At 42.7% G+C, this 72,089-nt stretch overlaps 1 protein-coding gene across 1 annotated transcript; it reads right to left on the bottom strand.

Annotated features, from left to right (window-relative positions):
- Window positions 1-23,478: 23,478 nt before the first annotated feature.
- TLR2 (toll like receptor 2) lies at window positions 23,479-60,467 on the bottom strand. The gene is made up of 2 exons (XM_082275462.1): window positions 60,323-60,467; window positions 23,479-25,987 (listed from the first exon to the last, which is right to left on the bottom strand). The coding sequence occupies exon 2, from the start codon at window positions 25,969-25,971 to the stop codon at window positions 23,611-23,613; it is 2,361 nt and encodes a 786-aa protein (XP_082131588.1). The 5' UTR covers window positions 25,972-25,987; window positions 60,323-60,467; the 3' UTR covers window positions 23,479-23,610.
- Between the last annotated feature and the right edge of the window lie 11,622 nt (window positions 60,468-72,089).

Here is a 72,089-nt window from a genome sequence, read left to right as displayed (position 1 = left end):
TATTCTCCTCATTTCTTTCTCACATAATACCCCCCCCCCTCTGTTTTTGCTCGCCCAGCCCCTCCCCCCACGCCCCTTTACCCTTCTCCTTGACATCTTGACATACACACACGCGTGTGCACTTGTGTGTATTTGTGAGCATGTATATATATATATATATATATATATATATATATATATACACTGTATGTATATATGGCTATACAGACTATATAATATGGCCAACTATAATTTATTTTATTCATCGTTTTTTTCTCCTTGTCCCTAATGATCCTGTATAAAAATCATAATGGTTGATTATAAATAATCCATACATATTTTATCTTTCTATGTACACACACATCAATATATATATATATATATATATATATATATATATATATATATATATATATATATAAAAAATTCTGAACACTCAATCGATTATGGTTTATTTATTATACATAACACAGATTATTTCTAATCTAATCAAGTTTTTTATAGTTATTACACAACCATGTTATATGTTTTTGGATCATCTTTTTAAATGTACTTGTGTGCCTTCATTTATTTATTTATTTTTTATAATTTCACTGGTGATTCTAATGTTATATATATATATATATATATATATATATATATATATATATATATATATATATATATTACAATCCTTTGCATTCAATAGTGTGAACTTTTTATGGCTTTTTTATTTCTATATTTGATTTTATGTAGAAATTTGATTGGATAACAATGTTGTCAATGCATTACCTTTTTGTCCCTTCACGGCCCCCAGCACCTCCACTTGTTGTTATTTAAAGTCGATCACATACCCCTGTACTCTAGCTTGACAAAGGAGCATGAATGCTGGGGCATTCGCAGTACGCATGCTCTGAAACGTGTCGCATCCCAGTGAAATCATCATTCTAGGCTGCCCTCCATCTGTGTCTCAAGCCTTGTTTGGAAATTCATTCCATCTCAAGGCCGACTTACTACAACAGGGATATCACTACACAGTGGGAGCTGGTGGACAGTGATACTCACCATATTTGTATGAGTTGCCACTGTATTGTTATTATTAAATTATATTCATACTCCTACACTTAGATGCAACCCTCCTTCTTGTATTATTTCAGCTGTGATGGAACCTGCTTCTGTTCCTATGTTGGTGGCTGCCCTCAGTGAATCCATTATATATATATTTATAGACTGTTGTGTATTCCATAACAGACTTGTTATACAGACCCTCAACTGGAGACTTGTTTAAATCTCCTAACATAGATCCACTTTTTTTACTCCAACGGTTATATGTTGTTCTTTGTAATAGAATATTTAGGCGCCTTTTTACCATGTGTTTGCTCTGATGTTTCATGGTGGGGATGGTGTGTTCAGGGTGATGTGCAATGATAGTTTTCCACCACACTTAGCGTTTTGCTTTTAGGCCAAAGAGTTACGTTTTGGTCTCATTTGACCAGAGCATCTTCTTCCACATGTTTGCTGTGTCCCCCACATGGCTTCTGCAAACTGGACTTCTTTTGGCTTTCTTTCAACAATGGCTTTCTTCTTGCCACTCTTCCATAAGGGCCAGATTTGTGGAGTTCACAACTAATAGTTGTCCTGAGGACAGATTCTCCCACCTGAGTTGTGGATTTCTGTAGCTCTTTCAGAGTTACCATGGGCTTTTTGGCTGCTTCCCTGATTAATGTTCTCCTTGCCCGGCTTGTCAGTTTAGGCGGAAGGCCATGTCTTGGTAGGTTTGCAATTGTGCCATACTTTTTCCATTTTCGGATAATGGATTGAACAGTGCTCTGTGAGATGTTCAAAGCTTGGAATATTTTTATATAACCTAACCCTGCTTTAAACTTCTCCACGACTTTATCCCTGACCTGTCTGATGTGTTCCTTGGCCTTCATTAAGCTCTTTGTTCACTAAGGTTCTCTAACAAACCTCTGAGAGCTTCACAGAACAGCTGTATTTATACTGAGATTAAATTACACACAGATGGACTCTATTTACTAATTACATGACTTCTGAAGGCAATTGGTTCCACTAGATTTTAGTTAGGGGTATCAGAGTAAAGGGGGCTAAAATTCCTTCCACTTCGCAATGTACCGCTTTGTGCTGGTCTATTACATAAAGTCCCAATAAAATACATTTACATTTTTGGTTGTAACATGACAAAATGTGGAAAATGTAAAGGGGGTATGAATACTTTTTCAAGGCACTGTATGTTGTAGAATAACACCTTTATCCTAACAATACAAAGGGGGGGATTTACTGATACTGGAGCACTCAGAATCTGGTGCAGCTGAGCATGGTACCCATTCAGCTTTGAACTTCAGCTTGTTCAATTAAGCTTGGACAATCAAACCTAGAAGCTGATTGGCTTCTATGCAGAGCTGCATCAGATTTTGCACAACCCAGTTTTAGTAAATCAACTCCAAATTGTTCTACATTGTACTTTACTGTGTCTCAGAGCTAGGTAATTCACAAATCATAAAAAATATAAATAAAATCAGCGCAATCCCAAGTGAATAAAAATGAATTATCACTCCCCAATGGCAGCATACATTTGGTGCCTTTACTAAACATACCAGATCAAATAACAAATTAATGCAGCGCCAAAGATAAATAAATGTTGATAACTAATATCAATAAATCACAATTTCAAGTGTATAGCAGTGGTTATATATATCAAAAATAAATAACAATTGTAAATGTGCAAAATTAGATCAATATATATAGTAGATAAATAATTATTAGATGTGTAATATATATACAGTTTCTCACAAAAGTGAGTAAACCCCTCAAATTTTTGTAAATATTTTATGTGACAACAATGAAGAAATTACACTTTGCTACAATGTAAAGTAGTGAGTGTACAGCTTGTATAATCGTGTAAATTGGCTGTCCCCTCAAAATAAGTCAACACACAGTAATTAATGTCTAAACCGCTGGCAACAAAAGTGAGTACACCCCTAAGTGAAAATGTCCAAATTTGGCCCAATTAGCCATTTTTCCTCCCCGGTATCATGTGACGCGTTAGTGTTACAAAGTCTCAGGTGTGATTGGGGAGCAGGTGTGTTAAATTTGGTGTTATTGCTCTCACTCTCATACTGGTCACTGGAAGTTCAACATGGCACCTCATAGCAAAGAACTCTCTGATGATCTGAAAAAAAGAATTGTTGCTTTACATAAAGATGACCTAGGCTATAAGAAGATTGCCAAGAACCTGAAACTGAGCTGCAGCACAGTGGCCAAGACCATACAGTGGTTTAACAGGACAGGTTCCACTTAAAACAGGCCTCACTATTGTCGACCAAAGCGGTTGAGTGCACATGCTCAGTGTCATTTCTAGAGTTTGTCTTTGGGAAATAGGCTTATGAGTGCTGCCAGCATTGCTACAGAGGTTGAAGGGGTGGGGGGTCAGCCTGTTAGTGCTCAGACCATACGCCGCCCACGGCATCAAATTGGTCTGCATGGCTGTCATCCCAGAAGGAAGCCTCTTCTAAAGATGATGCATAAAAAAACCTGCAAACAGTTTGCTAAAGACAAGCAGACTAAGGAAATGGATTACTGGAACCATGTCCCGTGGTCTAAAGAGACCAGGATAAACTTATTTGGTTCAGATGGTGTCAAGCGTGTGTGGCGGCAACCAAGTGAGGAGTACAAAGACAAGTGTGTCTTGCCTACAGTCAAGCATGGTGGTGGGAGTGTCATGGTCTGGGGCTGCATAAGTGCTGCTGGCACTGGGGAGCTACAGATCATTGAGGGAACCATGAATGCTAACATGTACTGTGACATACTGAAGCAGAGCTCCTCCCTTCGGAGACTGGGCTGCAGGGCAGTATTCCAACATGACCCCCAAACACACCTCCAAGAGGACCACTGCCTTGCTAAAGAAGCTGAGGGTAAAGGTGATGGACTGGCCATGCATGTCTCCAGACCTAAACCCTATTGAGCATCTGTGGGGCATCCTCAAACAGAAGCTGTAGGAGCGCAAGTTCTCTAACATCCACTAGCTTCGTGATGTCATTGACAACCTGTGAAGCTCTGATGAACTCCATGTCCAAGAGGGTTAAGGTAGTGCTGGATAATAATGGTGGCCACACAAAATATTGACACTTTGGGCCCAATTTGGACATGTTCACTTAGGGATGTATTCACTTTTGTTGCCAGTGGTGTAGACATTAATGGCTGTGTGTGGAGTTATTTTGAGGGGACAGCAAGTTTACACTGTTATACAAGCTGTACACTCACTACTTTACATTGTAGCAAAGTGTCAGTTCTTCAGTGTTATCACATAAAAAGATATAATAAAATATTTACAAAAATGTGATGGGTGTACTTACTTTTGTGAGATACTGTATATATATATATAGATACATATAGCTCAATTACTCTAGGAAAGTGTGTGCCCAAGTGCAGTTATTCACACACTGTGCAAATGTGCAGTGCCTCTCCTCTTCACTTGTTCTAAAATCTGTGATGTGACCCCCCCCCTCCCCCGAATGTTTCCACATGCGCTCGTTAGCACCTCCAGCACGGAAAAAAGCACTCTTTCCCGGTCTCTTTTCTCCTTACTCCTCTCTGTCTCTCTCCCACTCCTCCGGTGCAGTGTTACTTTTATTCTCGTTCCTCACAGGATTAACTCTCACAATGGAGCTATAATCCCGTTCATCTACTCCAAAGCTGCGGCCAACATCTCACTTGTGTCTGTGATCATTCTTTAACATCCCATGCCCAGGCCCTGCCTTCTGGTGTCCCAAGTGCCTTTCCTTAGCCACCCACCTGTCCCCAACTGATGTCGGGAATGCGCTGCCCTCTCTCTCCCCGGCCAGTCCTGGCTTCTCCTGGCATCACCATTGTTACAGAGCTTCCTAGGTTATTTGTCTAATGATTGCAAAGAGTGAAGAATGATTGTGCACGCATGCAGGTGGTGCAAAGAGTTAAACTTATGTATCACTGGTATTAGGTGAAGAGGTTGCTGGGCTGGTGGAGTCCAATGCACATTATGCAATGGCTCAGAAATGCTACATGGAGGAAGACGTTTATAAATTAACTGCTATTCAAGATGTTTAAGGAAAGGAGTAAGCCACACTAAAGTATTCAAGAGTTAATAAATTTCTGTTAAGGTAAAGTGTCCCTCATAATGGAGAGTGCCCCCTTAATGCCATACCCCATGTTTAGACATATACCTGCAGCAGCCTGAAAAGGAATGAACACTTCCCCTCACCAGGTCCCCCACATGAACCACACCCACATGGAAGGGGACCTGTTCAGAGGATGAGGCCTGGAGTATTGTGATCTTCTGATCATTAGACTACTTGGATTGCATACAGTATATTGCTGGTTACGGATCTGGGCATACTGATGCATCCCTTCTATGGATGGTAAGATTAAACTCTAGACCAGAAACGATTTGGATTATTGTACAAATATATTGTTCCTTGCCTTTGAAGCTTCTTACTGTTGATGTAAACATTGGAGATATATCTTGGAGAACCATTACATCTTCTGGACCATTATCTCTATGTCCCTCGGATGTTCTCTTCCGGGATTGAGAATTTCCACTCAACAGCAAACTTTAGCAAACAGATAAAAACTTGAGTGGGTACACACTAATCAAAATTCTGCTTGATCAGCAAGGAACGGTTGTATTTCCATCTGAGTGTAGCCCTCGGGGCTTGACAGAAGGCAATGGTTAGATTGGCTCCTGTTGAATGGGACTGCTGGTCCCCATCCCCATGGTGCAGCGTGGTGTCAGACCAGATGCAATTGATAGAACTTGTATTGAAATAAAGGCAAAACATTTCACAACAAGCCAGGAAGAAGGAAGCCCAACAGGGAACATTCACAGATGACAATAGCATGTAGTGGAGCAGGTCCCAGCTGAGCTGATAGCGTCTGTCTGGAGGGGCAGAAAGCAGCCTGGCCAGTCCGAGTTGAAGTGGGGAGGTTTTTAGGAATAGAAGCAGATCGATACACTTTCCCTACTTGTCTGGAACCTTTCCCTGCCGCTGATACTGTTCCTAACAGACGGGTGACCTGTCCCTACGCAGTCCACACACTAAAAGCGCACCAAACCCAGGAGCCAGGGTCTTAAAAAGACTCTGCCTGACCCAAGATGGCTGCTAGAGTCACATGGACTGCCCACATCCAATTGATCCCTTCCCCAGTGAGCCAGGAAACCATAGAGGAACCAGTTTCCTCTTGACTTCTTATCCCACTGCACTGCCGCTGCAGTTAGGTGGCACCTGCAATGGAGAAAACAGACTGAACCTGCCTATAGTCAGAATACAATGTCACAGCAGGGGAGGGGGGAGGGGGAGGGGGAGGGGGATTCCTGAATACACACAGTTTGTGTGGACGCAGTAATCTGTCAGGTTTTTCTTCATTCAATCCGCAAACCAAAAGAAGAACTGACAGTGTATAACCAGATTTACTGGTGTCATATACTGTACATTAGAAATGTTACAATTTTTTTTAATGAATCCTAACAAATAGAGATACAAATCCAAAATGTATAAAAAAGTTATGGGGAAGATGTCATTAGCTTTACTTACATATCAGGGTCTGTGTAGCTGTAAAAATTATTTATTGCTACACGTATTACATGTGATATAGTGTGAAGCAGGGAACTGATTCTAGTATGATGTGATATGCATAGAAAACAGCCACATGCTAATTATTCTAGATCTTTTGAGCCATTACATATTTTAGCTGCCTCACACACCCTCCTGCACAAAGAAGAGAGCCACACCTGTATCAGATCATTGTGAATTGTGGAAATACCAGTTGGTCAATGACAATATGATCTAACCACAGCACTGATCTTAGGACTCATATCCATAAATTATATTTTACTACATACTCAAGGTCTGGTATTAGGTAAAAAAAAAAAATGCTAACAGCACTTTTACTACAGATCTACTGATAAAGCAAAAACAAACTTGCTATCATTATTGCATCTACTACTACTTCTGCCAAGTAGATGATCTGATTTAATAGGCAAAATCCACGTGTAATACAAGGCTGGAATAATGGCAGTGATTTGACAAAAAATGCTGTGTATAATAAAAATTTATATCAGCTTAATATAGACTGAAATGAGAACCGTCTAACTCAACTGAACTCTGAATCAAAATCCAAAACATTTGCATGAAACATTTTTTGTACTTAAAATGCTCTCCTCACACAGGAAAGAGTAATACCCATTCATGCAGATCTAGTTCAGCTAAGCAGAACATACACCAATCAGCTATAACATTATGACCACTGACAGGTAAAGTGAATGTAGCGAGGTTCTGGACTACCGCAGTATAGAGAGAGGTTTTGTTTATATTCTGTCCCCCTTTTGCCGAGATACTGAAATTATGCTGCACCTTTCTTCCCCGGTCAGCAGAGAGAGAACTAAAGCCAAGCAAACCCATAGACTTCTATGCAGGACACTGGGAATCGTGGGAGGTATAGTCCAAAGCAACAGCCATGTAAAGAAACAACTTGGTTTCTGAACTACAGTTCCCTATATGCTTTAGGGCACATGAGGAGCCCACGGAGGCTTAAGTAGAAGTGCCCAGAAAAAGCCAGTCTCTTGGCACCACACAAGTTCTGACAGACGCATTCAAGGGACCTTTTCTCCAGAGAGGCTGAGCCATGTGGGCTCAGAGCTATTCGCTAGTAGGAGCCCTAGACATCCAGCAGCCTTGCTTGCATCACAGCTTATCCTCTCATTGCCGCTCACAGTGTGGTTCACTGCTGCAGTGCAACTGAATGGTCCCCTTCCACCAGGAGAGCAGACTGCTAAGCCCAGGAGTTGATGCGCGGGCCACAAGCTCATGTTTTTTTTCAATTTTCCCACACAGAGACGCTGAGAGCAGGACATTTAGGCCTCAGAACCCTCCTACACCCAATTTAACCAGCACACCCATTATCAATACCACACTATACCCCTCTCAAACAGTCTGAGCTGCAGGAATTTTGAACTGCATTCGTAACTGACTGCAGTCATCAACAACTATACTAATACAAGCAATTACAACTGCTTAATCACTGTCTGCAGGTTCTCAAAGGGGACATTCACCAAGTCCACCAACGTTCTTAAAGGGCCCCGACAGTAGCCGGACAAAGAACCAAATTAGAGACTGCTTCTTACTATTGCTCAACCCTATTAGTCTCTTTAAGTATTCAGTCATTTCTATATGGCCTGAGCCAATCCAGCCAGTTCAGGCCTAGCATAGATGCCATTAGTGCATGTTACAATGCAGGTGAGTGAAAATCTTCAGTGTGGGTGACACCTTTATGTGTACAAGCCGCTCACCTTACTGCTGTAAGGTTACAGCATGAGATAAAATTCCTGGGCTGCAGCTTCTGGTAAGATAAAATGTGTCCTCTCTAATCCTCGTCCTCTAATTGTAGTATTCTTCATGTGGTATATATAAAAAAGAAGAAGAAGTCACATGCTGTGACATAATGCATAGGGCACCAGAATACCGGTAGGGATGTGAGAACGAGCTCAGCGTTCGTGGATACATTTCATTTCATACTATGTTAAAAGTGAGTACTCTGCTGTTATCATAATAAATATACATTTATACAAATGGGATTATGCTATGGATCTCCAAAATCATTTTTTAAATATACCACACGGAGAATACAATTAGAGGACCAGGATTAGAGAGGACACATTTTATGTTACCAGAAGCTGCAGCCCAGGAATTTTATCTCATGCTGTAATCTTACAGCAGTAAGGTGAGCGGCTTTTACACATAAAGGTGTCACCCACACTGAAGATTTTCACTCACCTGCATTGTAGTCACTGGACTGAGCACTTTTGTATTTTATCCAGTCACTGTTTTTTGTATTTATTCACGTTGTTTGTGATAATCACAAGGTGAAGGTATCCCGATCTAACAACTTTTTTTATCATCTATTTTATTCATATCATATTTATATTCATTTATATATGAATTGTCGACTATTTACCTCTATTTATTTATTTTGCATTGATTATTCATCCATCAATTTATACACCTAATGAATGTTCACGTTTATTTATTACATGGTTTTTACTTCAATTAACTTATTAATCATTGTTCATCTTTATTCACATATGAATTTTGGATTATTTATTGATTATTTATTATTTATCATTTATTTTATTGGTTGCATCAGTCACATTACATCAACATTACCCAGTGTTATTTATTTCACAGCATGTATCATCACAGCCACGTAGCACAGTACCTTTTTACACTTTAAATCCAAATGCTGCTTTATATTCTGCCAGTGATTATTCTGTATCTCAGTCAATATCAATACTACGTTCAATCTATTTTGTGTTTACCTGGTTACCCATCGACTTATTTCACAATACATTGAGTTACCTTTTACTATCTAATTTGGGGTTTGTCTCTCTGGTAGAACATCGCTATGTGTTAGGCACTGCCCCAAAGGGTTTTATGGCATTATACAGGCCTTCACCCAACCAGGGGAGTTAGAGAGGCTGAGGTTTCTGAGGTGGTCAAGGCCAAGAACAAGAGGACCCATTCTATCCAGTGGCTCCTACAGGGTGCGCACTACGTGACTGACTATCTCGTTACAATAGCATCTAAAAGTGGGTAAAATATATTAGGCAACAAATGAACATGTTGTACCTGAAGTTGATATGTTGAAAGCCAAAAAAATGGGTAAGTGTACGGAACTGAGCGACTTTCATAAGGGCCAACTTGTAATGGCTAGACACAGCTGCGGCTCTTTACTTTACTCTTTACTGCGGCAATTTAGATGGTTGCCCAAGACCTCCCGCTTACAGGGGCCTCACAGCCACCTAATTTGCCTAATTAAAGAGCCGTCTCTGGCCAAAATATCACATTTGGGTAGATATACCCTATGTGGTTATAAAACAATAGACATTTAGCAGATCAGTCAATGCCATAGCTGCTCACCTGTTTGAGATCTGGAATCTTACAGTGATCTCTCGGAAGTGGATAGAACAACAAGCACCCATTTTTCAGGCCTGATCCAGCTGCCTATATGCTGAGCGATGGAGGCAAGGAACAGCTAAGTTATACACACCAAAAACCTTCATTGAGGTTAACCTACCCTGTGGAATTTGGTGCAGACCAGTAACCACTGCTTTTGGGATTTGCTACTTCAGCCAGGTTATGTGATCCTTGTATGTTGGATTTTTTAGCATGCGATTGCCAGCAGCTATAGGTGCTAGCAATATTCACTGTATTCTCCCGGCAGGAATGGCTTCCTGTGCTCTGACTGTGTTGAAGGCTGAATCAAGCAATTTTCTTTCCTGCAACCTGTGGTCGCAGGAAAAAAAAATAGCATTATCTATGGCCTGCCTTAGCCTTGCTTTCATATCAGAGGTATGGCTTTTTGGCCCCAATTCTTCCATGAAGACCACTTTTGGCCAGACTTCTCTGCACAGTAGATGGGTGTACCCGGTCCTACTGGTTTCCTCCAGTTCTGTGCTGATGACACTGCTGGACATCTGGTGATGCTGAAGGAAAGTAAGAATGGAGCCTTAGGCCTCTTGCACACTGGACGTTTTTACAGCTGCTGTTTTTGGCGTCAGACATTTTTTTCTGCAGCCAGTAGTAATTCCCCAATTTATTTTAGTTTAGTCTCAGGTATAAAAAGAACCTGGGACATCTCATTTTTTTTTATTATTATTTATTTATTTGTGCTTCTGCTCGAGATGTCCCAGGTTCTTTTTATACCTGAGACTAAAATAAAATAAATTGGGGAATTACTATGGTTATAAATAGAATACACTTTGTACAATCAAAAATGAAAAAAAAAAATGTATGTAGTGATGTAACGAATTGTACACTTTAAATGAATACGTTTGTAAATTAGAGATTATATATTTATCATGCTATATTTCCTAGCTCCACAGAACAGCCTGAAGAAGCTACAGAGCGAAACACGTAGCGATTCTTTGGATGCGCTTCCATAACAATTGAACCCTGCATATCTCAAACTGAGAAGTCTGACCATTTACATGTTCTGAAAATAAGAAATCATGATATGTCTTGAATGCATATGGGTTCTTTTGACTTGGGAGTATACTGTTATATGGCTATTCATGTATGTTTGTATGATAGTTTTTAATGAAACTTTTTTATAATAAATTTGTTCTTATACATATCACTTAAGATTGTACATCTTCTCTGAGATCAATCAGTGGATGCCTTTAAAGTCCTATTATCTATAAGGGGATGAAAATTATTATTTCTCCCCCCTTCCAGTCTTCAAATACCTATCTTTTTGGGATGTGGTCTTTAACCATTTCAATACAGGGCACTTTCACCCCCTTCCTGCCCAGGCCAATTTTCAGCTTTTAGCGCTGTTGCATTTTGAATGACAATTGCACGGTCATGCAACACTGTACCTAAACCAAATTGATGTCATTTTTTCCCACAAATAGAGCTTTCTTTTGGTGGTATTTGATCACCGCTAGGTTTTTTCTTTTTTGCTAAACAAATAAAAAAAGACCGAAAAGTTTGAAAAAAAAAAAAGTTTTTTTGTTTATGTTATACAATTTTGTAAATAGATAAGTTATTTTGTAAATAGATACGTTTTTTCCTGCACTGATGAGGCCACACTGACAGGCACTGATGAGGAGGCACTGATGGGGTGGCACTGATGGGGTGGCACTAATAGGCAGCACTGATGGGCACTGATATGTGGCACTGATAGGTAGCACTGATATGCAGCATTGGTGGGCACTGATAGGCGGCACTGATAGGCGGCATTGATGGGCCCTAATAGGCGGCACTGATGGGCACTAATGGGCACTGATAGGTTGCACTGATGGGCACTGATAGACGGCACTGATGGACGGCACTGATAGGCGGCACTGGTGGGCAATAATGGGCACTGGTGGGCAGCACTGATAGATGGCATTGATGGATACTGGTGGGCAGCACTGATGGGGAGGGCACTGGCGGGCTCCCTGAGACCTGATTGTCATCCCTGGTGGCCATGGTGGGCATCCCTGGGGTCATGGGTGGGCATCCCTGGGGTCATGGGTGGGCATCTCTGGAGGTTCTAGTGGCACCCCCCCAAAGGGTCTGCACTGGTAATCAATGCTCTGATTACCATTGCAGACCCCCCCCTGTCAGGAGAACCGTAGATCGGCTCTCCTCTACTCATGCCTGTCAGGCACGAGCTAAGGAAAGCTGATCAACGGCTCTTCCTGTGTACTATGTGACCAGCTGTAATTGGACACAGCTGGTCACATGGTAAAGAGCCTACGTATGTAGGCTCTTTACCGAGAACACAGATGTGGTGTGTCAGAGTGACATGCCACATCACTGATCGCCCGGGGGCGCGCTGAGCGCATTATCCTGCCACCGTCATATGACGTCCGGTCAGGATAATGCAACCACCTTCCCGCAGTCATTTGCCAATAGGGCGGGCGGGAAGTGGTTAAGGTGCCCATCTAATCGTTTTTTTAAACTATTGATGCTCCCTGCTGATACCACTGCTTGTGGAAGAGAATTCCACATCCTTACTGCTCTGACAGTAAAGAACCCCCTACGTAGTTTAAGGTTAAACCACTTTTCTTCTAGTTTTAGTGAGTGGCCCCATGTCTTATTGTATTCCATTTCTCTGATAAGTTTGTTCCTTATGCCAGGGTCATCACCAGTACAGTATTTGTACATTGATGTCATATCCCCTCTCAAGCGTCCCTTCTCCAGAGAGAATAAGTTCAATGCTTGTAGTCTTTCCTTATAGCTTATGTCCTCCATTCCCCTAATTATTTTTCTTGCCCTTCTCTGGACTCTCTCCAGTTCCAGCACATCCTTCCTGAGGACCGGTGCCCAGAACTGGACGGCATACTCCAGATGTGGCTGGACCAGAGCTGTATAAACGTCCAGTGTGCATGAGGCCTAAAAACGATGCAAAAATCCAAAAAACGTGGCTATTATCAACATTTTTAAGCCATAAGCTTTTGTGGGAACATAGTTTTGCTAAAAAAAAAAAGCTAAATAACGCTACAGCTGAAAAAAGCTAAACAAAATAGCTGAAAAACTCCTTCTACAGCTACAGCTTTCTACTGACATTTTGATAACGTCCGGTGTGCATGAGGTCCAAAAGTGAGTAACAAGCTTGTTATACAATTAGACAACTTCACTATGGGATACCCCAAATATAAAGATCACCCAGCTTCTTTTGAAAACAATGTTATTCTTATCTTTTTTTTTAGTCAAAAAAGATTTTATTACTAATGAAAAGGCCATAAAGTAACAGCGTCAATGTTGAAAAAGACATACACAAATGTTGTACATATTCAAAAAAATAGATCAGATAAGGTCTCTGAAGTTTAGCATACACAGATGAAATGTATTACATAAATAATTGGCAAGTAATCAAATTGTTGAAGACAAATCAAATAAGAGATCTAATCACAAAACTGTATGCTGAACTAAGCACAAAATAATACACCAAAGCTCATATAATTAGAGTATATCAGCTGAGAAACTAAAAAAACCTAAATTAAATGAGTTGTGTGCCATCTCAAATATAGAGATATTTGGAACTTAGTAGTACGCTTATGCCTCGTTTCCACTGAGCGGATCGGTTCGGTTCGGTTCGGTACGGTACGCTAATTTGAGTGTTTCCATTATGAAAGTGGCCCATACAACCGAACCAAACCGCACCATTCCTGGTCCTGCTTCAGATGTAGGGCCATAGGAAATGGTACGGTACGGTTAGGGCGGAGCTACTGGCGTAACACAATAGATTCCACTGATTGGCGGACAGGAAAACTTCAGTGCTCACGTCAAATGAAAGAGCAAAACAAACACCTCATTTGGTGTAAACCCCGCATGGTCCCTGGTGGCCCGACTTGCAGTGGAAACGCTCACCTGAATAGACCAGACCATTCTAACCCTTCCAAACTGTGCCGACCCGAACCGTTCCGCTCAGTGGAAACGAGGCATTAGACATAACAAAGCACAAATGAGTACCGTTGTATATGACACTGCAGACTGAGTACATTGTACACATAAGCGCTACTCTTCAAAACCAAGTGGTAGCTGCGCATAATGGACAGAAAGTAGAATATTTCGCTTGTCACATACCCCATATTTATTTCTTTTTTTATTGGACGACCTCTGTGGTCATAGATCTATTTCTTATATGGGAGCATTTTATTAATCTCTGCTTTCCATTGTTGTTAGGTAGGCACCCCAGCTTGGATTCACACCTTACTATAATAAATAAATGTATGTCCTTTTTTCCCCACAAATAGAGCTTTCTTTTGGTGGTATTTGATCACCTCTGTGTTTTTCTATTTTTTTGCGCTATAAACAAAAAAAAAAAGACAATAAAACATTTTTTATTTTCTGTCATAAAACATATCCAATGAAAAAAAAAATGTAAAAAATCAAATTTCTTCATCAATTTAGGCCAATATGTATTCTGCTACATATTTTTGGTAAATAAAAAAATCCTAATAAGCGTATATTGATTGAAAAGTTATAGGGTCTATGGGACAGATTTGATGACTTTTTATGTTTTTTATTTAATTTTTTTTACTAATAATGGCAGCGATCAACGATTTTAAGCGGGACTGCGACATTGCAGCGGATAAATCTGACATTACGTGACACTTTTTAGGGACCAGTGACCAATACAGTGATCAGCGCTTAAAATAAAATGCACTGTCACTGTACTAATGACACTGGCAGGGACAGGGTTAACATCAGGGACGATCAAAAACTGTCTTGGTAAGGATCGCTGGGTGCTGGCGAACATCCGGTCCGCCGGACCCACTGATTGGCTCCCGCTGTGTCCAATCACAGCACGAGCGGGCGTCAGCGGCACGCGTGCCGCAGACCTGAAGAAAGATATCACATACAGATACGTGATTTTGTGCTTAATGGCCGCCCTGCTGCAGTATATGTATGTGGGGCGGTCCTCAAGCGGTTAAGCGTATTGAGTATATGAGTATTGCAGCATTATGTAAAACTATTCATTCCATATTTTAAATTTTAGAATGGGGTGCCTCAAGATTGTGGGGAATTGTAAAGGGTGCCTTGACTGAAAAGAGATTTAGAAACACTGGTGTAAACTGTGTCTGAGCAGAGGCCGGTTCCATACACCACTGGAGACTCTCCTTCCCCAGGCAGCCCCAACCGAGTTATCCTAGCTCCCCCCAGGGCCGGATTAAGAGCATCATGGGCTTGGTGCTGAGGATTTTGAAGGGCCTTAAGGGCCGTGCCTTGGCATGCACCCAGAGGAGGAAGGGTGCAGCCATGCATGCCTAATTCAACATGGGATGCTGTCTCTGAAGCCCATAAACACATCCATGCATTGGCAACTGTCCCTCCTTGTCCGGCCTTCGCGCTGTGTGGGGAGGTTCTGAGGGTGCTGCCTGGGGAAGCGAGCATAGAAGCCAGACTTCTGTGTTTACAAGTGACAGAAGAGCGGTAACAGTGAATATGGCCAACCCGGGGCCTATATAAAAGGTAGGGGCCTGGAGCTGCAGCTCCAATAGCCCCTACGTTAATCTGGCCCTGGCTCCCCCCAACTGCCCCCTCCTGACCAGATCAGGAACCCAAATTCGGCCAGCGAGTAGAGAGTACCTGGAGCAAAGCTTCATACTGGAATGGGGGTCAGGAGAAGGCCAGGAAGAGGGAGAGTGTGTGTGTGGGGGGCGAATCACTGCACCATGGGCCTCTGGTTTGTACTTGACCCCCTGGGCCGAAAGTTGCCAGTCAGCCCCTGTGTCCAGGATACAATTATGTCCCCGAAAATGTTGTGACTTTACCCTGCCCGCTGTACCAGCTATATCATGCCTTAAAGGAAAGGAAAAGGTATTGTTTACAAGTTAGAGGAGAAGCTGCCAGCATATTGGTGTAGTGCAATTTTTACAATACACCTTTATACTTGCCTTAGTCTTTCTATGCACAAAGTGCAGCTAAAGGCTCCTGTATGATAGTCTAAGGCAGGGATCTCCAAACTACAACCCTCCAGCTGTTATGGAACTACACTTCCCATGAGGCATTGTAAATCTGTGTCATTCACAGACATGACTAGGCATGGTGGGAATTGTAGTTCCTGAACAACTGAAGGGCCATCATTTAGAGACCCCTGGTCTAAGGCCTCATGTACACAGGGCGTTTTTACAGCTGCTTTTAGGAGCATCAGGCATTTTTATGCAGCTTAAACACGCCCCTCCATGTTATTCTATGGCCTCATGCACACACAGGCTTTTAGGAGTAAGTGGCATAGGTGTTTTTAAGCTGTAAAAAAAAAACCCAGGGCCAGTGCTCCGCGCGTTCTGGAGCAGCAGAGTTAAGCTGTAAAAACGCCTGACTCTGCTAAAGGCTGCTTAACGCCGCATAGACGTTAGGCCTCCCCAGATGTTTTTAAGCTGTAGTAGTTTGATTTGAGGTTGGAAAATAAAAAAGGCTAGAGAAAGGCTGCTAAACACTAACGCTGCTAAACGTGGCTAAAACGTGCAATAACGCCAATACAAAACGCTTCTAAAAGCACGTTATTACAGCTGCTTTTTCTTGGCGTCAGAACTGGCTTTGCAGCTTGTTTTTTCAAACGCCCTGTGTGCATGAGGCCTAAATTTCTATAAGTATGAAATGCCTCATTAAACTGGTAGTATACTCCGCTATATGACTTTTACCTACAGGTAAGCCTATAAGGCTTACCTGTAGGTACAACTTATATTTCCTAAACCTACACAGTTTAGGAGATATTAAACCTGCATGCAGCCACTGACTTCTGCGGCCCATGCGCGGACCTTCAGAGCTCCTTGCCGGATCTTACCGGAAAGTGAAACTCCCGCGCACATGTGCGGGAGTGACGTCATCGCGGCTCCGGTCACTCACACCAGGAAGAGACGCCGAGGGAGCATGTCAGCTCCCTCAGCATTGTCCAGACGACCGTGCCGGCGATTCATTCTAAGGTAAGTATTTCATAAAGAGCTAGTATGCGATGCATACTAGCTCATTATGCCTTTGTCTTACAGGGTTTGTTTTTGTTTTGTTTTTTTTGTAGGAGTATACAACCACTTTAAGTAAACAACAAACTTCATTTGTCTTCCCTGACTGAGCCAAATCCTTTTTTTGCAGTGTCTCACATGCTCCCCTCCCAGACACTGCAGCTCTCAGTAGAAGGGTTTAAAAAAAAAGGGCAATGCTGTTAATCCAGAAAGAATTGGGCAGGGCTTGGTGTGGCCAGCTGCTGATTGACAACCTACAGCTTTATAATGCAGCAGTAATAATGCTGATGTCCATATTCTCTCATACTGTAGTGTATGTAGGCACAGTCTACAAAAGGGTGGCCACTCTGTTCAGGTTTTAAGAGCAGTACAGCATTGTTGTCACACCTTTACAGAAAGCTGTATTGGGCGGAGTGCACTGGCAGAATCATTATTGATATGCTGCCCATGTCAGCAATAGAAAGCAGCTACTAACTCATACCTCACTATGAATACTACTTACCCCAAGCAATTACTACTCAGGGATTAAAGTGGTTCTAAAAGCAGAATGTTTTTATTATCTTAATGCATTCTATGCATTAGGATAAAAAACTTTGCATGCAGCAGCCCATTTAAAACTTACCTGGGCCCCATCTCAATCCAGTGATGTTGCACGAGAGCATCAGCTGTCCGAGACTCCCCCTCCTGACTGGCTGAGACACAGCAGCGGGCGCTATTGGCTCCCACTTCAATCAATCGAAGTCAGTGAGCCAATCAGAAAAGAGAGGGGGCCGGGCTGAGCCACGGCTCCATGTCTGAATGGACACACAGAGCAGCGGCTCGGTTTAGGTACCCTCTTAGCAAGCTGCTTGCTGTGGGGGAACTCGGCAGGAGAGAGGGGCCAGGAGCACTGGCGAGGGACCCGAGAAGAGCAGGATCAGGGCTGCTCTGTGCAGGTAAGCATATAATGTTTGTTATTTTTAAACGAAAAAAAGAAAGAAAACAAGACTTTAATTTCATTAACCAATTCTGGACCAGAAGATTTCCCCCCTTAATGACCAGGCCATTTTTGTGCGATTCAGCACTGCGTTACTTTAACGGACAATTGCGCTGTCGTCCGATGCTGTACCCAAATAAAATTGATGTCCTTTTTTTTCCCACAAGTCGAGCTTTCTTTTGCTGGTATTTGATCATCATTGAGCAACAATGCTGAAAAAAACAATATTTTTTACTTTCTGCTATATAACATTCTCAATACAAAAAAAAAAAATTAAAAAAAATCAGATTTTTTCATAATTTTAGGCCAATTTGTATTCTGCTGTAATTTTTTTTTGGTAAAAATAAATCCCATTAAGTGTATATTGATTGGTTTGGTTTAGTAATGGCGGCGATCAGCGATTTTTAGCGGGACTGCAACATTGCGGCGGACAGATCGGACACCTAACTGACATTTTTGACACTTTTGGGGAGATCAGTGACATACTACAATAATCAGTGCTAAAAAATATGCACTGTTACTGTACTATGACACTGGCAGGCAAGGGATTAATACTAGGGGCGATCAAAGGGTTAAATGTGTCCCTAGGGGGTGCTTTCTAACTGTGTGGGGGATGTACTTATGGAATGAACACAGGGACCTGTGTTCCTAAATAGGAGGAACACAGGAGCCCTGTGTTCATTGCTGACAGAACAGCGGTCTGCTGTGTTTACAACGGCTGACCGCCGTTCTGTCTACACGAGGAGCGATCGCGGGTGCCCGGCAGCAATCGCAGCCACCGGCTCCGAAAATCAGCTTGCCCTCTGGCGCATGGGCACGTACACCCCTACGATCGCTCCCGTGAAGCGACGTACGGTCACCTCGTCTCGTGAGAACCTGCCGTATATCTGCGGCGGTTGGTCGGCAAGTGGTTAAGTGGGGGGGAAATGTAGTAATCACAAAAAGTTTTTACTTTTTTTAAAAGGGGGGGGGGGGTGGCAACATGGATATGGTATGATTCAAAGTTAAAGACAGCATGTACTGTGCCTCAATAGCCATATAATATTTTAAGTGCAAAGCAGACATCGTAAGACATCGTAAGACAAGTGAATCTAATCCTCTGCCATACCAGTCTGCCAATGGAATCCTGAGTAATAGCTGGCACTTCTGGGTATGAGATTCCCTGCCTCCCCAAAATGTTGGGCTCAGGGCATAAGCAACCAATCACCAGTCCTGAGAATTGCCATGTAAGGCAGGGAGGAACTTTCAGAACCCTCAAAACATGCAAGGCTTCTCTGATTGCTCTGATAGTGGATGATTGCTCTGGAAGGGAAGTGCAGAGAAGGTAAGTACTGTCACTGTATGGCCCTTGCAGTGCAGCAAACCTGTTACTTTATGGGGAAAATGCAGGTTACTTTATGTAAGGCCATAGAAGTTTTGTGGCCCTTTACTGCCTTATGCCATTCATTTTGGATCCTGGAGTTTATCTGACATGTCTGTTTAACCACTTTACCACCGGAGGATTTTGCTGTCTTCCGTCCAGGCCACTTTTTGCGATTCGGCGCTGTGCGACTTTAACTGACAATTGCGCGGTCGTGCGACGCCATACCCAAACGAAATTTACGTCCTTTTTTTTCCACAAACAGAGCTTTCTTTTGGTGGTATTTGATCACCTGTGCGATTTTTACTTTTTGCGCTATAAACAAAAAAAGAGCGTTTATTTTGAAAAAATAACAATATTTTTCACATTTTTTTATATGAAATTCCCCCCCAAAAAAATGTAAAAATCAAATTTTTTTAAAATTTTTGGCCAATTTGTTTTCTGCTACCTATGTTTAGTAAAAAAAATCGCAATAAGCGTATTTTGATTGGTTTGCGCAAAAGTTATTGCGTTTACTAACTAAGGGAAAGATTTCTGTCATTTTTGGTGTTTTTTTTAACGCGTAATGGCGGTGATCTGCGATTTTTTTTGCGGGACTGCGACATTGCGGCGGACAGATCGGACCCTTGACTGACATTTTTGACACTTTTGGGGGTACCAGTGACATTTCTACAGTAATCAGTGCTATATATATGCACTGTTACTGTAAAAATGACACTGGCAGGGGGTTAATTTTATTGGAGAGGGAGGGGTTAATGTATGCCTGGTGCTTACTGACGTGTGGGGGGGGAGGTGACTGTGTGACAGAAGGACAGATCGGATGTCCAGCTATGCTGAACACTCCGATCTGTCAGTCCCTGTCACTATGGAGATCCGCCCGCTGTGTTTACACACAGCGGGCGGATCTCCAGACTCGATCCTCGACGATCGGGGCAGAGCAGCGGCAATCGCCGCTGCTCCTCCGCTGGCCCGACTCCCGCTGTGAATGAACACAGTGGGAGCGAGCCTCCGGCGGCACGCGAGCGCAGCCCACAAGGGGCGGAGTCCAGCGACGTGGACGGGACGGGATCGCGGCACTTTGCCGCAGTAGCCTCCATGTGAGCGGAGGTAAAGTGGTTAATTTCCTCTATCATTATGTACTGTATTCCATTCTACAAACACCAGCCATTGTTACAAAAAATTAAAGCTCTTTATACAAATAGGAGTTGGAAAAATGTCCAGACTATACAATGGTAATGTCATCATCATCATAAAAAATGAAATACCACATCCCGTTAACCTTTTAAATGCCACTACCAAAACTGATTTTAATGCATCTGGTTAGCACATCAGTTCTCATTTTAGAGCTGTCTTCAATATAATTCAGGAAAAACCCTCAATCATAAATAACATTACCATAATGTAGAAATCAGTATTATGTATTTCACATGCTTATATAACAGAAAAACATGAATGCAATGCTTTGTATTTTCATTCACCCTGGTCCCTGTATGTGAGGAGCTAACAATCTATTATTTATAGCACAGACGTAAAGGGTAACTCCACTTTAGTGGGGAAAAAAACAGCAAATAAAAAAAAAATAATATAGCGTATACAATTGTGATACAAATCATATTGCAATTGAATGTTATTAAAAATGACCTTTCCTTTTCAATCTGCAGCCGCTGTAATTTTCTGAAAATGCAATGCAATATGGCTACCTGGAGCTGTTGTGTACACAGAATGTATACTGACCATGCCCCAGAAACATCATTTCCTGCTTGTGTGATTGGCTCACCAATTTTCCCAGAAGTCTGCCTAAGATACAATGTCATTTTTGGTGAAATACTCCGAATAAGAACACATCTAAAGGGATGCAGACCCAGTAGATTTCCTCATTAGAGCCCTGCAGCTTCCACAGCTGATAGATAATTATGAAACCACTCCCATTTGACCCACTCAGCACAGAGGCACAGAGAAACAAACAATGATTTCTTAGAATAACAAAAGGTAGATATCTGCAACTAAGTCTGGTACAATCCTTGTAATGTACATAAATAACCCAGAGGGGAATGTTTTTTTTTTCCAACAAAGGTGGAGTTACGCTTTAAAGGAATTGTGGCAAGAAACCGGTAACCTACAGTACTGTATTCTGACTATCCATTTATATTGTGTGTAAGCCTTTATTTAGGATTTAAACAATTCACTGTATGTTACATTTGTGTCTCCTCTCACCATGACACCGGATAATCTATATTTCCTATGAATTTTAGATAAAATATTAAAATTTGTATATTTTGGGTTATGGGAGGAAAGTGTAAGCTAAGCGACAACAGTGAAAACATAGAAACTCTACACAGATAATGGGGTTGATTTACTAAAACTCAGAACCTAGCGCAGCTGTGCATGGTGGCCAATCAGCTTCTAACTCCAGATTGTTCAATTAAAGCGCAACTCCACTTTTGTTGAGAAAAAAACATTCCCCTCTGGGTGATCTATGTGCTTTGCAAGGATTTTAACAAACTTCAACTGTTGCAGATTCCTACCTTTTCTTATTATGAAAAAATCCCTGTTTCTTCCTCTGTGCTGAGTGGAGGTTTCATAATTATCAATCAGCTGTGGCAGCTGTAGGACACTAATGAGGAAATCTTCTGGGTCTGCATCCCTTTAGACGTGTTCCTATTGAAAGTATTTCACCAAAAATGACATTTTTGTTGCAGGGGATGCCAGAAATCTGACTTGCATCTTAGTGCAGACTTCTGGGAAAATTGGTGAGCCAATCACACAAGCAGGATATTATGTTTCTGGGGTGTGGTCAGCACACATTCTGTGTACAGAATACCTCCAGGTAGCCATATTGCATTGCATTTTCAGAAAATTACAACAGCTGCAGATTGAAAAGGAAAGGTCATTTTTAATGTCATTCAATTGCAATATGATTTGTATTACAAGAGTATACACTATATATTATTTTTTCTTTATTTGCTATTTTTTCCCCACGCTTTAAGCTTTGACAAAAAAAAAAAACCTGGAAGCTGATTGGTTTCCGTGCAGAGCTGCACCAGATTTTGCACTCTCTAGTTTTAGTAAATCCCCCAAAATGTCTTTGGTGGGCATTGAACCCAGGACCTTGGTGCTACAAACTGTCTCGGGGGGGGGGGGGGGGGGAGTTGCAGAGTAGACTAGGGTGGGAGCAGTTTGGCTCAATTAACTCTTCTGCTTCGGTGCCTAAAAGACAAGGTCCAAGGCAAAAGTACACTAAGAGAGAAGGGGGGGGGCACCCTGTCCTGTCCCTGCTAGTGCTACAGGGAACCTAGGAAAATGGGACTGTATGCCCTTTGTTCCATCAGGAACTGAATAATGTAAAAAAATAAAAAGAGCGATAATTCTTTTTTAAAGAGAACCTGACTAAATATTATCTAAACACAGAACATAGAAACATGATATAAAAAAAAACCACAAACTTTTTTGAGACAAAAGCAAAACTTACTTCTAGCAGCGTCCCTATCTGCTGAGTGCATCTGTACAGATTTGGATCTCTGCTGGTATGTGTGTGCATACCTCCTGCTCATTATGTAAAGGTTCAATAGTAGTACACAAATAATTTAAAAAAGGATTTCCACTACCATTATGCAATGGTAACTATGCAGTTTTTGCTTTTTGTAACCTGGGTAAGTAAGTAGCATGAGACTGGAATAAGCCATAGTTACCATGAATGCTCTTCAGGGTCACGTAGTTCTGAAACTCTTGCAGACTTGCTCTTTTTAGACATTGCCTGCCAAACCAAATGGCACACCCCACTTTAGTTTTGAACTAAACATAGGTCATAGCATTTCCCATTTTCCTTTTTTAAATTAAAAATGCATATGGCAAGAATTGAATTCTACCAGAAGTGTGTTATGTTTTCTGCACTTTCCACAGTGGATAGAAAAAGGAAATCACTGTCAATTATTACATCGCAATTTTCAGCTCTAAAATGTTTTTATATTGAGTTACTGTATATACTCATTATTTATGTTCACAAGTACAGTGTAGTATCAGCTCAAAATTCAGTAAAGTGTACACAAGTCCATTTTAGTTGCTCCATGCAAAAAATGGATTGACCTACAGACAATCGGTGAGCTGTAGGCAATATTCTGTTTTTGTTTTTTTGTCATAACTCCCATGCTTTTTAGCAATGACAGCCAATGAGAGCTGAAAATTGCAACCCTAACAGCAAATAACACGTGTGCTTAATTCATTGAACCTAGTGTCATTAATTGGTGTTTAATGCTAGATATCTTTTTTAACAGCATCTTTTTGCAGTTTTTCAGTTGTCCAGTTTTCACAACATTATGACTGGAGGTGGTCCTCTGGTTGGAGAGCTGCCCTTAGGTTGGTCCAGAAGACTTCTTGTTCCTCTTCCTCTGTTGGCCACTTGAGATAGGTTTTTGTGTTCATGAGTTTGCGCAGTTTGGCAAATCTTTTTGGGACAGTTGACCTTTCAATAGGCTCCAACATAACCAAAATGGCTGTATCATTATTTTCATCAAAAAGACGAAAGTGTGAGAACTCCAGCTCATATTTGCACCATTCGCTTTGGACAAAGTGCTCAGACAAGATGAACAGGGTTTTGTAGCTTGTTTCCATGGCATCAATTATGTTATCGATGATTGTTTTGCCAGGAACAAAGTCTCGCTTATGAAAGCATATCCTGAATTGAGGGTCACCATTTTCCAATAATGGCAACATCATATTTTCCACCCATTCCGAATCTCTTTCACTATATGATACATATGCATCATAACAGATTTCTCTGTCTAGTACTTTCAAAGGTCTTCTCTTTGCTTTCAGCCAGGCACAGGTCATCTTCACATACCATACAATGTGAAAATAATAGCAGAGCGCCAAAATAAAGGTTATCCCTAATATCAAGATGATGCATGTTAGTGTCACAACTAATGTTTTTTGGCACATTAGGAGAGGAAGGTTCGCTTTGTCAATCTGAATGTCTCTGACAGATGTCGGAGAGTCACAAACGTAATCTTGTGGCCAACCAACAAGTAGTTTATGATTTTTGTTAACAAAGTCCACAAACTGACAGGAGCAAAAATAACTATTTTTTCTTCCATCTAGACCTGTTAAATTCGGAAAGAAGTTCAAGTCAGACTGGTAAAACTCATTGAGCCGGTTTTCTCTAAATATAAGCAGATTTAAACGGGGCAGGTGGGCATCCGCTGGCAATTTATTTAATCTGTTTTCTGATATGTAAAGCTCTTTTAAATCTGGCAAGAACAATACAAATTCTTCAAGATTATTGAAACTCACATCCAAATGCTCCAAAGTTACAGGAATGCAGTCACTGATTTGTCTGATCTGGCAATTTGAGATATTTAAGGATTTGAGGTTTACAGGCCATCCACATGAAGAGGGTGTTGAACCACCAAAAGTGTTTTGACTGAGATCAATGCTAGTTAAAGAGGGTACTTGTGCTAATGTTTGAGCAACTTTTTGTAAAGAGAGCAATCGATTTCTGCTTACATTTAAAGTTTTCAGTGAAGGCCAAGCACCAAATCCATCATAAAAACAAGATGCACTTTCCAAAAGCAGGTCTGTCAGCAGATTGCCACTCAAGTCAAGGTATTCCATCATCTTAAAGGACCTGGAAAAATTGCAAGGCATCAAAAACACTTTGCTATCAACACAGGTAATGCTTTTAATTCTCTGCACTATCTTATATACAGAACTTAAGTCTGAAAAAAGATAGAAATTTGGTATGTACAGATTCTTGATCACTACTGTGGTAAGAGATGAGTTTTCATCCTTCAGAAATGGAGCACCTCGCCCTGTCCCTTCTAGTGTACAATCAAACAAATCAAAGTCTGTAACATTTTTGTAGGTATGAATAATTTCTATAAGTCGTGCTGCACTGTTGTCAGTTAGCAGACACTCTCTATACATTAAAACTTTCACCGTAGTGTCAGTCAGAGCTGTGAAGGATTCTACATCTTCATGCAGTCTGAAGGACATGTTTCTGATTTCTAATACAATAGCAGACCGTGAAAGATCTGTTGTTATGTCTGGCAATAGGGGTATATTTATAGCAATGGTAATATGCTTGATCGATTTTATGGTCTTGAGGGTACCATTTGCATATTGCCTGAGATTTGAAATATTTAGGTATAGGTTATCTAAGCTCAACACTCCATCAAAGTCATGCCTATGAAAAGCTTCAAAGTTATGATTTCCAATCTTTAAATCCTTCAGTGAGGACAGAGTGGAAAAAAGGGAGCTTTCACCAAGTGATGTATACTGGTTACCAAGTAGGTTTAACCTTTTCAAGCTTTGAAAGTGTCTAAACCAAGTAGGCAACATACTGGTTAGTTTATTATAAGATAAATCCAGCTCTTCAAGATTCGCCAGTGACTGAAAAGCATTTTGGCTAATGGAATGGATGTTATTGCTGTTCACAAGCAGTACTTCCAGCTCCTTGTATGGCTGTAACTCTGTGTCTGTAATCTCCTGAATTAAGTTATTAGATATGTCGAGCCGCTGCAGTTGTTTTGGCAGGTTGGTAGGGATAGCAGTCAAATGTCTAGAGGAGCAATTACAAAAATTCATGCCATCACAAAAACAGTCTTCAGCTTCATATAAAGAATGTGTTAAAGCCATTATTGAACAGATCAAGTAACAACTCCATATGTATGCAACCATTCTGATGTTGAGGGACCTAAAAAGCAAAAATAGGTACAAATTAGATATAGTTTAGTAAACAGATTCACAGTAGACTAAAATGTGCCATCAATTCATTTCCCAAACACGTTAAGAGCCTGGATGGAGGAATTTCCACTGCAGGCTAATGTATTCAGTTAGCTGCAGCACCCACAGGTGCCTGATTACAATGGTGGTGCCGCATTGTGACTGCGGCTGGGTTCACACTGGTACGACATGACTGTTGTTTCGACTTTGCCCTGTGACATTGGTCCTACATCAGTCCTACTTCCATCCGTCTTGAATGAACGGGATACGATTTTGCTCTGACTTTGAGATAGTCCGATTGTTTTTTGACCAATCAAAACAATCCCAGCATGACATAAATTCCTTTTCCTGCTGCTGTAATCACCATGTTGGATGTCAAAAGTCAAATGGTTAGGATGAGGATCTGACGTTGATCTGACTTCAATGATATTGAACGGGCTGAAGTCGGACCAAAGTAGTGCAGAACCCTTTTTCAAAATCGTTAGATCGTTAGTTAGATGGCTCTCAAAGGGAACTATTGATTTGTACACCTCATGTGACAGGTGCTCCCAAAGTCGGAGCATATGTCGCACCAGTGTGAACCAGGCCTGTATCTGATAGGATTATTATTTTTAAACAAATTTAGGTATTATTATTAAAACAATTAATGTCCCATTTGACATTCAAGCCGAATGGGACATATATTTTGAGCTGATAAATCCATCTTGTTTCAAGACGAGAGATCTCCCTCCTAACATTACTACTTCTCCAGTGGAGGAATTATTTATCAATAGCCATGAAAAGTGTGCCTGCAGTGCTCTTACTGTGGGAACCTGGTAAAGTGTTTAGGTACACTGTGATTAGAAAACCCAGACCTAATATTGACAATGTGCTCTTTGAATCTGGCCTGCAACATCCTCACTGTGTGCCCTACATATTTACACCCACAAGAACATTTTATCAAATACACTGCATTCTTAGTCGTGTACGTGATAAATTAATTAATGTTAAACCCGTTTCACAGGACTGAAAGCTAGAATGTTTTCTACCCTAAAAAGAATTGATTTGGCAAACGGCACACTTTCAACAAGGGAAAAAACTCTTCAAGTCATGAAAGTTTTAAGTTCTTATGGGGGATCTATGACATTGAGGTCAATAACATTTCTCAAGGAAGGTACTCTTCTATATACCACCATGGGACATTCAGGTAAACAAAGGGCCAATAATGGGATAATTTTTTAAAATGGGCCAGTGTCTCTTATTAATATGGTTAATTGCTCAATGTTGTTTCAATTATGAGGTAATGAAAGAACAATTTAATTGATCAGTTTCAGTGGGCCTATTCCTATTACTGGACAGCAATAGTTCCCTATCCTTACCCACCACTTCCACAATAGTGTCATCCAATGCTGCTTTGCTGTATCCCTTCTCCAGAAATCTCTGTTTCAAGACTTGCACCTGTAAGTAGTAATCATCCACCATGGTAAAGGTCTGCCTAAGCCTCAAAAATTGGCTTTTAGGAACCCCTCTTAGCCATGATGGTGCGATGACAACTGGTGTTTTCTACATCTGAATTTCTATCAGTCTTCTTCAAATAGGTGTTGGTAGAAAGAGAGCGATTGGTTACCTTAATGTCCAAATCCAGAAAGTGCACCCCTGGGTGCTAGCTCCACGCTGTAATTTGATACCCCTGTCATTATTATTCAGGCGGGAGATACATTCAAGTAGCGTATCCATACTACCATTCCATAGGAGGAGGATGTCATCAATTAATCTACCCCAAAAAAAACAATTTAGGGTGCCGGCTTAATGGATGACATCCTCCTCCCACCTGGCCATAAATAATTTGGCCATACTCTGTGCTAATTTGGCACTCATTGCCACCCCACAACCTTGGAGGTAATAATTGCCCCCAAACCGGAAATAATTATAACTCATGGCAAAACTAAGTGGGTCCAGAATGAACTGAGTTTGGGTCACCACTAGATCCCAATTCCTTCCTAGAAAGTGTCTCACTGCTTCCAATACATGCCTATGTGAGATGACAGTATAAAAAAAGTTTGCTAAAATGTACCCATCTTTCCACTCAATTGTTCTAAGTAAATTGATAACATGAGTAGAATCCCTCAAATAAGAAGGGGTTTTAAATACTAAAGGCAGCAAATACTCATCTATGTACATTCCAATTCTTGAGGTAACCAAGTCAATGCTGCTAATGATAGGGTGACCTGGAGTATTTTTTTGGGTTCTTATGTACCTTCGTTAGGTAGTACATGACTGGGTAGCAGATGGAACCAAAAAGGTTTTTTCTTTTCTATTCAATATACCCTCTTTTGTATCCTTTATTTACCAAATCTTAAAGTGCCTTTTTCTATTTATGCATGGGGTTATTGATCAGAGGGACAAAAGTGTTAACAGTTGAAAAATATTAGCCATCTCTTTATTGTATGCTTCCTCCTTTGTTTGCAGGTCGAACAATGAAATCCTTCCGTTCATATATTTGCCTAACTCCTATTTCAAGATCATGATTTTTCTTCTGATGGGCTATTTTAAGTAAATACACATTGTTTAATTTACATTATCCCTTTTCTTTATGTATACAGATGATAACTGAAGTGTTTTCATGTTGTATATTCTTCTCTATTTCTCATGTAGCTATCCTTGATTCATAGTCATAACATCTTGTTTGTTCAGATATGTCTGACTCTGTAGGAATAGTTTCATCTGAAAATATAAGTCTGTTATGGGTATACTCTAATTTGGGTAGTATGTCAAAAAGTATCATGTGGTCGTGAGTCATACTGAAGCCAAGCCCCCTATTGTGAAATGTATTTTTCTGTTGTTCTAACTGTATATATATGCTCGAGACATTTCCTGAAATAAGCGAACATGCTCTGACTCTACCCTTGTGTGTGTCTCTGTGTGTTCCCAATATTCATAGGGAGTCCATCTAGCCATCCGGTTCAAAAGTGCCTAACAGGCTTGGTGTCAGTGGGTGGAATGCAAGATCATCTAAGGTGAGTGAATTGTACCTTATTTTTGGCACATTCTAACACCTTAGCTCTAAATTATTTTTTTTGCATTAAAAGAACCACGGGCCATAAAATTGTTTTAATGGGACAGATATAAAAGATCTGTTTGTACAGATCCGGTTGCGCTCTCCATACAAGTTTTGTAGGAGCTGCGTAGAAGCTGTGTCTTAACACAGTAGGTTTTGATGACTGGATGACTCCCACTATGTGCATATAAGCTGTATTATATGCTGCATGCTTAAAAATATAAGATATATGTATGTATAAGAATTATATGTGAATGTGTGCTCCGACACTGCACTCTTGTGGTTGACCGGATTGACAGATGTCTCTATAAAATGAGATTTGTACAGCCGATCTCAGTGAGAAGCAGGTCTTTGTGAGACACACAGTCACATAGGGATAGCAAAAGGAGAGGCTATTTGGTATGGTGGCTTCCTCGCATCCTTATAGAGTGTTTAAGGCTTGGTTGAAAATGGGTTTCCAAAGTAGCAAATATGCACCTCTGATTTATGGAGAAAATTGTAAAGATTATGTAGGCAGAGTGTCATCAACTAATTATTACTATGTTAACCCTTGGGTTTCAAATTTAGTGGTCTGGATGGAGGCTGTAGGAAGTTGTAATCCTTTTCCTAGGGATGGGGCTAATGATAAATTTCATATGAGTATGATTAGAGGACTTTGTCTGGGAGACACAAGTGCCTATGATGCATTTGGCCCTGATCCCATGTGGGATATGGAATATATGAAGGGAGGAGGAGAGAATTAGTAAAAAGGTAGCTCCACATTGGCACCCAGTAGATCCTAGTGATGTTAAAAAGGAAAAAAAAAACAAACAGAAAAAGACTGTATCTAAATTGAAAACTAAGGTAAATAATGACAGTAAAGGGGAGCAGGATTGGTGTGCAATGGATAGGAGGATTGCTGCTGAAAAGAAAGCTGGCGGTGCTCTGTCCATCAGAGGAGATAACAATCCTTTTGTTTGATACCCCCCAGCATACCAACCCTTCCAATGTGCATCCTTGTACCCCAATTTAGGTGAGGGCCCTAAACTTCAGAAAAATCTAACAGCCTGTATAGCCTTTTTAAAAAGGGCTACAAAAGGGAGACAGCTGTCACAGGAACATATGATGCTTTTTGTGTATGTTATACTGGAATATGAGTCAGTCTCAGGTTTTGACTGGACAAAGGTACTATCTATTAGCACACTTCAACCAGCAGGTACTCAGGCAACCGCATACACTTTGGCCACAGAAGCTGGCAGAGCTACCATGTGGACCGAAACTGAAATGGTTAGACTGTGGAAGGGACGCAATTCACTTCCAACGGCAGTGGCATGTAAACAAAGGCCTAGGGAAAGAGATATAAAGTTAACGGAGAAGGATACAGCAGGTTGTTTTGAAGTTAAAACACCTATAAAGGCATTTTTTAGTGACCAAGGATTACAGCACTGTGATCCTATGCAGGCAAGGGAAAGAGATATGACAGGTGAAAGGAGGCCTTGGAGAGGTGGTAGAGGCAGGAGTAGAGGAAGAGGGAATTTCCACAATACAGGGAGATGCACTCACTGCTTTGGATGTGGACGTGAAGGTCACTGGAAGAATCAGTGCCCCCACCTCCAACAGCAGGATAATGCTAATTTGCGTGATCAACAACAAGGTCAGGTAGTACCTCAGCATCAGCCCCAGTATGCCCCTGTACTTCAGCAAATTCAAGCACCAGTGAGACACCACCTGCAATGGCAAAATCAGATTCAACAGCCATAGGTACATATAGTACTACACTCTTAGATGTCTACTATCCCCACACCCATTAACCCAGTGCCCAAAGCAGATGGCACTTACCGTTTTGTACAGGATCTAGGAGGGGTTAATAATCTAGTGATCCCTATAGACCCCATTATGCCTAATGTACCGTCGCTGATTACCTCTATACCCTATGACTCTCAATGTTTTCCAGTAATCGATTTAAGACAAGCATTTTTCTCCATCCTTGTTGATGAAGAGACACAACTACTTATGGCATTCAGTTTTGATGGTCACCAACTAACCTGGGCCTGTCTTTCCTAAGGCTATATAGACTCACCTGCAGTCTACTCTATAGAGCTCCATGCTACATTGCAGTTTTAGACAACTGGTCAGGGTTCCATCCTCCTTCAGTATGTTGATGACTTACTGTTGTGTAGTCCCTCCCTGGAGGCTAGTCAGGTTGATACTGTAAGTCTGCTGAGTTACCTTTGTAAAGAGGGTCACAAAGCTTCACAGTCCAGGATCCAGCTCTGTCTTCCACAGGTTGAGTATTTGGGGTTTGCACTCACCCCCAGGGAATGCAAAATAAGCTCTGCAAAGGTTACAGCTGTTGTGGGAATAGGGCGCCCACTAACAAAAAAAGACATGCTGTCCTTTAGGTATGATTGTTTACTGCCACCAATGGATACCTGACTGTTCACATTTTGATAATATAGTCAGACAAAGCACTTTAACAGAAGCTCCAGACCTAGTGACTTGGGATGATGAAAAACTACATGCTTACACATACTAGAATGGTGGCTGCCCCAGGGCTGGGACTCCCTGATTATTGTAAACCTTTTCATTTGTACACAAGGACCAACTGTAAAACAATGGCTGCTGTCCTTGCGCAGGTGCATGGAGGTAAGCTGAGACCTGTAGCCTATTTTTCCAAGGTAGTTCCAGTTCCAGGTAAAAGGAATGCCGGCGTGTCTATGGGCTCTGGCAGCACATCACATCAAGTTTTTGCAATTGTTACAAAATCTAAACACATGACAGCTCAGAGAATGAGTGGTTATTAGATACTTCTCCTGTCTACTACCTCTCTGACTATTCAATATGCTTCTCCCACATCAGGACCTGCCCCCATTCTTAATGCTTTATTGGATTTAAAAGAATAAACTGATGAGGTTATTGAGCCTCATGATTGCATCACACAGATTCAAGACAGGCAGTCAATATTTATACTGATTCCAAATATGTGCATGGTGTAGTACATGATCATTTTGGCCGTATAGGGATGCACAGGGGATTTGTCTCGGCTGATGGCTGGTCTATCTCTCATTCAGTGCTAGTCAAACATCTTATGGATGCTGCATAGAAACAAAAGAAATTGAGGGCCCAGGGGACTTTAACGAGACATGCAAGAATAGGTAAAATCACATAAGTTTATTGTAAGACATCTCTAAAAGGTACATAATATTACACACGACAAAGATGATCATCAACAATGAACATTAGGCATTTCCATAGTACAAATATACTTATAAGTCAACGCATCAACAGTATCAATAGTCTGTAGCACCTCCACGCCATCATGCTCGTGCGGTCCATCTGAGAGGCCTGCATTCCACCGCTGCCTTGGTTTGATCCAGTCCCTCCTCTTGGTTCCCTCTGCAGCGTCATCTCCCGGTTGCCGGTCAGCCAGAGGACGGAACTGCTGTGGACCAGGAAGGGACCCCAGAGCCACGAGGATATACATCAGCTTCCATGTAAGTCTATGTTATTGTCATGCAATAAAGTTACATCTGCCACACTCAGTGGCGCCTATTTTTTCTCTCTTGCCTGCCAGCGGGACTTTGCTACTGCCTGTTAGAGCTGCCCTTGGTGTTGGCGTGGTGCATTCGTGCACCCCAGAAGTTCTGGTCGCTTTTCTCCCATCAAGACCCCTGCATTGGGGACCCATCTCCCAGCAGAAGCGCCCAACAAACTTTACCTCCCACTCTCTCATACTGGTCACTGGAAGTTCAACATGGCCCCTTATGGAAAATATTTCTCTGAGGATCTGAAAAAAAAGAATTGATGCTCTACATAAAGATGGCCTAGGTTATAAGAAGATTTCCAAGACCCTGAAACTGAGCTGCAACACAGTGTACAAGACCATACAGCAGTTTAACAGAACAGGTTCCACTCAGAACAGGCCCGCCATATTCGACCAAAGAAGTTGAGTGCTCAGCATCATATCCGGGGGTTGTGTTTGGGAAATAGACGTATGAGTCCTGCCGGCATTGCTGCAGAGGTTGAAGAGGTGGGGGGACAGCCTTTCAGTGCTAAGAGCATACGCCGCACACTGCATCATATTGGTCTGCATGGCTGTTGTCCCAGAAGGAAGCCTCTTCTAAAGATGATGCACAACAAAGCCCTGCTGAAGACAAGCAGACTAAGGACATGGATTACTGTAACCATGTCCTGTGGTCTTATGAGACCAAAATAAACTTATTTGGTTCATATGGTGTCAAGTGTGTTTGGCGGCAACCAGGTGAGGAGTACAAAGACAAGTGTGTCTTGCCTACATTCAAGCATGGTGGTGGGAGTGTCATGGTCTGGGGCTGGATGGGTGCTGCTGGCTCTGGAGAGCTACAGATCATTGAGGGAACCATGAATGCCAACATGTACTGTGACATACTGAAGCAGAGAATGATCCGCTCCCTTTGTATACTGGGCCACAGGGCAGTATTCCAACAACATGATAATGACCCTAAACACACCTCAAAGACTACCACTGTCTTGCTAAAGAAGCTAAGGGCAAAGGTGATGAACTGGCCAAGCATGTCTCCAGACCTAAACCCTATTGAGCATCTGTGGGGCGTCCTCAAACTGAAGGTGGAGGAGCACAAGGTCTCTAACATCCTCCAGCTCCGTGATGTCATTATGGAGGAGTGGAAGAGGACCCCAGTGGCAACCTGTGGAGCTCTGGTGTACTCCATGCCCAAGAGGATTAAGGAAGTGCTGGAAAATATGCTGGAAAATATTGGTGGCCACACAAAATATTGACACTTTGGGCCCAGTTTGGACATTTTCACTTTTGTTGCCAGCGATTTAGATATTAATGGCTGTGTGTTGAGTTACTTTGAGGGGATAGCAAATTTACACTGTTATACAAGCTGTACACTCACTACTTTACATTGTAGCAAAGTGTCATTTCTTCAGTGTTGTCACATGAAAAGATATAATAAAGTATTTACAAAAATGTGAAGGGTGTACTCACTTTTGTGAGATACTGTAAGTTAAAAGAGAGTAAGAGAAAGATATACATGTGTTGTGTACAAATGGGAAAAATGTATGCGATTTTAGAGAGATAATTGTGTATGTGTGTGTGAATGCTGGAACTCTTAGTTCTACATCTTGTGTGTGTCATGTTAGTTCTGTGCAGTTGTGATCCTCTCCCTTGCCCCCCCCCCCCCCACACCCCCACACACACTTTTCTCTTTGTCATGAAAGGAATGTACTAGGATGAGGCATTAGTGATAACTGGCAAGATCACCCATGATATGACTACACGTATATCATAGCAGTATGTGCTGGGTTAATTAATCGAATGATTGACAATGTGATCACAGTTTGAATCTGTTTCCTAAACAGAATGGTAAATGTCATAGTTAAAGAAATAATCCCTGGGTGGGGTTGTCCCCTAGTGATTGCTGATAATGGGCCAGCATATGTCTCCAAGATCTGCCGGGAACTTGTAAAATTCTTGAAGATTCAGTGGAAATTTCACATTCCAAATCATCCTCGGAGTTCGGGTATAATGGAAAGAATATACAGGACAATCAAGAATAAAATTGTAAGGAGGGACTTTTAAAAAATTGGGAAGACACTATTCCAGCAGTATTAGCAGAAAAAAAGATGACACATGCCAAAAATAACTAAATTGTCACAATTTGAAATTTTAATGGGAAAACGATTTACCACACCTTGGGCAAAAGGTCCTCTTGTAATCATGCCTGGTGATTTAGAGCACATTATTGTATTAGGTTGATTCAGACTTTGAATGGCATCTACGGTGATGTGTCTGTCTGTTTTCCACTTCCTCTACAGGAACCAACACTAAACAAGGTCAAGCGATCTGGATCCCCCTTTGGACCACAGACAGTGACCAGAACAGCAGTCCCGACTGAACAGAGTCCCCAGTGGATCTCATGCACTCCCAATTGGTGATTTTTCACTGCCCATAGGTCCAATTATCGATGTACTTAAACAACAAAGGAAATCTTTACAGCACCTTAATAACATATAATTTGACAGTACATCAGGCAATTGTAAAAAAATTCAAGTCAGAATTACCAGTAACTTGTTTTCCAAGAGTCTTTCAGGACAGCACCTTGAGAGATGGCTCCTCCCACTCGCCAACAGGAAACACCAATTCCACCAAACTTTAAAAGGAGGCTTCTCCCCACAGCTCCTCGGTTGTAGAAGAGTACCTCCGGCCCATGCTGGAACACATAATCAAAATACGGTTAATGACAGCAAAAATAGAAAAGGGTGGGCTGCTGCTGTCCTGAAAGACTCCCACAGCCTGAAGGACCTTTCTGCCAAAAGCCTGGTCCCCTGCTGACAGAAGGTCCAACCTGTAATGACGTACAAACGTTAGATAGCTTGACCATGTAGCTGCCTTACAAATTTGATCTGGGGTGGCACCAGCTTTTTCTGCACATGTAGTGGCAAGGGCTCTAGTAGAGTGTGCTCGAATCCCCAGCGGGGGAGATAATTTCATTTGGGAGCTGGCCTCTAAAATAGCTGATCTAAGCCACCTAGCAATTGACCCCTTTGATGCCTGGTGGCCCTTTTTGTTGCCTGAAAAAAGAACAAACAGAGAATCCAAAAACCTAAAATCCCTTGTTACCTCTAGGTAGTGTAACAGGATTCTCCTCACATCCAGATTTCCTTTGCCCCTGTTGGTAGGACAATATCTTAAAATCGGTTTTGAACTGATGCCACCTTTGGTAAAAAAACACAGGTCTGTTTTGAGAATAATTCTGTCAGGGTAGATAGACAAGAAAGGCTCATTAACTGAAAGACAGTGCAGTTCACCGATTCTTCTTGCAGATGTAATTGCAATTAGAAAATACTGTCTTGAGGGAAAGATTCCTTAAAGAAATAGACTCTAAAGGTTCAAAAGGCTCCTTTGTGAAGGCCTGTAGAACCACTGACAAATCCCACTTCGGGAACAATTTTACAGGTGCTGGTCTGGAACAAGTAAGTGCTTTAAAAAATCTTGCGACCAAGGCTTCTGAAGCAACTGGTCTCTCCAGAAATACTCCTAAGGCGGCAACCTGCACCTAAGAGTAAACCGCCAGACCCTTTTCCACACCATTCTACAGGAACTCCAACACTGATACAATATTTTCCAAGGTTTGATTCTTTGAATGACACCAAGTATTGTAGGTTTTCCAAACTTTAGCGTAAATGGCCCTAGTTACTTACTTCCTACTAGAAAGTAAAGTGATCACTAGAGGTTCTGAGGCCTTTTATTTCTCAATAGCTGCTCCTCAGATACCAGGTGGTGAGGTTTAGCCTGGACACATCAGGGTGACATACTGGTCCCTAAAGCAGCAAATCCTGTTGAAGAGGGAGTTGCAAAAAAGGTTTGACTGCCAACTGTAGAATAGTTGAGAACCAAGCTCTCTTTGGCCAAAATGGGGCAATCAGAATCACCGACACTTTCTTTCTGTATTTGGAATGAGCTGGAAAGGGGGTAAAGCGTAACCCAGAAGAAAGTTCCAAGGGTACGCTAAGGCATCTATCCCCAGGGAACCATCGTCTCGGTGGGGAGAAAAGAAATGAGGGAGCTTTGCGTTTTCTCTTGACACAAATAAGTCTACTTCTGGACGCCCCCAAGTCCTGGTGATTAATGCAAAGACTTCTGGATTCAGACTCCAATCTGCTTCCTGAATCCTCCATCTGCTCAAAAAATTCGGCACTTTGTTTAACGTGCCTTTGAGATGGACCGCTGATAAGGAAAGTAAGTGACTTTCTGCCCACTCCAGGATTTCGGTCGACAGCAACTGAAGTGTCCTGCTTCTTGTGCCCCCCTGTTTGTTGAAATAAGCCAAAGCGTGGCGTTGTCCAATAAGATCTGCACATGGGATCCCTGGAGGTTCGGAGATAAGGAAGCCAAAGCCAAAGCGACTGTTTTTAACTCTCTCCACTTTGAGGACTTCCTTGCCTCGGCCTGGGACCAAACACCTTGTGCCAGATTCTGATCCCAGTGGGCTCCCCATCCCCACATGCTGGCATCTGTTATCACTCTTATTTTGACTGGGAAGGTCTAGAATAAGCCCCTTGACAAAGTTGCTTGATTTCTCCACCACCAGAGGGTCCTTTGGACCTTGGTGGGGATTTTTACTTTTGCTTCTAGGGTTTTTCGACTGTGATTCCAAACCTTCAGCAGGACATTTTGGAGTGGCCTGAAATGGAGTCTTGCCTATTGAATGGATGGTATAGTCGAGGTTAGGGTTCCCAAGGCTGACATAACCCTTCTGACCGAAAACTCCTGATTTGTTTTTAGCAAAGCTACTACATTCTGGATTTTGTTTTTCTTTTCTTCTGGAAGGAAGATTCTCTGTTCTATTGAACTTTTCTTGTAGCCCAGAAATTGTACCAACTGAGCTGGAGTGAAGCTTGACTTCTGAAGGTTCATAATCCAACCCAAGGTTTCTAAGTGACTGCAGGCCTTGCTCAGGTCTTCTTGCAATCTTTCCCTGAAAGGAGCAAAGAAGAGAAGGTCGTCCAGAAATGGGATCACAGAGACTCTGAAGGCGGAGAGGAGCAAGGCTTTCTTCCATTGTCTTCGTAATTATTCGAGGAGAAGATAAAAGGCCGAAAGGGAGGGCTCTGAATTGCAGATGCAGGACTTCTTTCCCCATATATACAGTACGTATATTTTCTACCCCTTCCTCCTCTTTTTCCTCTGAATCTGCTTTGGAATGAGGGGGGGGGGGTCCCCCTTGGGTAGAAGGACCTATCTCCACTCCTACCAAAGGGATTAATAGTGAGAACTGAGAGGATTGTGAGGTAGAAGGCTGACTCGAGGATGGATCTGTTAGAGAGGAATGAAAGGATTTTATGGTAGCATCAAGCTCCTTTCTATCCGATGCGATTAAATCTCTGCATGCCGAAGACGCTTCCTCTTTAAACAGGTAGTCAACGCATTTCTGACAAAGTGTTTTCTTCCAACCTTCAGGTAGCTTCGCTTTGCAGGAAGGACATTTCTTTTTTAAAGGTCAGGTCAGAACTCTGCCTGCCATAACGAAAAGAAAACACAGAACAAAATCTCCTAATGAATCAGCCTATTATCCTCATGGCCACCCAGGTGCACAGGAAGTATCAGAAAAAACTCCATGTGCCCAGACAGGCCCCCAGCCACCAAGGGGGGGGGAGAGCGAAGGAGAGAGACCCCACAGTAAACAAGTATAGGGCAAGTACACAATCACCCCTTGTCTGGGCCTTGCTGGTGCCTGTGCATGTCCCACTTGCTGCGAAGACCATGTCCATAGCGGTGCTTACAGCGTTCTCTGATGGCTAAGGATGCCGGTTCCGGACTCCCATAGCACCCTTGCGCCGGCCTGGGACCGGAAATAAGCACCATCTCTGTTCCTCCCCTCTCCCCCTGGGCCCCTGACAGCAGCAAACTCAAACAGACCGGTGGGCAGGAAAAAGAAAAAAGGGATCCACCACCGGCTGTTGCTGCCCAGGAGCTGTGTTTCACAAGCAGTACCAGCTCTCCCCGAGCACCGAAAGGGAAGAGGGAGCCTATACAACACTGTCAGGCTGCTGAAGACGTTGGATGACGAAACGCATACAGCGGCGTCGCATCACTCCCGGTTCCGGCATTTGTGTGGAACGCATTACGTTCCAAAGGCTGTTACTACGCTCCTTCTTATACTGATTATTGTGAGTACCCAATATTTGTTTTACATGCAATAAAAAAGGTTATAGCAGTATCACACTATTGGCCTCTTTCTTCCATCTACCCTTACCTGTCCCGCCATATCTGGCTGTTACCGGAGCAGACACTTATATGAGAGTGGACCCCCCTGACGTTTGGGCCCACCTGGAGGAACCCTAACAGAGCCTTACTGGGCACTCCAGTCATACCCCTACCCTAGGACCCCTGGAGAAGAACGGGATCCAACTGAAGGATTACCTGCCATATACATATACCCACTCTATACCCCTGTGTGGGGTGGGTATTTCCGGTGAGTGGGCTACCTTCCTTAGGGGTCCCCGAGCACCTCACCCAATACCCACCACAGGGTTGAATATATGAAGATTTTTTGACACTTATATGGACTAATAACACCATTTTGATTTCACCCTATTATAGGACCACCTGCTTGTCTTGTCACTTGTTCATACACCTGTTGTATACAGCACTTTACATATGCTGTCATTAGGTCACTTATTTATTATCCATCTTCACTTGCACTGGTCACTTTATTTTAGTCATTTTTGCCATAAAAATTATATTTTGCACCTTAATTGACCCATTTTATATTTTTATGCACTAAGTCACTTTATATACACTATATTTTGCTATATTTATATAGTTATCAAGTTGCCACATTTCACCAATGATACACTATATTTATTTGAGTTATTATTCACTGTAAACGCGCTTTTTATGCTCATTTATTCATTTATTTATTTATATATTTATCTTGGTCCTTACCTGCTCATTTATTTATTTATTCACCTGTTGTGCATACATCTACACACTTCTCTGTGTGTATACTTACTTTTATTTCTTGTGCATACATCTACACACCTTCCTGTCTAACCATTTACACAAATCATAGTAGGCAGCGCCATTCCCTTACCTTGATCTTACATTTTATATAGTCATTGACTATATTTCTGGGAGGCTGCAGCCCACTTACTTACCCAATACATATTCCTGAGCGCAGAGTTTAACACTTTCATACAACACTGTAGCTCGTGTGGATGGGAGAGATGGACTCTCCAAAAATATAGGTATGGTAGAGCAGGGAGCCTGGTCTCTCAGGACAGCACCTTAAGAGCTCCTGACTCCCCTCTAGGTGTTCCTCGGCCAGAGGAAACACAAACATTAAGGAGCTGTGGGGAGAAGCCTCCTTTTTGGAATTGGTGTTTCCTGTTGGCGAGTGGAAGGAGCCATCTAACAAGGTGCTGTCCTGAAAGACGTTTAGGGAAACAGCCATTATGAGGGGCAAACTTGCAGTTGCCACCGCTCAATTGTCACAGGATACCTACCCACCTTTCATTGTAAGATGTGTACATGAGAACAAAAGAAGAAAGCCTAATGCACTGCCACTAAATTATTGATAGAGATAGGTAGAACAATAAAGAATGATAATGAAAAAAGCTGCCAATCCTAGTAGTGTCACCACATACTGAACGGATATGAAAGTAAAGATGAATCGGCGCTAAATTCATAAACTAAGATAATGATGAGTGTCCCGTTTAAGGGGAGGGTAACTAAAAAGGGGGGTCCCAGCGAATAAATGTATCTTCCAGCAAAATGATGAATCACAGTATTGAATGAAAAAAAGTGACCAAGTTGTGTGCTAATAAATATATAAATAAAACATCAAAAATACATATTGTAGACAGTAAATATATCTGTTATATATATATATATATATATATATATATATATATATATATATATATATATATATATATATATAAAAGGTGATAGATATAATGTGCAAAAAACAAGTGCAAATCAGCAGTAATAAAGTGCACTAGTGACAATGAATATTAAATAATTATTAAGGCATGATAAAAAAAGTGATATCAACATATAGAAGTGCTGTGTTTAAAACAGTCCATTTCATTAATAGTGCAAATATGCCAAAAGTAACGATTCCGTGAACATGGTATGAGTGACCCCAGGTACACTCAGCTTCAAGGTGATCGTCAGTGTGGTACAATTTCACAGTGGATCTTGGTACTAATAAGAAATGTCCGCTCACCTTCACCAAAATATAAACAGGCGTAATGGAAAGAGTGCGTCTCCTGACAACTCTCACTCTCAGGCACTCAGAGGGATGGATAATGGATATCCCGGTCTCCTGTTCGGACTTGTTTACACAGCGGAAGCGTTGTGGATTAGCCCCATGAGTATTCACTCAGATTTTTGCAGGATATTCCATCATATAGACAAATGATAAGAGGGGGCTCGCAGTACATAAAATCATTTATTAAAACAAAAGATAGCAACTTACATCTCAGTAATAGAATAAATTCCACCGCAACTCGCGGGATGTGTATGAATGTAGAACTCTACATGTGTTATTGTTTTGGTTATACTTGTCCTGTATAGTTGTTATTTGGTATGCACTATCAGGGAAGGGGTTAACGGAATGATTAAAGAGGCTGCTAATCAGGCTTGGATAAGCCTGTTGCCCAAGTGATTTAAAGGAATTTATTATATTCATGATAAAAGAGGGGATTGAAGGGTTACTGGTGTTTTCATGCTGTATATTCTTCTCTATTTCTCATGTAGCTATCCTTGATTCATAGTCATAACATCTTGTTTGTTCAGATATGTCTGACTCTGAAGAAATAGTTTCATATGAGAATATAAGTCTGTTATGGGAATACTCTAATTTGGGTAATATACCAAAAAGTATCATGTGATCATGAGTTATAGTGAAGCCAAGCCCCTTATTGCAAAATAAATGTTTATGTTGTTCTAACTGTATATATGCTCGGGACATTTCCTGAAATAAAGGAACATGTTCTGACTCTACCCTCGTGTGCGTCTCTGTGTGTTCCCGCATATTCGTAACGGGGCCATCTAGCCGTTCGGTTCAAAAGTCCCTAGCAATAACAATGTAATTATTTTAGTAAAAAAAACAAAAAACATCTAAGTACCTTCTTTTCTAATCGAAATACAACTGTCACATGACCCAGATCTTTCCAAGCCAGTCTGCAGAGTAATATGGCAAGAATAACTTGTAGTCCTCTGCTGCTGGTCACATGTTCAAAATAAAAAAAACTTTATGTTTCTTTGACAATACCATCACCACTGTGTCCTGCCCCTCCATCCTGTGTCTCAGAACAACAAGGAAGTCAAGACTCCATCAATAAAGATGTAATACTCCACGCCCATTGTGTTTAGATGGTTAGCGGGCATGGAAAAGAAGAGAGAGAGTAGACTGTCATTTATCACTGTGTATACGCCCACATGTGTGATTCTATAGTCACATGGGTTGCCCAGATGTGATTAGGAAGAAATGCTCAGGGTAGCAAATTGTCAGGGTCCGGACTGGCGGCAGGTGACTGCACTGGAGGTGGATCCTCTGTGTCAGTGAGGGATTGGCGTGGATCGTACCAGGGGACCGGTTCTCACCAGAGCCCGCCGCAAGGAGGGATGGACTTGCTGCGGCGGTAGCAACCAGGTCGTATCCTCCGGTAACGGCTCAACCTCAAAGACAGCTGATTCAGGCGTGGTACAGAAGGACAAGGCAAAGGCAAGGTCAGACGGAGCAAAAGGTCAAGGCAGACGGCAAGGTTCGTAGTGAGGGGCAACAGCAGAAGGTCAGATACACAGGCAGGGAACGATACACCAAAAGCTTTCTCAAGGCACCAAAGGCAACAAGATCCGGCAAGGACAGGAAGGGGAAGTGGGTTTTTATACGTTTTGGCTGATTTGGGCCAGGCACCAATTAGCGGTGCACTGGCCCTTTAAATTTCAGAGCACCGGCGCGCCGGGAGGAAGGCAGAGCGAGGGCCGAGCGGGAGGTGAGTGTGTGGCACGGACGGGAACGTCCCGCCGCACGGGAAGACCGTAAAGAAGATGCGGGGGAGCGGTGCTCACGGTCGGGGAAGGTGACCGGAGCGCCGCTACCCGCAGCACGCCTCGAGTGCTCCGGGGACGCTGCAGGACCCGGAGCGCTCGGCGTGACAGTACCCCCCCCCTTTGGTCTCCCCCTCTTTTTGGAACCCAGGAATCTGTGGATGAGCTCTTTATCGAAGATATTGGACTCAGGCTCCCATGACCTCTCCTCGGGACCACAATTCTCCCAGTCAACAAGAAATTTTTTTTTACCTCTGACGACTTTGGAGGCGAGGATTTCTTTCACTGAGAAGACGTCAGAGGACCCAGAAACAGGAGTAGGAACGGTGACCTTGGGGGAAAACCGGTTGAGAATGAGGGGTTTGAGAAGGGATACATGAAAGGAGTTAGGAATACGGAGAGAGGGAGGAAGATGGAGTTTGTAAGAGACAGCATTAATCTGGCTTTTGATTTTAAAAGGACTGAGATAACGCGGACCCAGTTTGTAGCTGGGGATCCGAAACCGGATGTATTTGGCAGAGAGCCACACTCTGTCCCCAGGGGCAAAGATAGGAGGAATTCTTCTTTTCCTATCTGCATATCTCTTCATGCGAGAAGAAGCCAAGGTGAGCGACTTTTGAGTCTCTTTCCATATGGAGGAGAAGTCCAGGGTCAAGTCATCAACGGCAGGAACTCCAGAAGTAGGAATGGGGAGGGGGGGCAGCGGGTGACGGCCGTACACCACAAAAAATGGAGATTTGGTGGAAGACTCAGAGTCTCTAAAGTTGTAAGAAAATTCGGCCCAGGGCAACAGGTCGACCCAATCATCCTGCCGGGAGGAGACGAAATGTCGCAGATAGTCACCAAGGATCTGGTTAACCCTCTCCACTTGTCCATTGGACTGAGGGTGGTAGGCAGAAGAAAAGTTCAATTTGATCTTTAATTGGGTGCAGAGAGCTCTCCAAAACTTTGAGATAAACTGAACGCCTCTATCGGAGACGATATGTGTTGGGAGACCATGGAGACGAAAAATGTGCAAAAAGAATTGCTTCGCCAGCTGTGGCGCAGAGGGGAGACCAGGAAGCGGGACAAAATGTGCCATTTTTGAAAACCTGTCAACCACCACCCATATGACTGTGTTGCCATGGGATACGGGAAGATCCGTGACGAAGTCCATTGCTATGTGGGACCAAGGCTGTTCCGGAACTGACAGAGGGAGGAGAAGACCTGCAGGCTTCTGGCGGGGAGTTTTATCACGTGCGCAGACAGTGCAGACCTGAACGAACTCCGTTACGTCTCTCTCAAAGGAGGGCCACCAATAGTGTCGGGCAATTAGCTGAGTTGTTTTTTTAATTCCGGCGTGACCCGCCAGGTGAGAGGAGTGACCCCATTTGAGAGTCCGTAGGCGAAGACGTGGAGGAACAAATGTTTTCCCTGGAGAGACTGATACCAGCGAAGCAGGGGCAGTTGAAATCAGACACTCAGGAGGAATGATGTGTTACGGAACGGTTTCGTCTTCAGAGGCATCGGTGGAGCGTGATAGGGCATCCGCCCTAATGTTCTTATCAGCAGGGCAAAAATGGATTTGGAAAGTGAATCGGGCAAAGAACAAAGACCACCTGGCCTGGCGCGGATTAAGGCGCTGGGCAGACTGAAGGTATGAGAGATTTTTGTGGTCAGTGTAGATAGTGATCGGATGAGGGCATCCTTCCAGAAGATGTCTCCATTCTTCTAGTGCCAATTTAATGGCTAGTAGTTCACGATCTCCGATGGCATAATTCTTTTCAGGAGGAGAAAAAGTTTTTGAGAAGAAGCCGCAGGTGAAGTTTTTTCCTTTAGCAGACTTTTGAAGAAGAACCGCTCCGGCTCCAACAGAGGAGGCATCCACCTCCAGGAAGAAAGGTTTCAGAGGATCGGGCCTATTCAAGACTGGAGCGAAGGCAAAGGCGGCTTTAAGGCGAGTAAAGGCTTCTTCAGCTTGGGGAGGCCAGGATTTCTGATTCGCTTCTTTCTTGGTGAGTGCCACAATAGGCGCCACGATAGTGGAGAAGTGGGGAACAAACTGGCGGTAATAGTTGACGAATCCAAGGAAGCGCTGAATAGAGCGAAGTCCAGAGGGACGTGGCCAATCCAAAACTGCAGAGAGTTTGTCGGGGTCCATTTGAAGACCTTGTCCAGAAACTAGGTATCCCAGAAACGGAAGAGAGCTGCATTCAAAAAGACATTTTTCCATTTTGGCGTATAGATAGTTGGCCCGAAGGCGCTGGTGCAGTTGAGGAACATGGCGATGGTGTTCTTCCAGGGTGGAGGAGAAGATTAGAATGTCGTCAAGATAGACCACTACACAGGTATACAACATGTCCCGGAAGATCTCGTTGACAAAGTCTTGAAAGACTGCAGGAGCGTTGCACAGGCCGAAGGGGATGACGAGATACTCAAAGTGGCCATCTCTGGTATTAAAAGCGGTTTTCCACTCATCTCCATCACGGATTCTGATGAGATTATAAGCGCCCCTGAGGTCAAGCTTAGTGAAGACCTTTGCTCCGTGCAGACGGTCAAAGAGCTCCGAGATGAGAGGCAAAGGGTAGCGATTCTTTACCGTGATTTTGTTGAGACCGCGGTAGTCAATACATGGGCGTAGTGAGCCATCCTTTTTGGCAACAAAGAAAAATCCTGCTCCGGCAGGAAAAGAAGATTTCCTGATGAAACCTTTCTTGAGATTCTCCTGAACGTACTCCGACATGGCCTTGGTTTCAGGAATGGAGAGAGGGTAAATCCTGCCACGAGGTGGTGTGGTACCGGGAAGCAAATCGATGGGACAGTCATAGGGTCTATGTGGTGGTAAGACCTCCGCCTGTTTCTTGCAGAAAACATCAGTAAAGTCCTGATAAGCTTTAGGAAGGCCGAGCAATGGTGAGGAGATGGAGACTTGTCTAGTAGGTACCGATTTGAGGCAATGAGTGTGGCAGGTAGACCCCCATGATTTAATGTCCCCAGAGGTCCAGTCGAGGGTAGGAGAGTGGCGCTGGAGCCAGGGCAGGCCAAGAAGGACGTCAGAAGTGCAATTCGGTAGAACAAAAAATTCAATGGTCTCTTGGTGGAGGACTACTATGGTCATGAGCACCGGTTCTGTGCGGTAACGCACGGTACAGTTCAGATTCTGTCCGTTAACTGTAGTAATGAAGAAGGGCTTGACGAGACGGATCACAGGAATGCTAAAGCGGTTGATGAAGGAGGCTTTAATGAAGTTTCCTGCAGAACCAGAGTCCAAGAAGGCCTCTGCAGGGAAGGAGACTTTAGCGGCAGAAGAAATCCGTACCGGAACAATCAAGCGTGGAGAGGAAGACTTTACACCCAGCGACGCCTCTCCTACAGTCACTAGGTGCGAGCGTTTCCCTGACGCTGTGGACGAACTGGACAGTCCTTTAAGAAGTGTTCGGAACTCGCACAGTATAAGCATAAATTCTCGTTCCTCCGGCGAGACCTTTCTTGCTGGGTCAGGCGAGCCCGATCCACTTGCATGGCCTCCTCGGCGGAAGGCACAGTAACCGGCTGCAAAGGTTGCTGGAAGAGAGGTGCCAGGTGTGGAAATCGCCTGTTGCGAACCAGATTCTTTTCTTGGCGAAGTTCCTGACGTCTTTCAATGAAACGCATATCTATGCGAGTAGCCAACTGGATGAGTTCCGTCAGGGAGTCAGGGATCTCTCATGCGGCCAGAGAATCCTTGATATGGCTGGATAAACCTTTTTTAAAAGTTGCGCAGAGGGCGTCGTTGTTCCAAGTCAGTTCGGAGGCCAGTGTGCGAAATTGATTAGCATATTCGCCTACTGTAGCGTCTCCTTGGACGAGGTTTAGCAAGGCCGTTTCTGCTAACGAGGCATGGGCAGGTTCCTCAAAGACACTGCGGACTTCAGAGACGAAAGACTGGACGGAGGCAGTGGCAGGATCGTTGCGGCCCCAGAGTGGCGTGGCCCAGGCCAAGGCCTTCCCAGACAATAAGCTGACCATGAAGGCCACCTTAGATCGTTCCGTAGGAAACTGGTCGGCCAACATCTCCAGGTGCAGGGAACATTGGGACAAGAATCCCCGGCACATCTTAGAATCCCCATCAAACTTGTCCGGGAGAGACAAACGGATTCTAGCGGAGGTGGCGGCCACCGGCTGCGGAGGTGGAGCAGAAGCAGAAGCAGGCGGTGGAGGTGGCTGCTGCTGTGCTGGAAGAAGCTGCTGCAGCATGGCGGTCAGCTGTGCCAAATGTTGACCTTGCTGAGCAATCTGCTGGGACTGCTGGGCAACCACGGTAGAAATGTCAGCGAGACTAGGCACATCAGCGGGATCCATGGCCGGATCTACTGTCAGGGTCCGGACTGGCGGCAGGTGACTGCACTGGAGGTGGATCCTCTGTGTCAGTGAGGGATTGGCATGGACCGTACCAGGGGACCGGTTCTAAGTTACTACCGGTTTTCACCAGAGCCCGCCGCAAGGCGGGATGGACTTGCTGCGGCGGTAGCAACCAGGTCGTATCCTCCGGTAACGGCTCAACCTCAAAGACAGCTGATTCAGGCGTGGTACAGAAGGACAAGGCAAAGGCAAGGTCAGACGGAGCAAAAGGTCAAGGCAGGCGGCAAGGTTCGTAGTCAGGGGCAACAGCAGTAGGTCAGATACACAGGCAGGGAACGATATACCAAAAGCTTTCTCAAGGCACCAAAGGCAACAAGATCCGGCAAGGACAGGAAGGGGAAGTGGGTTTTTATACGTTTTGGCTGATTTGGGCCAGGCACCAATTAGTGGTGCACAGGCCCTTTAAATTTCAGAGCACCGGCGTGTGCGCGCCCTAGGGAGCGGGGCCGCGCACGCCGGGAGGAAGGCAGAGCGAAGGCCGAGCGGGAGGTGAGTGTGCGGCGCGGACGGGAACGTCCCGCCGCATGGGAAGACCGTAAAGAAGATGCGGGGGAGCGGTGCTCACGGTCGGGGAAGGTGACCGGAGCGCCGCTACCCGCAGCACGCCTCAAATGCTCCGGGGACGCTGCAGGACCCGGAGCCCTCGGCGTGACACAAATACACTAAAAACTGGACATGTGCACCAGCTGCCAAGACTGCTCCACAAAATCCCCAACTGCAGTGGGGACATGGACAGGAGGGGAAGACAGAGAACTAGCAGGATCAACCAGGTTTTTTTTCAGTATACAGAAAACAAATATCATAGTGACCGAGTGACTATGAACAGCATGTAATACAGCATTTATTGATAGTTTTAAAGGATGTGAGATTCATGGAACTTGAATGCTGAATGAGAATGAGCAAGATGTACTGTCATGATTGCCCATTCGTTGTTCTTATATTTTCTGTATTGCCCATTTGTTTCTCTGATATTGTCACGACTGCCCATTTTTTGCCTGCATATTCTAATATCTGCTTGTTTTTAGTCTAGGTATTATTATGAATTCCTGTTTTTGTACTCCATATTGTAAAGTCTGCGCTGTTTGTTAGGAGAACCATATTATATCATTGAATCTACTATATATTAGCATATAATTATCCCTGTAGGCCTGTCAAACCACAATACTATTAATCCCATATTTATTTTCGTACATCAAGGGACACAGAGCCTTAAATCATAACATATGGGTTATATAGCCACCTACAGGTGAAGAACACTGGCAACCAATCAGAAAGGATGCCCCCCTATATAACTCCTCCCACACAGGAAGTACCTCGGTTTTTTCGCCAGTGTCTAAAAGTGATGGTCACGGTGGAGAGTCTCTCCACATTTTTCTTCAAGGAAGAAAGAAGATATGCTATATACCCCAATCAAAGATCACTAAATCTAAGGGGTTAGCTCTCAGATCCATTTAAAACAGTCAATGGACTAAAAAGATGGTACCTGAGCCTCGGGAAGCAGATACAAGGTTTTGCCTGTAATGCTGTCCTTTTTGGGCGCTGGACCCTTCATTTGCAGGGGTAAAAAATGGAATTTCAGGTATTTCCGCATCCTCGGTTATAAGTCAAGTATACGACAGATCCCCTAAAAAGAAGGTCTCTCTTTCTGGCATTAGACCAGCTGAGGGCCCAAAGAGTGATAATGGAGGTTCCAGGGAATGAAAGGTTCAGGGGTTTTTACTCAAACCTATTCATAATCCCCAAACCAAGCGGGGATGTGAGACCTACTCTGGATCTCAAAGCTCTAAATCAGTTTCTGAACGTTTGTACTTTCCGTATGAAGTCAATTCGCTCAGTCATACTTATTCTTGCTTACCCATGAGGATGCTATCCATGCTAACCCTTGATAAAGTCACGTGAGTGATGCAACGCGTCGGGAGGAGTCGGGTGACGTCACTTTCGGTCTACGACCGAGACCAGAAGTATCAGATCTTTACTGCATCGGCGGCTGCTTACCTACTCTTACCTAGCTGTAAGTTTTTACTTGTCTTTTCTTAATAAAATACCCTTACATACTTTACTATGAGTACCTGCTATCTCTCTGAGTGACTGGAGGATTATTGACAGTGTCTGGGGGAATACTGACTATTAGCATAAGAGGCGGCCAACACTCAATAGGAACAGAGGACATCCCAAGAGGCCCCAATAGAAGCGCCCACCCATGGAGGAGGATTATACAACCCCAGCCCAGTGATTGTTATCACAAAACGCCTTTAAAGGTGTTTTTGGAGGTGAGCGGCCATTACACCTATTAGAGGATATAGCTCACTTCTGGTGACACGCTTGGAGTTTCACGAAAGTCACCTGAATATTGTGAAGAATCACGAAAGTCACCTATTTTGAAGCATTTTTTTGCATATTGATCTGCACATGGACTATTCCTTTTATTGATTATCACCCACTTATATTTATATATTGCGATCTTTATGTTATTGCATGTTTATCTTAACACTCATTGTTTGGCAGTTTGCACTGAGGATTTGTGATATTATTTTGTCATTATTTTAGCACATATTGATACTCAGTATTGTGAATATCCTGCACATTACTTTGTTATTTTTGATGCTTTATGAGCTTGATTTATCACCTTATTGAAGCTATACACTTCATTTATTTTGTTTACACATCAATATTCACCATTTGAGCTTTCACCCCATAGCTATGAGTATTTACCCTATCTTTTAGGATCATTTATATTCCTAGGCATAATTTTTTTAATTATTATGAACTCCTAGAGAAACGAGCGCCGATTCCCCCTCTTCTTTAATTTCGTTCAGTCATAGCCTCCCTGCATGAAGAGAAATTTTTAGCATCCATTGACATCAAGAATGCATATCTTCATGTGCCTATATTCCAGGCTCATCAAAGGTTTCTACGCTTTGCAATAGAAAACCGTCCCTTTTATTTTGTGACCCTGCCCTTCGGGCTAGCCACAGCTCCAAGAGTGTTTACAAAGATCCTAGCTCCAGTATTGGCTGTTCTAAGGTCCCGAGGGTTATCTGTAATAGGATATATGGATGACCTATTACTTATAGATCGATCGGCTTTGGCTATAAGCCGAAGTGTCCTCCAGACATTACAATTCCTAGAAAGTCTGGGTTGGATACTAAACTTGGCAAAGTCAGCATTACAGCCGTTCCATTCTCTGGAATATCTGGTGGACCCAGTACAGGCAGAGATATTCTTGCCAACAAGAAAGGTCACAGACCTGAAGGATCTGGTTCGGTCCGTAGTTAAGCTGAGATCTCCTTCTATCCATCTTTGCATGAGGTTATTGGGGAAGATGGTGTCCGCATTCGAGGCAATTCCCTATGCTCAATTCCATGCCAGACACTTACAGAACAACATTCTGTCTACATGGACGGGAAAGGTTCCATGTCTCTGGTACCAAGAGTACCTCCGAGTCTGAATTGGTGGTTGATGACCAGAAATCTGGAGAAGGGGAAATCCTTTCTTCCAGTAACCTGGAAGGTGATGACTACAGATGCCAGTCTCTCTGGGGAGCGGTTCTGGAGGAAGCCACTGTACAGGGAAAATGGTCTTGGGTAGAGAGCAGTCTCCCCATCAACTTTCTGGAAATCTGAGCATTCAGTCGGGCTTTGACATACTGGACGCCCAGTTTTCAGTGTCACTCTGTCGGGGTGCAATCCGACATTGCCACGGCTGTGGCTTATATCAACCATCAAGGAGGCATAAGAAGTCAGTCAGCCCAGAAAGACGTGGATATCATCCTATCCTGGGCAAAGAAGTTCGTGCCATGCCTGTCTGCAGTTTTTATTCCAGAAATAGAACTGGCAGGCAGATTTTATGAGCCGTCAACAGATGTTTCCGGGGGAATGATCCTTACATCCCAAGATTTTTCAATCAATCTGCCTACGCTGGGGGGTCCCAGACATAGATCTGTTGGAATCAAGGTTCAACAACAAGTTGAAGAGATTTGTGTCCAGGACCAGGGATCCACTCGCAGTCAGAGTGGATGCTTTAGTGACTCCATGGGAGGAGTATTTCCTGATTGATGCCTTTCCTCCGGTGCAACTGATACCGTGTCTGTTGTGCAAGATCCAGCTAGAGGGGAAACCAGTAATCCTGGTAGCTTCAGCATGGCCAACGAGGGTTTGGTATGCACAAATCCAAAGGTTGGCAGTGACAAGGCCTTGGGCCCTTCCACTGCGTCCAGACCTACTCTCTCAAGGTCCGATATTCCACCCTGCCGTACAGTCTCTAAATTTTGACGGCTTGGCTATTGAAGCCTTAATCTTGAAGGAGCAGGGTGTATCTGGCCCTGCAGTTTATACCCTGATAAATGCTAGGACACCAGTCTCTAGAAACATTTATTACAGGGCCTGGAAATCCTACATTACCTGGAGTAAGGCCAGGAAATGGCATCCCCGCAAATATATCATTGGGAGAATTCTAGCTTTCCTTCAAGCAAGGGAGGATATGAAATTAGCCTTGAGCACTATTAAAGTGCAAATTTCAGCCTTATCAGTTTTCTTCCAAGAACTGATTGCTTCCCATTCGTTGGTTCAGACCTTCATGCAGGGAATGTTACGTTTGCTTCCAGCTGTGAAGCCACCATTATGTCCTTGGGATTTAAATTTGGTGCTTGCAGTTTTACAAAAACAGCCTTTTAAGCCCATGGGGCAGGTTCCCCTGGTTCTTCTGACCAAGAAACTGGTCTTTTTGATTGTGATTACTTTGGCTAGAAGGGTATCGGAACTAGCAGCTCTTTCTTGTAAAGAGCCATTTTTGATTTTTCATCAAGATAGGGTGATGCTACGTACACACCCAGGATTTTTGCCCAAGGTGCTGATCACCTTTCATTTGAATCAGGACATTATATTACCTTCCTTTTTCTCCAGATTCTCACTCAGAGGAGGAAAAGTTATTGCATTCTCTTAAAGTAATACGTGCACTTAAGTTTTACTTGGAGGGATCAGCTCGGATTCGTAAGACCAAGATGTTGTTTGTTTTTTTTTTGGTGTCCCCCTCCCCTCAGATGCTTTGCTTTGGGACATCCCATATGTTATGATTTATGGCCCTGTGTCCCGTGATGTATGAAAAGAAAAATTTATTTTTTAATACAGACTTACCTGTAAAATCCATTTCTTGAAATACATCATGGGACACAGAGGTCCCTCCCCTCTTCTATTGGGCCTTTATTGCTTGCTACAAAACTGAGGTACTTCCTGTGTGGGAGAGGTTATATAGGGGGGCATGCTTTCGGATTGGTTGCCAGTGTCCTTCACCTTTAGGTGGCTATATAACCCATATGTTATGATTTATGGCTCTGTGTTCCGTGATGTACTTCAAGAAATGGATTTTACATGTAAGTCTTTATTAAAAAAATCTATTTTTTAGCTTCTATTAAACCAGTGTCTTCATTTCAGCATGGCATGCTTTGTTTGCCACTATTGACTCCTGCCCAATACCAACACCTCTCCTCTTAACAACCTTAAAAAATGTGTGAGTTTTGCACATGACTGTGGTCAGTAGTGGTGCAGCAGTAGTGGTGCAGAAAGTACAGATCTACAGAATGAAGCAGAAGCAGGGAGATCCTTGCATTGCAGATCTTCAGGTACAGCATTCACTCCAGCAAAGAGAACATCACCAAATCTCAGTCAGAAGCAGCAGTGGCATATATTTCACAATGCATATGCATAGCTATGATTTTGCATACACTTGTGGTCCCTGTCACTGTCACAGGAAAAAGTTCTCTATTCCCTGCAAATTATAACCTCCTTTCCTGGCTCCCATTGCAGATCAGCATGTGACTTTGATCTCCAGCCACAAGCAGCCAGAGAATCAAAGGGTCCCTGGTGTCCATGGGGTGTCTGCTACTCAGGCACCAGGAGAGCTATCACTGATATAAAGTACTGCCACTTGCTGCTGCCATAAGCAGCTGCCCATAGACAAAGGCCATGCTCTCAGGGTTCGCATGTGTGAGTTACCTAACCCCTGTGATCTGCTGCTCTGTAACTCCAAAGACATGCTGGTAGGTTAACAGGCTTCTGTCTAAATTGGCCCCAGTATGTGTATGTATGAATGTGAGTTAGGGACCTTAGATTGTAAGCTCCTGCTGTGCCCTGAATTGCAACCCTGTGGCCCTAGACTTGCCCCTTTGATATCCAATTTTTCTGCCATGTGTCCTGGCTGCTTGTCTCTGCTGTGCCCTGAGAGTTGCAGCCTTGTGATGCTACCCTTGCTCCTTTGATGTCTGATATTTCTGCTCGGTGTCCTAGCTGCTTGCCTAGCAGGGCCAGAATAAAGGGCGGCAGGGTGCAATATTGTAATGTGGAGAGGTGCAATTGGAGTTTGCCAGCACTCCATTTTCAAGCTGCCTGAATGACATAAGTAATCCTGTCATCACTCCTATCATTTAGGCAGCTGGAGAACAGAATACAACGCAGTGATGCCACAAACATAGTGACATTACTTTAAAGCCAAATCTTAGCTAACAGTTTTTTTTATCCCCAGGGATTATTGAAAAAAAAAAAAAATAAATAAAAAATTTAAAAAAAAATTTGTCTTTGGATTTAGTATCTGGGGGGTCTAAAAAGTGTACAAGTTTCAGCTCTGTAGCATGTCCAGAACCATAAAAAAGATTGTTTGTATTAGGTCACTTATAGAACAGGATAGTGGCTTCTCTCTTTTCACACCTTGCCGGTTTAGTAGCAAGCGCTTTTTTTGGGCATTTTTTGGGGTCTTTCGAGGCAGGCAAAACATCTGAACTTGTGTATACGGGTATATATACACACATACTTATATGTATATATACCTAGACATATATAGGTGTGATAGTAGCAGAAATATATGCTTGCGCTAATGAAATCATTTACACTAATATGGCTCCGCTCCTATAACACCTATATATGTCTAAGTGTAAAATACATATAAGTATGTGTGTATATATATACCACTATACATAAGTTCAGATGTTTTGCCTGCCACCAAAAACCCCAAAAAAATGCCTGCAACAACACACCTGGGCGTTTTTTTTTTTTGACGCTAGCGTTTTTTTGGGCATTTTCTTGGGTTCTTTGGAGGCAGGCAAAACATCTGAACTTCTGTATAGGGGTATATATATATATATATATATATACACACACACATATGTATTTTACACATACACATATATAGGTGTGATCGGAGCGTAACTATATTGGTGTTAATTATTTCATTAGCGCAAGTAGTGTTTTCTGCTCCTTTCACACCTATATATGTGCAGGTGTATATATACATACATGGGTGTGTATATATATACCCCCTATACACATGTTCAGATGTCATGCCTGACTCCAAACATGTTCTCAAAAAATCCCTATAGACGCCTGCAGCCAAAAAGCAAGCTGATGGGGGCGAAGCCATATTACTGCAGCGAATATGTGACTTCAGAGAAACTATCTTTTCTCTATAGCGGTCACCCTGATATGGAAGGGTTTGGTCACCCTGCCATAGCAGTCAGTGTCAGTTCACCCTACACTACACTACGGTCACCCTGGCACTTAACACTTTCCCTACAGAAACTAAATTTTTGCATCTAACTAAAGTGTAAAAGAGCACCCTAACTACACTAGATATCCCTTTCCTCACACTAATAAATGCTAAATGACACTTTGTAGCAGAAGTCACAGAACGGCTTCCACTCTCTTCCATGTACCTGTATTACAATGCTAGGAATTTGGCGGGGGCTATCTTATATACTGGGGGGCGTATTCACTAATGATTGTCCTATGGACCCCCTAGTCACTCCAATCACATTCCTAGCATTCTCCTGTCCCCTCAATTGGCTTTTGCTAATGGTTCTGGTCCAATCATGGGCTTTTAAAGCCCATTTCCTGTCCCATTGCATTTTGGTCGGTTCTGGTTGCCGAATTCCGAACTTTTTGGGCAAAAAGTTCTAAATTCGGCCGAACCTCGAACAGCCAATGTTCGGGTCGAACCGATGGTTGACCCGAACCATTCGATCATCCCTAATTGTGTTCATGTTATATATATTTTAGTATTTGATATTGAGTTCACTTTGAATTTAGCACCGATTTATTTATAGTTATTTGCTTATGAATCTTATATGGTGACACTACAAAATTGGCAGCTTTATTCTTCATCACCACCACGTGATCGTGGTTCACCTTTTTATATATCATTTTTTGGATCTTCTCAAATTACTTCATTGGTAGTGCATTAGGCCTTTTCCATTATATATTGGTTAAATCATTAAATGTCCTGAAAATTTTTGTTCAAATTTTCGTATGAAAGTTCAAATCTACTAGTGAATGGCCAGCTCAAATCTGCTAGTGCTTTTACCACTACCCTCTCCCCAGATTGACAATGTAGCCATCTAAAGGTGTCTCAATTACTCCTCCATCCAGAAAGCAGACACACTAAGGTGTGTTACTTGCCAGATCACCAAATGAAAATAAAAGGCACAAAACCTTAAAAAAAAGAAAACTAATGCAGCCAGCCACCACAGTTGAGGATTGTTAAGATGTAATATATTATATCTTAAAGTGGAACTAAACTTTTGGAAATAGTTAAAAAAAATATTCTCTGTGCAACCCAATTAGTGCTTACAATAATTTAATTTAACGGTGCAACCCTAATTACTAAAGTAATTAGTGTTGCTGCTCACACTGTAATGTGTTTCCCACATCCACCTATATGCAATGTATCAAATAGTGCCGTGCAACTTAAAACAAAATTACAAACATATATGTATCAATCTATGAAAAAAATACAATATAGTAAAATTAAAAATATCATTGTAGCCAGGTGCCGGCTATATTATATGAAGTTAAGGGACATTGATACGTGGGACTACAGATTAAGCCTTTTCCCTCTAGTGCCCAGTACTTAGATAACTACATCACTTTCTCTATTAGCGATTCCTCAATGTGATAGATGGAATCAATACCAATGGATACAGCGATTATATTGAACAAAAAATCCATAAATAAAAGTTCTTGATATATAGTAATATGTGTAATACAGTCTTGTGTTTCTTCTCCTGTTAACCCCTTAAGGACCGCCCCACGTACATATACTGCGTCAGGGTGGCCCTTAAGTGCAAAATTCCGTACCTGTATGTAATTTTCTTTTTTGGCTCTGGGGCGCACACACGCAGCACCGGAGCCCCGCTACCGCTGTGATTGGACACAGCCAATCAGGCGGTCCGGCGAACACGATATCCACTGGGAACCTGGCGATCGTTTGAAGAGAGGCAGACCGCCGTTCTGCCAGAGAGGAAAATGGAGATTTTGTTTTTTGCTAAGTAGAAATATGGATCTCTGTTTTCCTTTAGTCGAAGCACATCCCCTACAGTTAGAAAGCACACATAGGGAACACATTTAACCCTTTGATTGCCATGATGGTAACTCCTTTCCTGCCATTGTCATTTATACAGTGACAGTGCATTTTTTTTAAATACTGATCATTGTATCGGTGTCATTGGTCCCCAAAAAGTGTCAGATTTGTCCACTGCAATGTCACAGTGCCCCTAAAAATCGCTAATCGCTGCCATTACTAGTAAAAAAATGTTCCCTAAATCTATCCCATAGTTTGTAGATGCTATAACTTTTGCGCAAACCAATCAATATACACTTTTTTTTTTTTTTTCAAATATATAGCAGAATACATATTAGCCTAAATTCATGAAGAAACTCGATTTTTTACTGGATATGTTTTATAGCAGAAAGTAAAAAATATTGTTTTTTGTTTTAAAATTGTCCGTTTTTTAAATTTTTTTTGTTTAAAGCGAAAAAAATAAAAACTGCAGAGGAGGTGATCAAATACCACCAAAAGAAAGCTCTATTTGTGGAAAAAAAATGACATACATTTTATTTGGGTACAGCGTGGCACGACTGTGCAATTGTCAGTTAAAGTAACACATTGCCATATTCCAAAAAATGGCCTGGTCAGGAATGGGATAAAACCTTCCAGAGCTGAAGTGGTAAATCAATGAGCGAGTTCCACCATCACTAACATGCTGCACTAATGCAAACAATATAGAACTCCTTAGGACCTGAGGCTTTATATCATGTCTTCCTAGGCTTCTTTGGAAAAAGTCACAAGGACGGTAACAAAACATGTCAGGGTGGAGTCTAGTGACGTCATTGTGTTACCCGGAAGTAGCTGCTGGATTACAATGACTGATGGTGCTGAGGTCTTTATCTTAAAGGGGGCATGTATCTGGATGTATACAAGTTTTTTTTAAGGTGGTGTGTTTATTATGTGAGTAGATTGAATATCAATTTTATTTAAGTGCCAGTGGTTTTAAAATGTTAAAACACCACTTTGTGCTCTAATTCCCTTTGAGCAGAGGAGTCAGTGGAAGTACTTGGATTGCTGTGGTTGTTATCAGTGTGAGAGGAGGAGGTGTCCAGGTGGTAATCCTAGGAGCGTCATGAGAAGGTGGATGAGACCCTTAAAGGGGAAAGTGCATGGTGACTTATTGATACACAATAGGTCACTTTATGGAGGTGAGCACAGGTGAGCTGAGTGTTAAGGGTGGTAGCCCTCACTGGCGTTACGGCTGAGGTTGGATTGTGGAAAGACACAATGTGAAGCCTTTGGCCCCTTTCACACAGGCGGACCGTTCAGATCCGCCTGTCACTTTTTTTGGTGGATCTAAACGGTCACCCCATGCATCTCTATGGGGCATCAGAAGTCAGCAGAGACATGTCCACTGACATTTGATCCGATCCGTCAAATCTGAATAGATGGAAACCCTATTTTCCATCCATCCAGCGGATAGGATGGGATCGGATGACAGTCGGTCCGTTCCCATCCGATTCCCCCATAGAGATGCATGGGGACCTGACAGCTGTGTCTCCGCACACAGCGCAGAGACACAGCTGTCATCCTCCTGCTCAGTGGGGATCGGCAGATCGATCCCCCGCTGAGAAATACGGAGTCCATCTGGCGGACTCCAAGTGTGAAAGGGCCCTTTGAAGTGCCCAATGAGTTATATATTGTTTGCATAAGTGCAGCATGTTAGTGGTGGTGGAACTCACTCATTGATTTAACAGGAGAAGAAACAATACTATATTACATATTAGTAAATATCAAGGACTTTTATTTATGGATTTTTTTTTGTTCAATAAAATCACTATATCCATTAGATTTATTGTATCTATCACATTAAGGAATCATTAATAAAGTACTGGGCATAGAAGAAGCATCATTTTATTATTTTATGATATTTTTATCTTTACTCAGTTGTGTTTTTTGCATAGATTGATGCAAATGAGATTGCAATTTAGTTTTAGCCCCGGTTCACACTTCTGCGAGTGCGGGGTTCGCATGTAATGTCGGAGCGCACTGCTCCTTCATTACATGCGATCGGCTGTGCGGTGCGAGGTCAGCCATACACTTTGCATGGCTAAATTCGCACACGCACCAAACTCGCACAGGACCCTTTTTGGAAGCCGCATCAGGATTGGATCGCACAGCGGTTCACACTTGTGCGATCCGATCCTGTGCGAACTGCAGGATCGCACTGCGATATTGGATCAAACTGGGGGTGTCGTTAAGATTACATTGACACCCCCAGCGTATCGCATATGGCAGTGTGAACTGCCGGGGGTGCGTGTGCGATGCGGGAACAGGCTGCGGATTCGCAGCCTTCCCGCATCGCATAAGTGTGAACCGGACCTTAAGTTGTGTGGCACTATTTGATACATTGTAAACTCCCAGAAATACTCACCTGCAGCGATGTGGTGGTTCTAGCGATGTGTTCGTCATCTACTCCCGGGTGCGGGTTTTTCAGCCTTGGGATTGAGCAGCCGAGGGATGGGGGGGATGTGATAATGTCATCCTGAATATGTGCACAGGAGCCAGTCATTCTGGCACAGCCAGAGTGTTCCAGGCAGGCATTTAATAGGAGACAACAAGCAAGCAAGTAAGTGTGAGTTAGCTGCCTGGTCGCAGTCTTTTACAAATTAGGTTTAGCCCCCATTCACATTGGAGCATCTTGCCATGCAATTTGACAGGTCAAATCACAAGATGAGTCACACCCTATTGCCAGCAATCGCACTGTTCAAATTGGGGATTTGAAAAGGTAGATCCTGTACTCCTTTTGGCGATTGCTGGTGCGACTTGCATAGACATCTGTATATGAAGTCGCACAGATGTCTTCCAAGTCGCCCCCGAAGTCACCCTGACATGTGGCTTTGAAATTGTGCAATTTCAGATGAAGTTGCACGTTTTTAATGCCGCAGTCAATGTGAACGGGGGGTTCATTCCCCTTTACTCTGCCCATAGATGAGTCATTTTTTTGTTCAGCCAGTAGGCTGAATGAAAAAAATAATATGATTTCTCCATTCACACAAACAAGGAGGACAGAGGAATCCCCCCTCGACAAGGACGTTGTATTCTAACAGCAGGCATCGGCGCTGCCAGAATAAACAAATCAATTGGCTGAAGCTACTGATTGACAAAAGTTTTCTAATTTGTCTGTTTAATGATCGACTTCTGTTGAGCGGAAACCGCCAGACACAGATCGAAATTCACCTGATCTCCGCTGAACCGGCCCAATTTCGATCCATCTATGGCCGGTAATACCTGTCCACAACTATTTACTCAGCAAAAGAAGCAAGTTTACATTGTTCATTTATTTATCAATCAGTTTATCAGTCTATAAGTGCCGGTTCACACTATTGCGATCACAGACATCGCATATGATTCAGAGCGCACTGCTCCTAAAATCACATGCGATGTATGTGCGGTGCGAGTTCAGCCATACAGTTTTTATGGCTGAATTTGCACCGCAATCACAGTGAACACGCACAGGATCCTTTTTTTGGTCCGCAGCAGAATCAGATCGCATGGTGGTTCACACCAGTGCAAGCCGATTCCTGTGCGAACTGTCAGATCGCACTGCGATATGCGATCTGAGCTGGGGGTGTCGGTAACTTTGAATTGACACCCCCCAGCGTATCGCATATGGCAGTGTGAACTGCCTGTGCTGCGGATGCGATGTGGGAACACGCTGTATATTCGCAGTGTTCCTGCATCGCAATAGTGTGAACGATCTTGGCTCGCATGTGACTGGCTGATATGGACTATATACAATTTTTTTCTTTGATCTGTTTTTTTTTTTTTTTACATCAGCCCAAAACTTAATAAGATCTTGGTGTCAAAATGAAAGTGATAGTATCAGAACTAGGATCTCCCAGAGAGGGCGACATTACTCAGATCTAAGAAGTTAATGTATATATAACACACATTCGTTATGTTAGCTGAGGCCGGATAGCACAGACACTTTGGTTTCAGGTACGAAAGAGTGTAAAACATAGAAAACCAACCTGCAGACTTCTGTTTTCTGTATACGTGCTCCCTTGGTGACAATGCATCGAAGTAAGAGGACAGAAAGACGTTAGGAGCAGTCAAGGCCTGGCAGCGATACAAGTTGTCGGTGACATTCAGGATCTGGTTGCACGGCTGAGCAGCAATTCTCAGTTGTGGGCGGAGAGACAGTCAGTGTGGATTTGTTTTGATGGGGAAGTCCCAACCTTGTACAAAAGCTCCAGTCTTCTAGAAGAGGATGTTATGTTAGTTCTGTGCACGGTAATGCATAGTTTCACTGTTAGGCATGTGAAGGCGCACTCATGATAACAGCTAGGAAATCTTGTACTGTTTATGGTATGAGCTGATTGACTTTCTCCTGCTAAGTATATAAACAGAATGATTTGCTTGCTGGTAATGCTTGCGGCTGTGTGCGTTGGCCAGCAAAGTGTGTAACGTAGTCACTGGAACTGAGAACAATATCATACCTCTCAAATTTCTGAGATGAGAAAGGGGGAGGCCTTCTAGTATAAAGCTGCATTCACACCTGAGCGTAGCGTTTTTAGCCTTGTTTTTATGCGCCACATGCGTGTTTTTATACAGCGTTTTTTGAGCTTTGGGGTTTTTTTTTTATTAGCCAATGGAGAAAACGGTCATCTGTTGCATCCTTTGTTGCTAAGTATTTCAGCTTTTTTAGCTTTTCATTTATTATTATTAACCACTTTACCACCGGAGGATTTTCCTGCTTTACATCCAGGCCACTTTTTGCGATTCGGCACTGTGCGACTTTGACAATTGCGTGGTCATGGAACGCCGTACCCAAACGAAATTTATGTCCTTTTTTTCCCACAAACAGAGCTTTCTTTTGGTGGTATTTGATCACCTCTGCGCTTTTCATTTTTTGCGATTGTTATTTAAAAAAAAAAAGAAACAATTTTGAAAAAATAACAATATTTTTCTACTTTGACAGTTAAAAAATATCCAATATATTCAATTTTTGTTGTATATTTAGGCCAAAATGTATTTAGCTACATGTCTTTGACAAAAAAATTCTCAATGAGCGCATTTTTAACCGCTTTAAGACCTGAAGATTTTACCCCATTCCTGACCAGGCCATATTTTGCGATTCGGCACTGCGTTATTTTAACGGACAATTGCGCGATCATGCGACGCTGTACCCAAATTAAATTTATGTCCTTTTTTCCCCACAAATAGAGCTTTCTTTTGTTGGTATTTGATCACCTGTGCGATTTTTACTTTTTGCGCTATAAACAAAAAAAAGAGCGACAATTTTGAAAAAAATAACAATATTTTTCACATTTTTTTATATGAAATTCCCCCCCAAAAAAATGTAAAAATCCAATTTTTTTAACATTTTAGGCCAATTTGTTTTCTGCTATATATGTTTGGTAAAAAAAATCGCAATAAGCGTATTTTGATTGGTTTGCGCAAAAGTTATCGCAGCTACTAACTACGGGAAATTTTTTTCATTTTTATTTATTTTTTTTAACTAGTAATGGCGGCGATCTGCGATTTTTTTTTGCGGGACTGCGACATTGTGGCGGACAGATCGGACCCCTAACTTACATTTTTGACACTTTTGGGGGTACCAGTGACTATTACTGTAAAAATGACACTAGCAGGGAAGGGGTTAACTTTTATTGGTGATCAAGGGGTTAATGTATGCCTGGTGCTTAGTGACGTGTGTGGGGGGGGGGGGACTGTGTGACACAGGCACAGATCGCAGGTTCAGCTATGCTGAATCCTGTAATCTGTCCCTGCCTGTCACTTAGGAGATCCGCCCGCTTTGTTTACACAAGCGGGCGGATCTCCTCACTCGATCCCCGACGATCGGGGAAGAGCGGCGGTGATCACCGCCTCTCCTCCCCTGGCCCGACTCCTGCTGTGTCTGAATACAGCGGGAGCGAGCCTCCGGCGGCGCATGCGCGCGCTGCCCACAAGGGGAGGAGTCCAGCGACGTAGGTCTACGCCGCTGAACGATAACGAGCCACTTTGCCGCAGTACGCTCAATGTGAGCGGTCGGCAAGTGGTTAAATGCACAGTCCCAGTCCCATGATAAGATCAGCAACATAAACTTATTGGTGAAAGTACCATGTATAAAAAATAAATGCGCTTATTTATTTTTTATACATGGTATTTTCTATTGTTATGTGCGATATATTTAAGTGCTGCTATCCTCATATTTGTTTGAAGTCACATATAGAATCTCACATTTTTGTAAATTGTAAATTTATTATATACTGCCTGGCCAAAAAAAAAAGTCGCCACCAAAAAAAAAAGGTCACGCACTCTAATATTTGATTACGGAATGCATCCGCTGTGGCATTGTTTTGATAAGCTTCTGCAATGTCACAAGATTTAATTCCGTCCAGTGTAGCATTAATTTTTAACCAAGATCATGTATTGATGATGGGAGAGTCAGAGGACTATGCAAAGCCTTCTCTACCACATCCCAACGATTCTCAGTGGGGTTAAGTTCTGGACTCTGTGGTGGCCAATCCATGTGTGAAAATGATGGATCATGCTGCCTGAACCACTCTTTCACAATTAGAGCCCTATGAATCCTGGCATTATTATCTTGGAATATGCCCCGTGCCATCAGGGAAGAAAAAAATCCATTGATGGAATAACCTGGTCATTCAGTATATTCAGGTAATCAGCTAACCTCATTCTGTGGGCACATACAGTAATTATCCATTAGGATATTTACTGCATGCTTAGTTTAGTTAGTTGCTTAGGTAATTCCAGGTGGCAACCTTTTTTTGGCCAGGCAGTGTATATACAGTATCTCACAAAAGTAAGTACAGCCGTCACATTTTTGTAAATTTTCATGCGACAACACTGAAGAAATGACACTTTGCTACAATGTAAAGTAGTGAGTGTACAGCTTGTATAACAGTGTAAATTTTCTGTCCCCTCAAAATAACTCAACACACAGCCATTAATGTCTAAACCGCTGGCAACAAAAGTGAGTACACCCCTCAGTGAAAATGTCCAAATTGGAACCAAAGTGTCAATATTTTATGTGGCCACCATTATTTTCCAGCACTGCCTTAACCCTTTTGGGCATGGAGTTCACCAGAGCTTCACAGGTTTCCACTGGAGTCCTCTTCCACTCCTCCATGACAACATCACGGAGCTGGTGGATGTTAGAGACCTTGCGCTCCTCCACCTTCCATTTCAGGATGCCCCACAGATGCTCAATAGGGTTTAGGTCTAGAGATATGCTTGGCCAGTCCATCACCTTTACCCTCAGCTTCTTTAGCAAGGCAGTGATCATCTTGGAGGTGTATTTGGGGTCGTTATCATGTTGGAATACTGCCCTGTGGCCCAGTCTCTGAAGGGAGGGGATCATGCTCTGCTTCAGTATGTCACAGTACATGTTGGCATTCATGGTTCCCTCAATGAACTGTATCTCCCCAGTGCCGGCAGCACTCATGCAGCCCCAGACCATAACACTCCTACCACCATGCTTGACTGTAGGCAAGACACACTTGTCTTTGTACTCCTTACCTGGTTGCCGCCACACACGCTTGACACCATCTGAACCACATAAGGTTATCTTGGTCTCATCAGACTACAGGACATGGTTGCAGTAATCCATGTTTTTAGTCTGCTTGTCTTCAGCAAACTGTTTGCGGGCTTTCTTGTGCATTATCTTTAGAAGAGGCTTCCTTCTGGAACGACAGCCATGCAGACCCATTTGATGCAGTGTGCGGCGTATGGTCTTAGCATTGACAGGCTGACCCCCCTACCCCTTCAACCTCTGCAGCAATGCTGGCAGCACTCATACGTCTTTTTCCCAAAGACAACCTCTGGAACCTGTCCTGTTAAACTGCTGTTAAACTGCTGTATGGTCTTGGCCACCGCACTGCAACTCAGTTTCAGGGTCTTGGCAATCTTCTTATAGCCTAGGCCAGTGATGGCGAACCTTGGCACCCCAGATGTTTTAGAACTACATTTCCCATGATGCTCAACCTCACTGCAGAGAGCATAAGCATCATGGGAAATGTAGTTCCAAAACACCTGGGGTGCCAAGGTTCACCATCACTGGCCTAGGTCATCTTTATGTAAAGCAACAATTCTTTGTTCAGATCCTCAGAATTTTTTTTTGCCAGTTCCAGTATGAGAGAAGGAGAGCGATAACACCACATTTAACATACCTGCTCCCCATTCACCCCTGAGACTTTGTAACATTAACAAGTCACATGACACTGGGGAGGGAAGATGGCCAATTGAGCCCAAATTGGACAATTTCACTTAGGGGTGTACTCACTTTTGTTGCCAGCGGTTTAGACATTAATGGCTGTGTGTTGAGTTATTTTGAGGGGATGGCAAATTTACACTGTTATACAAGCTGTGCATATAATAAAATATTTACAAAAATGTGAGGGGTGTAGTCATTTTTGTGAGATACTGTATATGTACCCATTTGTTTTGATGATAGACACCTTGTTATTTCACATATTATTTAAATACTAGCACAAATATTACAGTTTTTTACTGGTGAAAGTACATAGCACAGATGTGCACAAAAATATGGTGGTGACATGAAAAGTAAAGAAGTGATCCAATACAGTGCTCTAGAAACATCTACCGCACCCCTGTCAAATGGACACTCGCTGGAAAAGCTGGCTGCCGTTACAACAGCAAACATAAAGGTAACCAAAAATACTATCCTAGCAAGTGTGGACGTCAATTCACTCTAAACGAATATAAAGCAAAATGATGCCTTAGCAGCAGTGCAATGGGCCTTAAAGGAAGATAAGCAATTACCTCCTGCCCAAAAAAACTTTTTATTAGAAATTTTAGAAATGGCTATGTGCAATAATTACTTTTGGCATTAAAAGATTTTTTATAAACAGGTCAAAGGCGTCGCAATGGGGGCAAAATATGCACCTACAGTGGCTAATGTTTTTATGAACAAATGGGAAGCAGAGTATACAGGGAGTGCAGAATTATTAGGCAAATGAGTATTTTGACCACATCATCCTCTTTATGCATGTTGTCTTACTCCAAGCTGTATAGGCTCGAAAGCCTACTACCAATTAAGCATATTAGGTGATGTGCATTTCTGTAATGAGAAGGGGTGTGGTCTAATGACATCAACACCCTATATCAGGTGTGCATAATTATTAGACAACTTCCTTTCCTTGGGTAAAATGGGTCAAAAGAAGGACTTGACAGGCTCAGAAAAGTCAAAAATAGTGAGATATCTTGTAGAGGGATGCAGCACTCTTAAAATTGCAAAGCTTCTGAAGCGTGATCATCGAACAATCAAGCATTTCATTCAAAATAGTCAACAGGGTCGCAAAAAGCGTGTGGAAAAACCAAGGCGCAAAATAACAGCTCATGAACTGAGAAAAGTCAAGCGTGCAGCTGCCAAGATGCCACTTGCCACCAGTTTGGCCATATTTCAGAGCTGCAACATCACTGGAGTGCCCAAAAGCACAAGGTGTGCAATACTCAGAGACATGGCCAAGGTAAGAAAGGCTGAAAGACGACCACCACTGAACAAGACACACAAGCTGAAACGTCAAGACTGGGCCAAGAAATATCTCAAGACTGATTTTTCAAAGGTTTTATGGACTGATGAAATGAGAGTGAGTCTTGATGGGCCAGATGGATGGGCCCGTGGCTGGATTGGTAAAGGGCAGAGAGCTCCAGTCCGACTCAGATGCCAGCAAGGTGGAGGTGGAGTACTGGTTTGGGCTGGTATCATCAAAGATGAGCTTGTGGGGCCTTTTCGGGTTGAGGATGGAGTCAAGCTCAACTCCCAGTCCTACTGCCAGTTTCTGGAAGACACCTTCTTCAAGCAGTGGTACAGGAAGAAGTCTGCATCCTTCAAGAAAAACATGATTTTCATGCAGGACAATGCTCCATCACACGCGTCCAAGTACTCCACAGCGTGGCTGGCAAGAAAGGGTATAAAAGAAGAAAAGCTAATGACATGGCCTCCTTGTTCACCTGATCTGAACCCCATTGAGAACCTGTGGTCCATCATCAAATGTGAGATTTACAAGGAGGGAAAACAGTACACCTCTCTGAACAGTGTCTGGGAGGCTGTGGTTGCTGCTGCACGCAATGTTGATGGTGAACAGATCAAAACACTGTCAGAATCCATGGATGGCAGGCTTTTGAGTGTCCTTGCAAAGAAAGGTGGCTATATTGGTCACTGATTTGTTTTTGTTTTGTTTTTGAATGTCAGAAATGTATATTTGTGAATGTTGAGATGTTATATTGGTTTCACTGGTAAAAATAAATAATTGAAATGGGTATACTGTATCTTTGATTTTTGTTAAGTTGCCTAATAATTATGCACAGTAATAGTCACCTGCACACACAGATATCCCCCTAAAATAGCTAAAACTAAAAACAAACTAAAAACTACTTCCAAAAATAGTCAGCTTTGATATTATTGAGTTTTTTTGGGTTCATTGAGAACATGGTTGTTGTTCAATAATAAAATTAATCCTCAAAAATACTCATTTGCCTAATAATTCTGCACTCCCTGTATTTTTAATAACCCACACCCCCATCTGAAAGGTTTTAAACAATATATTGATGATATTTTAATTATTTGGGAGGGGTCACAAGAATCACTACTGGATTTTATAGAATACATGAATAACAACAGATACCAAATTTCTTTTACTGCAAATATTAATGACACAGAAATTAACTATCTGGATCTCACCATTTTTAAATTAAATGATTTTATGGCCATAAAAACATATTTTAAAAGCACTGACAGAAATAGCTATATTCCTGTTAACAGTAGTCACCATCCGAAATGGCTATCTGCAGTGCCAAAAGGACAATTGCTCAGAATCAGAAGAAATTGCCAATCAGAACAGGATTATCTACAGCAATCGAATATGCTCATTGAAAGGTTTAAAGATAAAGGATACAAATCAAAAAACCCTGGATCAGATCCAACAGAAAGTTATCAATACAGACAGAAAAGAATTATTAAAATCCAAAACTAAAGCTACTAAACCCTACCAAACAGCATTTTGCACGGATTTTAACCAACAATATAAACAGTTGGAAAATATTTTTAAGACTCATTGGCCGATTTTAATGAGAGACCCTGTATATAAAAATATACTTCCACAAAAGCCCCAGTTCATTTATAGGAGACCTCCAATTTTAAAAGATAAAATTGTCAAAAATGTCCCGGATCCGCCTACCAAAACGGTCACATTCCTAGACCAAAAAGGTTTTTTCATGATGCGGAAAGTGTGTATTATGCCGCACATGCCAGACTAACCACTTGCCGACTGCCGCACGACTATTTACGTCGGCAGTCAGCCCCTCACAGGCAGAGTGACGTAGATGTACATCGCTAGCCTGTGAGGGTCTAGGGAGCGAGCGAGCGAGCGAGCGCGCGCCCCCGGAGGCGCACTCCCGCGCGGTCACGGACCCCCCCCGCGCGTGTGACCGGCGGACCCGATGTCCGCCGGTCACTCGCGATCGTCGGTGCAGAGGGAGAAAGGCAGGCGGCTGATGTAAACAAGCCGCCTGTCATTCTCCCCTGTGTAGAAACAGTGATCATACGGTTCTACTATGTAGGACCGTTGATCACTGTTCCTACACCTCAAGCCACAGCCAATCACAGTTAGAATCACTCCCCTAGGGACACACACCACCCCTCCCTCTCAAAAAAAGTTAGCCCCTTCACTGCCAGTGTAATTTTACAGTAACAGTGCATATGTATAGCACTGATTACTGTAGAAATGTCACTGGTAACCCCAAAAGTGTAAAAAATGTCAGTCAAGGGTCCAATCTGTCTGCCGCAATGTCGCAGTACCGCAAAACAATCGCAGATCGCCGCCATTACGCGTTAAAAAAAACAACAAAAATGACAAAAATCTTTCCCTTTGTTAGTAAACGCGATAACTTTTGTGCAAACCAATCAAAATATGCTTTTTGCGATTTTTTTTACCAAACATATGTAGCATAAAACAAATTGGCTGAAAATGTTAAAAAATTTAGATTTTTACATTTTTTTTGGGGAATTTCATATAAAAAAATGTGAAAAATATTGCTATTTTTGCAAAATGTACGCTTTTTTTTGTTTATAGCGCATGATCAAAAAATCGCACAGGTGATCAAATACCACCAAAAGAAAGCTCTGTTTGTGGGAAAAAAAGGTAGTCAAATTCGTTTAGGTACAGCATCGCATGACCGCGCAATTGTCCATTAAATTCACGCAGTGCTGAATCGCAAAATAGGCCCTGGTCAGGAAGGGGGTAAAATCTTCCGGGGCTTAAGTGGCTAATAATAAATCTCGAAAAGAAACGCACTTTAGATCTATGACCACAAAACGACAGTACAAAATAGACAGATTTATTACTTGCAGGAGCACTCATGTCAGGGGCGTAACTACAGGGGTTGCAGGGGTTGCAATCGCTACCGGGCCCCATGCTCCAGGGGGCCCGGTAGCAAACCAGTGGGTGAACTTCTAGGATCTCAAAGGTCACAGTTGCGACCGGGCCCTGGCATTTCACCACTGTGGGGAGGCCCCAAGATTGCAAGAAGGGGGCCCACTGCAGAACTTGTGAAAGGATCCTGATGCGGGACCATAATAAAAGGCCATGCAATGAGATTAAAGAGCCCCAGGATTAGTGGGAAGAGCCCCGGGTTTGAAGGGAAGGGCCCCAGCCAGGGGTCTGGGGGGCCCTTCATGGTTTCTTGCATCGGGGCCCTGAAGGTTCTAGTTACGCCTCTGACTCACGTGACATATTTATTGGAATGTGAGTGCGGACTACAGTATGTAGGTAGGACAACCAGAGAAGTGAGAGTAAAGCCCCGTACACACGTACTGATTGTCGGCCGAACGATCGGCCGTCTTTTGTCCGGTGCTGTCCTGTCGGTTGAAAAGTGCTAAAGGCTGCACAGGAATTTTGTCGGCCAACAACAGCCGACTGCAGAAGTGATGTCATGTGATGGTTAACTTTCCGTGTTTTTTTTCTTCTCTGAGCATGCCCAGTCTTGCTAATCTGCTGTTTGTCGGCCGAATTCTGTACTGACTGGCGAACAATCGGCCGTTCTGGTGACGGGCAACAAAAATTTTAAAGTCTGCACGCCAGATTCTGTTTGGTCGAAAAGTCGCAGTCGGTTGTCGGAAGCATCATACTAACAAGCCGACAATCGGTCGATCGGACGGTGGCCGAATATTTACGGCCGACAATCACTACGTGTGTACGGGCCTTCAGACTGTGAGAGCACATTAGTAATATTAAAAAAGGTTTTAAAAAACATAGTCTATCCAACCATTTTAAACTCCACCATAACAAAGACCCCAGCAAGCTGAAATTTTGTGGTATAGACAGAATAGAGAAACACTGAAGGGGAACGAATATGAAGAGATCTATATCACAGAACGAAACCCGTTGGATACATAGATTGGGCAGAATGACACCGAAAGGAATGAACGTGGAATTAGACATTAACTGCTTCATTAATGATTTTTAAATATATATTTATGTATTTAATCAGTAGTTTTTAACATATTTTAGCTAGAACTGGAATTATCTGTCTATTTAATATTTATTACTTATTAATTATTCATTAATTAATCAGTGATTGTTCTCGGTATTTAGCATGGTATGAATTTAGCCCTATTTATTTATGTATTGAAATCAGCTTTGTAGTGGTATAATGTATAAGAATCTTATTACAATTAGATTGGTACCAAATTGGAGTGTGTATGATACACACACAAGCCATTCTTTTAGATGCAGTACACAAAATGACCATCGGAGGTCAGGATGCCTCAGGCATTGTAAAGATGGAACATGAGTCCTAAGTATGTAACTTATTCGTTATATGTTTTTATTTTATATATTTATTTAATTCCAAATGAAGTAATCATTGGCATAGTATATTTAATATTTGAAAAGATAGTAGCCAGCGATCGGTGTCGATCGGGGCAGAGCAAAGAAGGAGGAGTGGCTTGTGTAAATAAAAAGGTCCCAGGACGCTCAGTACGTCAGCTACAGAAGACGCCGTGATTGGACGGCGAAACGCGTCTAGCGATTGGCTGAGCGGACCTGACGTCACTTCCGGCCGGTGAAGCGCACGCTGCGGGAGCAGCGAACCACCGAGCCGTGATCCAACTGCCTGTATTTTAATATGTTTGTAAGTAATTTTATTTGGCTTTAATAAACCTACTTGGAATGTACTTCACTATGGATGGCCTTTCTTTTCTCTGAGGGGACTCGGGACATATGTAAAGGACCATAGCAAGGATCTATTCCCACATGATTACGGATTCCAGGCTGGCAGGGAAGGCTGTGACCACACTGCAGGATTTACTGAATCGCTTTTGATCGAGCGCTTTGTGGTAAGTAGACAACCACAAGGGGATCACCCCGTTTGATGCACACAGTGGAGCACAGAAACACTTTATCTGCACCTGATGGACATTATATATGGACTTTATGATTTTTAATTTTTTATGCATTTATGAATTGGATTTATTAAGTGATTTTGCGAGATTTGCCCTTTACATACTTTGCACATGTTTGCACATTTGCACTGATCCATATATTCAATTTTACACATATTTATATATTTAATTTATTTATGTAATAATGAGCAGCGCTGCAATACCAGGTTCACAACAGCAAACATGCGCTCGCTCAGTGTAGATCTGCCATCTGTTGGCTGAAGGCTGTTCAGCAACTCGAACCATCCAGATGTAGCTGTGGTAAATGAAGCTCACCGGGAGCCAGATGAAGTGTCCATGGTGTAGTATTTATTGGATGTGTATGTTAAAAGCCAAAATAAAATGAGTCATAAAACCCATGACAGGCACACTGTTGGTCAAATGTTTTGAGTCAACCATCCTGTAAAACATGCAATAATTGAAATAAGCCATGTAAGATCCAAACCTGCGGATCAGAAATCTGCAAGAGCTCGCTCAGTTGCTTATTATACTATAAAGGAGCATCCTCATGTATTGGAGGACCATTCATTTTTGCCGTAACCAGATCCCAACTCCGTTTGTGCTGAAAAAGGAGACCGGAATGGCTCAGAAAGCAAGAGGAGCCGGGAAGACCCCTTAATATGTCAGAGAACGGATGTGGGAGATGGGATTTACAGCTCTGGCAGACCAAGGCCATATATCTTACCTTGTCCTATTTATCAAGAGGAAACAGATGGGATAGAAGAGCAGCTAAGTAGTATAATCCCAGGTCAGGAAACGCCAATCCGCCCTGTTGCGTGGGATTCTTTAAGGCTTTCCAAGACAATTTGTGCCTACTAGTACCCCCTGATGCGTCCCCCTATACAAAGGAAAAGCGGCAGAGGCCTACCCATTAGCTACCACCCACGCCTGCAAAGCAGTGTACAGTATGGAGAGCCACTTTATAAAGTTAGGACCAAAGCCAAAGCATCACAGGCATTGCCATTAATAGGCCCACTCCACTGAATGGAAGGCCTTGGCCTCATGTAGTGTGACCACCACCCTGTAGCCAATTTGCTTGTGAGAAGCCTATAAATTCATGAATAAACCTCTAGTGTTAAAAGTTGTATTCTTAGCTGGCTTAAAGCCTGTCTGGTCCGAATGAACAATAGATAAAATAAGGAAGATGTGGTAGATCTATTCAATAGATATAATACCTAAATATGAATGTACAATCCAAAAATACATAAAAGTGTGTATAGATATATATATATATATATATACCACATTCAAGGAATAGTGTGTATATGAAGAAAAGTGTAGATGTGCAGGATACAACATGGCATATTTTA

The sequence above is a fragment of the Pelophylax lessonae genome, assembly GCF_965119305.1.
Source record: "Pelophylax lessonae genome assembly, chromosome: 1".
In the NCBI taxonomy this organism is placed as follows: domain Eukaryota; kingdom Metazoa; phylum Chordata; class Amphibia; order Anura; family Ranidae; genus Pelophylax; species Pelophylax lessonae.
Note: the sequence above shows the minus strand (reverse complement) of the source record. Positions and strands in the feature narration are given on the sequence as shown.

Bases quoted from the DNA above. Each gene is read 5' to 3' on its own strand.
- TLR2 (XM_082275462.1), bottom strand. From the start codon at position 25,971: ATGGTTGCATACATATGGAGTTGTTACTTGATCTGTTCAATAATGGCT.